General features: G+C 34.1%; 2 protein-coding genes across 4 annotated transcripts; one reads left to right on the top strand and one right to left on the bottom strand.

Moving 5' to 3' along the window:
- Positions 1–16,407: 16,407 nt before the first annotated feature.
- Positions 16,408–22,239, top strand: LOC141705712 (UDP-rhamnose/UDP-galactose transporter 6-like). Its single transcript, XM_074508602.1, has 6 exons — positions 16,408–16,602; positions 17,190–17,441; positions 19,426–19,610; positions 19,703–19,903; positions 20,897–21,058; positions 21,660–22,239. Exons 2-6 carry the CDS (start codon positions 17,312–17,314, stop codon positions 21,987–21,989), a joined length of 1,008 nt encoding a protein of 335 aa, XP_074364703.1. The 5' UTR covers positions 16,408–16,602; positions 17,190–17,311; the 3' UTR covers positions 21,990–22,239.
- A 3,752-nt stretch (positions 22,240–25,991) lies between these two features.
- Positions 25,992–42,633, bottom strand: LOC141705711 (protein GIGANTEA-like). Of its 3 annotated transcripts, none has more exons than XM_074508598.1 (15): positions 42,340–42,632; positions 41,335–41,503; positions 40,764–40,835; positions 40,542–40,596; positions 40,258–40,400; positions 39,816–40,087; positions 39,532–39,587; positions 38,832–39,072; positions 38,567–38,717; positions 37,500–37,709; positions 35,816–37,342; positions 35,072–35,140; positions 34,748–34,966; positions 34,457–34,549; positions 25,992–26,651 (listed from the first exon to the last, which is right to left on the bottom strand). In XM_074508598.1, the coding sequence occupies exons 2-15, from the start codon at positions 41,419–41,421 to the stop codon at positions 26,352–26,354; spliced, it is 3,495 nt and encodes a 1,164-aa protein (XP_074364699.1). In that variant the 5' UTR covers positions 41,422–41,503; positions 42,340–42,632; the 3' UTR covers positions 25,992–26,351. The 3 variants fall into 3 exon arrangements, with proteins under 3 accessions (XP_074364699.1, XP_074364702.1, XP_074364700.1); XM_074508601.1 differs by having other exon boundaries at positions 41,335–41,459; positions 42,340–42,538; XM_074508599.1 differs by lacking the exon at positions 25,992–26,651 and adding an exon at positions 33,034–33,293 and having other exon boundaries at positions 42,340–42,633.
- Positions 42,634–56,426: the final 13,793 nt, after the last annotated feature.

The raw sequence follows: 56,426 nt of genomic DNA, 5'->3' as shown, positions 1-56,426 counted from the left end.
TGGATATATTAAGAGTTTAGGAAGTTAGCATATGAGCTAGCCCTACCCCCGAACCTGTAGAAAGTTCATAACGTGTTTCACGTATCAATGTTAAAGAAGTGTAAATTCAGATGCCAGATAAATAGAGGCATATGAGCGCATAGATATGCAACCCGACGTAACCTATATGGAGCAACCAGGAAGGGTTATAGAGTGAAAAGGAACGAGTGCTTAGGAGAAGGGTTATCAACTAGTAAGAGTTTGATGGTAGAACCACAATGTGGGAAAATTGACTTGAGAGTTAGAAAGTGCAATACTAAGAAAGTATCCCTATTTATTTCTATCTGATTCCGGGACGGAATCCTTTTAAGGAGGGGAGACTGTAATAACCCCAATTTTTAGAAATTTTTGAAACCCTTATGAATAGTGTTTTTGCTGAATGAGGAAACTGTTCATGCCACGCTATGTAGGGGTTCTGTTATTGATCTTATGGGATATTATTAGTACTCTATGTGGTATATAAGTGTATGTAAAGATCGTCAGAATCCAATTCCGAACACTTTGATTTTTCCCGGAAATCCACAATATACGGAGAGAATTGAGTATAAGGTAACAGGATAAAAAGGATTTAAATTAAAGGATTATAAGAGAGGATCATAAAAGGAATATAATATATTGAGAAAGGTTAAGGGAACCTAAGTAATAAGATCCCGGGTATGATCCCTCAAAACGATAAACGAGAACGAAAGATAAGTGAACCGTAAAACAAATAAGTGACCAAGAGACAAGCTTGTACAAGAAGCCAGGGATTGTGACATCATCAAACCACAAGGTGTGGACAAGTGGGAGCATAATGACATGTGCAAGGTGACACAAGCATGACATAGAAGGGAAGGAAGTGTGGTTGAATTATAACCACACAAAATCAAGGTTAATTAAGTCATTAACCAAAAACAACACAAAAATCAACCAACCAAGCAAATCATTTCATTTTCATCAAACAAAACACAAAAATATCTTCTTCCCAAGCTAGCTCTCGGCCCATTTCTTAAAATTTGAAGATCCAAGCTCCACCACTTATTATTTAGCAAGGTAATTATCCTAGCTTCTCCTAGTTAAGTTACATACTTCCTATAAGTTTAAGCTTCTAATTCCAAGCCAATCTTTTTCTATAAATCAAGGAAGAAGATGGTGAATAGTAACCTTCAAGAAATACTTTAGTTTTCTTGGATTTTTATGAAAGATTAAGGTTATACAAGCAAGGATCAAGGTTCTTTTAGGCATTCAAAGCTCTTGGGTTGTGTTAGGAAGCTTCAAGGAGGTATAAACAACTTTCACCTTTAACTTATAGTTTGAACTTTGAGTTTTGATGAGTTTATGGATGGATTAATGTCTATATAGAAATATCCATGTATGTATAGCAAGATCCATGTATGTTAGATAGTTGGGTTGGATTTGTGGTGATTTTGGATATGAATCTTGGTTAATGGTTAATGAATCTTAAGTTATGGATTAGTAGATCATGTTTGTGGTTGAATGAGTTGGAAAACCTTGAGATTATGGACTGACTTTGCCTTGATATAAGTTGTGTTTGATGTATTGATGATGGTTGGGTGGTTTGTAGTGAATTGGTAAAGAATTGGAGTGGTATAAATATTGGTAATCGCGTAAACATAGCCGTCGTAATGTCCGATTTTCTTTGGACTGTTTTTGTGCATAGCATTAGGACCCGAGAACCCCCTGCTAGATTGTGACCACTGCCATGTTTAGATAGCTCATGTTACGAGCTTCGTTTTGATATGTAGTTCGTTCGATTCCGATGCACGGTTTAGGAGAAACGACCGTTTCAAGTAACGGCGTTTCGCGAACGAAACTTTTTCCCTCGCCTTACTTTGAAACATAGGTTAAAGACCAATAAGGGTTAATTAATGTATGAAACATTTATGGTACGTGTGTTAGGCAGTTGGTAAGACACTCGCGAAGGAATCGCTTTAAAACTCGTAAAGGTTAAATTATTAAAAATGGTGGAGCCGAGGGTACCCGAGTGACTTAAGCAAATCAGTGAGCGCAAAACAAGCGTTAGAGTCTAAGTTAGTTAAAGTATAGATTTACAAGTGATTTTGGTTTAATTCCAACTTACTTGTTGTTTATAGGTTACCAGACTCGTCCCGAGCCTTTTATCACCCCAAGTCGCTCAGGCAAGTTTTCTACCCGTTATACTGTTGTTGTGATGTAAATATATGTATATGCATTATCTTGTGATATTGCATGATTGTTATTAGCAAATTTTGCGATATATTGGAGCATGCTAATATGGTATATATGCATGTCTGTTTCGTAATCTGGTTATCTATCTGTTGATTTCAATGCTTATAGTTGCATAATACCTATGCTAGAAATAAGCAAGTAGTTGCGTATACCCTTAGTATAGGGGATAAAAGGTGAACATATTTCTAAACCGGGAGTCGATGTTCCCGAGTATATTATATATATATATATTTATATATATATATATATGGATATAGTTTTTAAAACTATTAATCGAATAAGGTTTATTCGATAACTTTAACTTTATTTTATTATTGAATATTATTTTGAATATTCATTCGAGGGCTTATGACTCTTTTATTTATTTATCTGAATATTATTTGAATATTCATTCGAGGGCTTATGACTCTTTTATATTATTTATTGAATATTATTTGAATATTCATTTGAGGATCTATGACTCCGATTATTTGCTGAAATATATTCTTTATTTTATTAAAGAATAAGGTGTTAATAATCAAACTTATTTTCGATTACTCAAATAAAGATAATACTTTCATATAAGTATATCTTTGGTTATTTAATACTCGTTTCAAGTATAAGTTTTAATACTTCTACTTCAATTATTTTTATAAAGATTATTCTTTATGGGAATATTATTTAAATAATAATATTCAGTCATTTTCTAAACATTCTGGGGACTGATTTACTTCATTAAATCAGCTTTACTCCAAACACTCTTTAAAGTGTTTTCGAGTCTTCAAAGTGATTTTTAAAAGTCAGAGCGGATCCCAAAACTCATTTTTATATTTAAGATCTTCCTTTTTAAGGGGATTTAAATACTCGCTCAAAACCTGGGGAATCCGGCTCTGTGGTGTATTTTATATTCGCAACAAGGTTGCAGATTTGGTAAATGAATTGATTACTTGCCCAACGTTCGGGAAGTAAGCCCCTCTCATTGAGTCGGCATAAGCGACAGGCCGGGGTACGGTCTATTATTGTGTAAGTGGCTCAGTGGGAGTCCATCAAATGCATAAGTGGCTGAGTGGCAGTCCAGCATAGGTCTTAATTATGACCAGGGTGATGACCAGTGGGGAATTCGTCCATCTACTAGTAGAAAAGGTTACTTATTGGTATCTTTGCCTGATCAGCGAGATATCGGGTTTATGCCAAAATTCTTTCCTTTCCAAAATTCATTGGATGTTTTAAACTCTGTTCATACTTTACATAACAGAGGTTCCAGGAAATGTTTAAGAGATATATATATGTGGATATATATATATCGGGACTAAATAAAGTATCTCGTAACTTTATTTCATTCAATAATATTTCAAAGATTGAATCTATTCAAATCTTGTCTTGTAGTCTCATCAGTGGGATGAACTTTTGAAACTGATTATAACTTGAACGGTGGTAGTTCAAGTAGTATTTGGGAATGATATAAGTGTAGTGAAGTATTTGGTAACTTCATCTTTTAAACTTATATCTAATTAATAATTGTCTTATGAATGACAAAGATTTTCAGAAAAACGTTGAGACAAGGTTAGATATATGAGATCACCTTGCAACGATATTTTTTTATATACAGTTATACACTGGGACTTTGTGTATATTATGCATGGAAGAGGACTTCCAATATTTTGAAAAGTATATATGTATATATATATATACTGAATATTTTGCGACTTCATCGCATTAAGTTATCAACTTGGTTCATTTCTTTTGACCAAGACTTTCATGAGTATTATGAGTAGACTCATATACTGTAAATAATTATGCATATTATTTTGGTGGGCTTGCTGCTCACCCTTGCTTTCTTCTTTCATCACACAACATCAGATAGACAAGATGAACCGGACCAAGCTCCCGATTCGCAAGAGGTTAGAAAACGTTCGGCAGTCTTCTGGAAGCGTTGATGCTGCTGTAGCTGAGGTAGGAACTACCACTAGGCTAGGCATTCAACTTTTGATGTACCAGACTTATGTATAATATGAATTGTAATAATGGCAAATAAAATGTAAATCTATTCAGAAAACCTTTTAAGGTGTATTGGCAGATAATTGTGGAATATAATTACTTGTGGTTATATTTTTTTTGATGTTCATCTCTGAGACTATAACGGGTTGTGGTGTGTGTTAGTGTGGGGTCACAGCATAAGGTTATTTTTAATAAGTAAGTGAAGTGGTATTGTGGAATGAAAGACCGTGACGACTCGGATCCCCGACCCCGGATCTGGGGGTGTTACACCTTTTCTGATAAGGTCTTTGATATGGCTTGCATTCGCCATCACATTTTATTTTTGAATAGACTTTGTTGGGATTATAGTCAAACTGTTGACAGAAAGTACCTAATTCCTGCTTTGTTCTTTTCATTTCCCATTTGAGATGTCTTTGAAGTTTTAAATCTTGACAAATCTTTAGGCCTTCTCGTTGTGTTTGGCTTATGAGTTGGCCATATGTCAGGTTTTTGTAAGGTATTGGGCTTCCGTGTTCAGTTATTAAAGAAGTTCTAACTCTTTCACCGAGTAAGGTTGGAAGTCCGGCTAAGAATTTTTCCTTCCAATTTACATGGTTTGAGTCTTCTCTAAGCATGACTCTGGTAAGGAAAGTAGTTTTATATCTTTGGAAATCACTAAGTTTTTTACAATTGAGATTATGTAAAAGCTCAGCATTCTTATCTCTCAGGTGAGAAGGGTCACCAATGAAGTGGTGTGTTATGACTAGAATGAGTTGTGCTACTGCTCCTTGGATAGGGTTTCCTTGTTCATCTAAAATGGGTTTTCCCTCTTCATCTTCCCTAATGGAATTTAGGATTTCAAGATGATTTTCAGGGGTAAGGTGATAGTCCCACCAACCTTTTAATTGGCCAGAGAACCCTGCTATGAGTAATTCAGCTATAGCTTTGTCTGGGGTTCCTATTTGGGTTGTATAAGCATTGGCTGCCATGGTCATTTATTGTAAATGATTTAGAATGTTATATTCAGACATTCCGTCTATATTCCATTCATAAACATAGGATGCATTGAATTTAGTCTGGGTTAAAATTTCAGGTCTATTTTCAACTCCAATGTCTGGGGCTGTGAATTTTGGAATCATTTGTCGGAGGTCATGAACTTGGGGTATTTTATTTATGAAAGCATCTTCATCTGATTCATGATGTATACATTCAGTTGTTTAGATGAAACATTGTTAGCAGCTATTTGGGTTGTGGAAGAGGAGGCTTCAAGTCTGCTAAGATGGTCTTTGATGGCTTTAACGAATTCTGGTCTATTTGTTTGAATTTGTTGTTGGCTTTGTCTAGAAACTTGGTATGGCTTAAAGATGGGTTCTTGGTTATTAATACTTTTGGGGAAATCTATTATTTTTTGAATTCGGTCTTCTATTCGGTTTAGTTGACTTCCTATGCTATTTAGGTGGGTGTTTGTGTAATTAACAGCAAGGATTGTATTCCTAGTATTTTTTAGTATGTCAACATCTGGTCTCTTGATAGGGTGTGCCTCGATTTTTTCACTATGAACTGTTAGTGTGACATTTCTAAAAGGTGGGTGGTGTGATTCTATAGTTCCGCTACTTGTTTCCCATTGTTTCTGTTTTTGGCTCATGCTTCGAGTGATGGGGTTTAGGTAATTTGTGAATGGGAAGAATAAGTTTTGGTCAGAGGAGTAAATTTCCAACCAATCAAAGAATAACATTTGAATTTTATTTTGGTTGATCATAATAAATTTCTTGAAGTTGTGTCTTTTGTTCTTTGAAGTTGGTAAAAACTAATTTCTTTTTTCAGTATTTTGGGGAGAGTAGAACTCTTCACGAAGAAAAGTTTTATTGATTTGAAATTCTATTTCAATCACATTTAGCTCACTTGGCATTCCCATATTCTCAGTTATAGCAGAGAAGGTTGGGGATGTTGGTGATGAATGGGAAACCGTGTTTTGGTTTGGTGGTAATTGACTTTGTTTATAGAAAGGGTGAGGTATATTGGAAGAATAATCCACACCGCCCATAGAGGTATTGGGTATATCTGATGTACAGTATCTTGGTCTTGAGGAAGTGTTAATGATAGAAGGGATTTGAGAAATCCTTCCTAAATTTAAGGTTCTTGAGGAAGCATCAGAATATCGAGAACTAATAAAAGGGGCTCAGGATGATCGATCAAATGCAAGAGTGACTCTTTCATTGTCATCTTGGTGAACTTGGTGTATTTGTGTGTTTGGTTCTAATCTTTCCGGTAATCTAGGGCGAGCTACTCCTTCTAAAACCCATTCAATGTGAAGGGAAATGTCATGCCATTTTATGGATCGAGGAATGAATGTGTTAGACCTTGAAAGGTCAGTTTGAAGAAGGATGGTTTCTCCTTTGACGAAAGCATTTTTATGCCCATCATCACCAATGGACATTATTGCTTTGTAATGAATTCAAAAGATTAAAGCAACCGGAATTGATCCTTCTAATATTTTATAGTTGTGAGTTTTAACTTGGAGTGTCATGCTATGGATAACATTCCTGTCTTTAAGAAAAATGGATAAATTTGGATAGCAACTAAAAGAGATGGGTTCGTTACATAGACTTGATTCTATGGAACTTAACAGAGAGTCATTGAACTCAAGGAATCTAGCATCTCTTAAAATGGCTAATATTGAGGTGTCTAATCCTTCTTTGGTTAAGGGCTTAATTCCTACTTGGACTAGACCTATATGGATGTAATTGTATGATTTTGCTAGTTTTTCTAGGGAACTTTTGGTGAGAAGGTGAATTGTTTCGAATGATTTTGATAGGTGTATGTCCCTTTCTTTAGTTTTGATGGAAGAACTTGAACTATACCATTTTGTATCATAAACTTGGCTTTTTAGAATTTTTGGGATGTCCCAACGCTCTATTACTTTTTGGAGGTTTTCGACGTTGGTTTCCTCACTATGTGTAATATTTCTTGAGTCTGACGTACTAGTGGAAGAGTTTGAAAGAGATGTAGTTCTGCAGAATACAGAATCCATGTTCTAGGTTCAAAAAAGACGTTGGCTAAGCTTTTCCTTACAATCCTAGAGAAAACGGGTTTACTGCCTCCTATGGACTTATAACCGATAAACTAGGCAAAACGACTCGGCAAGGGCTTATATATATATATGGTGGATACATTCAAATCCACCAGAAAGTTTTAAAGTTTGTGTTTTATTACTTAGTATTTTGATTTCAATTATCTTTCAATTTCGTACCTTAGCAAATCAAACACTGCTATATGTATTAAGTAAGAACTATTTTAAAATCTGAAAAAGAAACAAGAATTACATTCAACCCCCTTCTGTAATTCTTGTTGTATTGTTGGGGAATAACAACAATCTCAGAACTCAAAACTAAACCCACTAGTATAACTTCGAAAATAAGTATACTAGGTCAAACTATACAATAATACAACTATAATATATATAAAATAACTTTACATAATAGAAGTTACACTAATTCTGCAAACCTTGAACCATCATCTTTAAAAAAGATTTTTTTTCTGCTTTCTTGAATTACGCGGCTAAACAATGTCAGTTATTCCTCACTGGAAGGTTAAATTTAAAACAGGCAAGTATGAGCGAAAGAAATGCTCAACAAGTTCAGTATAACATATTTATGATCTTTTGATATAAAATCGATATCTGTAATGGAGCAGAACATTTCTAACAATAATTGATGAACCAGAAAACTAGTTAAGGAATCCAATAATTGTTTCTTCAACTGTATTTAAAATCCTTTTTGATATATTTGAGCGAAAATGCTTCAGCAATAATTTAAATCTCATTAAGGATCAAAAATTGTAAAACAGTGTTTGTAGAAATAGTGTAAACAACAATATGAAACAATAATTATGGACTGAATCATAAATTTTATTCAAAACCCCACTTTTGACATTAATATTCAATTTGATGTCAACGTCAAATTAGATATCAATATTAATCTTAGATGCTCACAACATACAAGTACTGAAGTATTGAGTTCAACATCAATCATATACATTAATATCAATTTTTGATATTAACAACAAATTAAATATCAACATAAATCATAGACTAAAAGATGACTCTATCTCACATTATAACAAAAACAGAAACACTTGATAAATCATATTATATAATTATAAAAAACAATATAGTGATTTAGATTGGAACCAATTATACAATATGTTATTCATGATGACCAGTCCTGAAATAGCACCGGTATCCCACAGCCATACGTAATTATAGGGCATCCCAAAAGGCATATATTCACCTTGCAAGATATTATATTTTCATATAATAGCTCGCGCTGGACCGGTGTCTCGGCCACTTATGCTGACCAGTAACCATCCAATCTTAAAACCAATTTATGAAAGCAGTATAATCAATCGACATCCTTGATAATTTAGTTCTCCCATTTCAAATGGTTAGGAATAATCTCAAAATGAAATCATTTTTCTCAAAGTCTAAAACATTTATGAATCCATTATATGGATAAGTAAAACACTTAACTATCTGAACATAGAATAGCAGAAGAGTACTTGCATAATCTGAATCAATCATTTTTATCTATAAATCATTTAATTATTCTGAAAGTAGAATAGAGGAGTAATAATTGCATAATCATAACTAAACAGTTTGATATGTAAAACATTAAACTATTCTGGAATTAGAATAGTGTAGGAAAACTTGCCTTTGGTTTTTAGCAGTTAGGCACACTCGCAATAACACAACTATTCTGACATTCTGTCTCAAGACATCACCATCTTTTTACCCACTAATTTTCTGATCTGTCGCTCATTTCGTTGCTATAAGCCTGGTATACATTACTTATTCAACTTCACTCTTCTACCATTTTGTTTGGTCCTGATTGTCTCGAATGACCGATATCTATAATTAAAAATAACACTTTTTTTTTGCTAAATCTTTTTTTTTTTGCTAAATTAAAAATAACACTTTAATCGCTTAAACGATAATTATCCAATAAATTGCGTGTCAAAACTCTATCATCTACCCAAATGATAACCCACACATAATTACAACAATCAAATACAAGAATCTTGACCAACGCACGTACATAATTCATATAGCATGTTAACACATAATTCATGTATCACATAATTCATATAACCAATGACTCAATTCGTCAAAAGGCAGGTCTCGGGATTTTAAAATCGAAATCGGGTCAAAATATGACTTCTCAGTCAATACGCGACTCAAAAACCTTTACAAAACAAGCGACCTTTCGATACAAAAGGATTTATGTCTCGAAAGTATTTTTAATAGAAGCAGAATATTTTTTTGAGTCTAGATGCGTTCTGTTAGGTATGAAATGCAGCACAGAGGGGGGGTGAATGTGTTTTCTTGATTTTGAATTAGCTTTAGGCTTTTGGAACAAAACAGTTGTATGAATTTGTAGAGATAAAATACTAAATAAAAACACACAAGCAGATTATTAAAAACTCACTTGATTTGTATTAAATCAAATTTATCTTGCTATAAATCTGTGATCTTGAAAATAAGAACTCAGCTACTTCTCTTGAGAGAATACAAGTTTTTCTAAATCTGTTTGTTACTTCTAAATAAAGGACCAGTGACATGCTTTATAGATCAACATGCACGAGTTTACAAAACTTGCACTAAAATGGACTAACACAGTTTCTAAAGCTACTTTGTACATTTCCATTTCCGGTGTTAGCAAATATGTGTAGAATCTATTAGGTCTGTGATCCTCCTTTGTCCCGTTCATCTTGGCCCTTGATCTTGTATTCTTCAAGCTGCATTTATAGGCTTTCCAATTTAGTGATAAATTGTTTGTTGACTGATAATAATGGATCTTCAAGTTATTTGTATTCTGAATTATGAAGTTATTTATCGAGATCTCTTTTGGTTCTATAGAGATGTCACATATCAATAAGTAAAATGGCTTATCGATATCTTGAGTTCATTACATGCATTTTGGACTTTCGAGGTCTCCAGTTCTCTACAAGTAGAATGACTTGTCAATATCTCCAGTTCTCTACATAAGCTTTTTACTTGTCGATATCTCTAGTTCTCTACATGAAGAATTGACTTGTCAATTTCTCCAGTTCTCTACATGGACTTTTTGACTTGTCAATATCTCAGTTCTCTGCATGTAGATTGACTTGTCGATATCTCTTGGGACTTCTCTACAAGTCATTTTAGACTTCTCGACATACTTTTCAATATTTTTTGATATGTGACTTATCGATATCTGACTTAAAATATTTTTTCTAGAACAACATTATTTAATTCCAAGCTTCTATACTTCTCTCTGAGGCATGATCGGGATTGATTTTCTTCCAGAGTTTATTCCTTAGCTTGATGGTTGTTCAAAGAAAAATCCTTCAGTCTAATCTACTTTATATTTTTACAGACTCAAAAAATACAATTAGATTATCATACGACTTATTCTTAGGGTTGTCAAGATGACTTAGTCTTGTTATGTACAGATATGTCTTGCACAACACGTTCCTTTCGTATTAAACGGACAAACGGTCTATTTATTATGAATAAAATACGAATAATTCAATTAATAATATTATTAATTTAATATTCGATACCTTTATGTATTTTTAAAAGCTCAAATTAATTTTAAAACATTATTTGGCTTAATTATAAATAATTAAATTTTATTTAACTATTTATAAATAAAATTAATTGATTAAATGAATTAATCGATTAATTAAATCCATAAATGATCAATTAAAATAAATTATAAATAATTACATCAAATTTGGACCTTTGAAAATAATAAAGAAATTAATTTTCTGAAATTAAAATTATTTAGTTAATTATATAAAAAATAATTAACCAATTATTTTGAATTAGAAAATAATTTTAGAATCAAAGTGAATTTTGAATTTATTTTTAAGAAATAAAATCTGCAAAAACACATGTTTAGGTTTAGGCTGGCTGGTGGAGGATCGAACGACGGGGGAAACATGGGAAGGTGACCGGAAAAACTCAAGAACGTGTCCAGAAAAATGCAGAGTTCGGCGACAACCGGTTTTCCGGCCACGGTCCGTTTTGGCCCGAAACGATTCAATTCCAACAGATTTTCTGCACGATTACATACAACACGTTCCCATTATTACATACAACGTGTTCTCAGCATCTCAGAAAATGCAAAGACTTCAACAAATGATGATTACGTTGTCAATTCCGACGAGTTTAGCACCGAGATCCGGCGACCTCGAAGAAAAACCGGCCAAAACTTGAACCTACTCAATTCTAAACTAAATCGAACACTTAATATAAATACAATAATTAGCAATCAAACAATCATTTACATGGAATACAAAAATAAATAAATACAAAAATAAATAAATACAAAAATAAATGAATAACAATCATTTACATGAAATACAATAATTAGCAATCAAACAACTACAATGTGTATACAATTCGACTGTAAATTCCATGATATAACCATATAAATCATCAAAACAAGTGAACGGTTCATAAATCAAAAACCCCCAAATAATTCGATGACCTCTAGAAAATTGAATTGAAAATTTACCAAACGTTTGAAAGATTTGATGAAAGATATAGGTAGTACAGATCGGGGGCTTCAGATTGGTTACTCATAAGAGAGAGTTGGATCTCATAATCATCTCCAAACGAGGGTTTGATCATCAAGAACATTCAAGAGGATATTTTCTGATTTTTCTAGAAAAATAAATATAAAATCTGATTTTTCTAAATTTTTACTAAATATGAAAACTATTTATAATTACAAAAAATACCCTTAAAATTACTTGGGGCCTACTTATATCATTTAATAAAAAAAATTAGCCCAAAATTAATAATTAACGGGGAATAATTTTTAATCAAATAAATATAAATTTTATGCCAAAATTCCCCACAAATTACGAATATTCCAAAAATGCAAAAATAACGAATATTCGAAGAATCATTGATTTCATAAAAATAAGTATACGAGTTGTGTGGATTTTGACGTCCCGGTTGGGTTCCAGTCCGATAAATATTTGGTAAACGAAATATTTTCTAAATTAACAATAAACTTCGAAAACAAATACAAAATATGCAAATGCACGCAGAACAAGGCAAAACGGGTACCACATAATAAACACACTTTGACACGCGACCAAATTGCGTATAATTCCATATAAATATATTTTAAACACGTAATAAATATCCGAAAAATACTCTGGTCCTTACGAGACCATACACAAATCTACCGCATATTAAAGCATCGTCAACAACATTTTTAAATAATAATAAACACATAATTATTCATTTAACACGTAGCAAAATAGCTATAAAATATTATTTTTGAATATTTTCACAATCCATACAAAATCAAGGTGAACTCGGATAAAATACCAAATATATTTTTAGACGTGGATAAAATATCCACTCAATCCCAATATTACAAAGCGAACTCAATTTACCGATGTCGATGAAATAATGGGCTTTTATAACAAACTTTTAAAATAGTAAAAGTAATTAATACTTTCACAATAACTGACAGGGATTGAGGCAACTAACAATTAGCATACTAGTCCATATAAATACACGAATTCATCAAATATGAATAAAATATCCATAATTTTATTACTTCAATGTAATTCACATAAAATAATCAAATAATAATAATAACAATTCCTGAAAATTCGGGATATCACACAGACCATTTTTCAAGACGGGCGATGACGAGTCTCCTACAATTTCATAAACTATCTGATTGGTTGGGGTTTCTTAGCAACATGATATGACTGTCTTTCTTGAGCAAAATATCATGATTTGGGACACCATTGAATTTGAGGCTATTTAAGAACTCAACGAGATACAACATATCTCCATCGTGTGTGTCGAAACTTGCGTTACACACCGTTTGAGATGAAACACGTCCTTCAGTCACCAAGTATCATGTTCATCATCATCTCATTCAATCCATCAACCATTTTATTTTTTTGGGGTTAATATTTCCCCATAATTTATGTACGCGGGCTCTTCTTCAATAATGGATAAATTTTCACAATTATAGTATAGAGCGTAATGGGTCATTACTTGTTTGAAGAAGTAGGTTGTCTGGAAAATTTATGAGCTAATTTTCAATGTTGTCACACTTTGAGCCATATCCAACTTGTAATAACCATTTTTCAGAAATTGTCAACCTTGCAGAATTAGCATATGAAATCTTGCCACTTCGCAACCTCATGTTTTCGTTAAGCTCGTATATTGTAAAAAATGGCCACAAGTAATATGAGTTTAAAGATGCCTTCACTATGTCGGCTCTTCTGCCCTTGAAAATAAGCGGTAATATTTGGCAAAAATCGCCCCCACATATTACAATGAGCCCAACAAATGGCTTGTGTTATTGTCCTCATTTTTTGCTCTAAGAATATCTCTCAGGGTCCTATCCAAAGTCTCAAAGCAGAACTTATATGCATATGGACGACATATGTTTTTTGGTCTGTTACTAAGCCGTGTATTTCTCGAGATGAACTTTTTTCTCCTGATATAGGTAGGCCTCCAGTATGGGTAATATTTCTTGGTGGTTCCATGAACGTGGACATGGAGCTTGTAGAGGAATTTTCTAAAAAAAATGGTAACGTGTGTAGAGATAATGGGTGCATTAGAGCAACTTAATGATTCTCAATGTGAGCTTGTGTTACCTAGGCTTGGTTTGGTACTATGTAATTCTATTATGCTGTGCGCACCTGTCCACCATAATTTTTTGTAGAGGCTTTGAATAAGTTTGAAACCGTGTCGAGGAAGACACTAGACAATATTGCAATGTCATAAGGGCCTGGATTTGGTGACCTTTATGGAGGTTGACGACTTTGCCTATTCAGGTGGTTTGGGTGGGTATACTACGTGTGACACTAGACTGTTTATACTTGTGACTTCTCTAATCCAATCTATTGACTTGCATGATCATATTTTACGAGGTTGTGCGATTTCAATTGGAGATCAATTTACTTTAACATAAGAATTACTGCAAATTATACTCTCAGGTGTGCATTCGCACTAAAGGGTCTATCACCCGCAACCTATGCACTAGTTGGTAGATCTTTACTTAATTGGTATTTTCGAGAATCTATCTGATATATTTATTTTTTTCATAGAGACAAACAACAGTTTCCCAGTGTTTGGGACCCCCACATACTCAAGATTTTTTATTAGCCATTATCATAGAGGGATTAGGACAGGGTATGGCGCCAATGAAGTATCAACTGATTTTGCGTTACAGAATTATTTTTTCTTTATTTTCAAATGGAGCTCAATGTCCCATGTACATGAGTCAGATGGATGTATTTGGAGAGAACAATGTTCATTGTCAAAAACAACCAGGTTTTAAAAGTCAACATGACATGGTAAGGGTCTCTTTATAATGTTGTGATATTTCTTAGTTTACATATTATCATATTTATCCATTGGAAGAGCTCACTCAAGATGTCATGAAACTTGATATTAATGATGATGCTGATATTGACATTTGAGGTATAAGCTAGACCTTTTACAATTTATTATTCAGATTGTTCAAATTACTTGGTATTTCATAATGCTAATAAAACAGTTAGATGTTTTCATACTAATTAGTTTATCATAATTAGTGCTTCATGATTGCAGAATGAATATGTAAGCAGATGTTGATGCATATATATGGTTTGCTTACAACATATATAATAGATTTCTGCATATCATTTTCCATTAATTCATGATTTTTAAGTAAACCTTGAATTGTTTGTTATATCTTATAAGTAATTCTAGAACTAAGTTGCAAGTTCAGGAAATGTATCTACACGCTTTTTTTTCTGAATGTAAATGATGGAGTCAGATTTTCTAAGCTCATAAGTTGTATAGCAAGTTCAGGAGCTACTTGAAAATGGAAAAAGTATTTCAGATATATGTATAAAAAGAAAGAGTAACAATTTGCAGAATTGTCGCTATACTAAGGACTGTCAAATGGAGTAATTATTCCTTAGTTTATACTGTCGATATCTACAATTTTTTAGACAGAATTGTCTTAATTACTCCATCTTTTGCCATCTTACATTCGAACCTTGGTTCTAACAGATTTCTGCAGAATTTGAGACCTGGTTTTATAGTCCATAATTTGCGACCTGATTTCTGGTTTTATTTTTGCAGCTCATTGTTGACAGTTGATGAATGATGAAGATGAAGAATAGTATAAATGCAGCATATGGTTGTAAAAAAATGAAGAATATTATTTTGCTTTAAGTTTCAGCAACTTTAATTCTAATTATGTTTTTTTTATTTTGTTGGACTTAACTTCAAATTTGAAAATATAATGTGAACATTTACAATTTCGTGTAATAGTTCGTTCCCATTTGTGTCCAAACAGTTTGTTTCATTTCGTGTACACAAATGGTACACAAAAAAATTCGTGTCCACTAAGTCGTGTCGTATCAGGTCGTGTTTCTGTCTCAGTTCCAGGAACCTGTTTTGTTTTCGTGTCATTTCCGTATTTAGTCGTAAAGTACACGAAACACGATATTACACGACACAAAACGAATGATTTACCATATCTAGTAAGAGACTGGTATATGATGTCTTATGGAGAGTTGGGATTTCGGCCGAAAGTAGACAATTGTCAACTTTCTTACTCTTTTAGGCGAAGTCAGTTTAACTTTTAAACTACATTGGAGATGTTAGACTACAGGCTCGACATAATATATTTTTCGTAAGACACGATTTGTTATTCTAACTAGGTATTGCTACACAGATACACTTATACAGACTTTTTTCTTTCTTATGATTAATACATGCTTCTTTCATCTCACTCAATTCTTTACATCGGAGTTCGAGTACGAATGTTAAAAAAAATATAAATTAGTATTAAAAAGTAAGAAAAATGAGTAAAGTGGTGTGAGACCAATTAATTTTTAATTAAAGTGGGTATAACGGAGAAAAGTAGTGGATGTGGTTATTTTTTATATGATAAAATTTTACTATTTTAGGAAATTTTTGGAATGTAAAAAAATAGGAGGGATAGCCAAAAAACGGTAAAGAAAGGAGTGGTACGTAAAGGGACAACCCACAGAAAAAAAAACTCTATATAAATGAGGGGGACGGATGAAGTAATTGATATAAATATATAAAATCAAACAAAAAATGGCACTCGTAAATTAACGAAGTTTGTAATAAAATTTATGTACCAGTCAAACCCTAAATGCAAAACTAATTACCGGTGCTTCCCTTCCACCTGAATTACCCACTCTCCCTCTCTTTCTATACACACACCTCTCTCCTCCGCTATACATACATACATACATATCACTGTATATATATACACACACGTTATCTCTATCACTGAAGCTACAAATATCCAAAATTTACACTCATTACGTCCTCTTCAACTCATACCGGTACGTAATCTCCCCATCAATCATCCTCGCTCTTTTTTAAAAAAACTGTAATTATTTAAATATAATTCTCTTCAAAATATGTTTTTGTTAATTATGATTGTATCTATGTTAACAGATCTTATAATTTAACGGAATTGTACTGTTAATTGTGATCTTCGCCATATGTATTCAAATCATGAGTGTGTTGAGATGTAGATCTGATGTGTGATCGTTGCATTTATGGATCTGTAGTGATTTTTTAATTTTAAATTTAAATTTAGAGTTATTAGAGTCGCATTTTGAGAAGGCCGAGTGATAATTTAGTTCAGTTGCAAATTGTTGTTATTTTTAGACTTTAGTAATTAACGATCAAAATTGATTTTACGGCTACTTGTATCACTCGTAAGCTGAATGTTGTAGCGACTCAATTTTCAAATTGTATATAATGTATGCATATCACCTCCATGCCTAAATTCTAATCTCTCTCTCTCTCTCACACACAGAGAAACTTGTTGATATGTTGTTAAGTATTTTGAATCCGTTATTAGTGCAGCAAAACTTGGATGTGCAAAATTTCTAATGTTTCATTAGTTTTTTTTTCTAATCAGGGAAATTGAGGAATAAAGGCGGAAAATTCTTATTTTGTTGTTAATGCGGGAAACTAAAATTTTGCATATGGTACAGAAGAGGTAGATATCCTCTTGCGACCAAAATTTTGATACTGAAAAAGATGGCGCCATCAAGCAAGGCCGATAAGAAAGCTGCACTAGATGCAGCTGCATGGATGTTTAATGTAGTCACTTCTGTCGGGATCATCATTGTCAATAAAGCCTTAATGGCGACATATGGATTTAGTTTTGGTAAACTCCTTGTTAAAGTTACATTTTTTTTGCCTAAATCAGAGTTGCATTGTTTTATCTAAACTATATTGCACTGTTTTTTGTCCGGTTGTTATATTTTGTTTTGGTGTACGGAGGTCAATGAATGAATGTACATTTTTACTTGTTTCTTCCCACTTGATACAATACTTGATAGTATTTAACTATTCCTGATATAACTAGCTTAGCTTTCAACATTAAATGAGCCAAACGTTTGGAATATGACGAGTTTGCACTAAATTGCTTCAATAAAAAATCAGTGAATTGAAGACTCGCTAATGCAATACTTTTTTGATTTAATGAGAGATACTATGACACTTCCGTTTTAAGAATTGGTCTAAATTCCCACCTTATTTTTTTGTTAGAATTATTATCTTCTGTTTTTTACTCTCCCTTGGTCCCCTTTCTTCCTCTCATTTTTTCTATACAGTATATTGAACCTGCCAAAATTAGAGTATATGAATATATAATACGGAGTACATCTAAATGTAAGGAAGAATTAGATGGATAAAAAGGGATTTTTGGTGTTATATAGATTTGGGTTTCTCAAAATACTTACCAGTGCGGCACCCAATAAACTTTCAATTTATTGTTTATCATAATTATTGTTCAGTCAGCACAGTAAGTGCGGATTCTCATGGAAATAGCCTCTCTACTCTGAGGAGTCATAAAAGGTCTGCATAATGCTCACTCTTGTCAGCTAAATTAGATAGGGACATATCAAACATATGTAGATTGGTTCACTTGCAAGAAACACCTAAGTCTAGAAAAGAATGTGTTACTTGATATGATATCTTGATTTCTTAAAGCACCTTAGTGGTCTAGAGTTGGATGTTTGGAAGTGAAATGTAAGAATGTGAATTTTTTTTTACAATCCAAATCGCTTCACATTAACTCATCAGAAAATTAGCTAGTGTAAAATGATTGCACTTGCTGACACACAAATGTCCCAAATTGGGTATAAACTGGATGGTCAATAACTCATTTTAATGAGCTACTGCACTCATGAATTATGAATATTTAGTCTTGAATTGGACTCCTAAACTTTCTTATGAGTTAAGATATGTTTTCCAGCATTATTATACAACAGCGAGAAAATCAATTATGTTTAAAATTGTGCGTTGTAATCTATACTGAATGATAACAATTTGAAAGATAAATCTTCCAAACTGTACTATGCTAATTATGGGTGAATATATACTATTCCTAACCTTATTATTTTGTCATAAGTCTTCTAACATGTACTATACTTTTGCCCTAAATTTATATCCACAAGGGATAAGCTGTAGTCATGTATGATGATTGTAAAAGATTCTAATTTTACTTTATAGTTGTGACTAGCTTATCTATCAGAAGGCTGTCACTCCTTGTGGCCCTTGTGGCCCTTGTGGGTACCATTGCTTCCTATTACTGGTAAATCGATGTAATACTAAAACAATCGGTTTGATGTTGTCCATGTTACTTTCTCCTGTCAACAGTTCTTGAAACTTCGTGCTTAAATCATTACTGTCAATATCTGCTCCCCTTGAGACAACAATAATTAAATGTAGCTTTGCCCTTATTGGCAATTTCGAGTCTCTAGAAGAATTTTTAAAGCATTTACGGAAATTTTATCCCTCTGATAATTGTCCTACTTAATTCAGCACCCAATGAAGTAATAGTTAGAACGTAGAGACAAGTCAGATTTTTGACCTTCAAACCACTAATTAGTAATAGGTGTCGAGTAGTGCTGTTTAAGAAATATAATGATCCATGTTGAAGGGGGGGGGGAGGGATTATAGTTTAAAGCATTGAAATCTAAGATAACTTTTTGCCATTTACCGTAACTGCTTAAAAAGGAGATATTTATCAATGTACAATAATAATTAGGGTGACCGTATATTTCTGAATAGGTAGTCAGAGATTTTTATTACACTATTTGTAGTTTTTTCTTACTCACAGCTTTTCATTTTTGTATATCGTGCAGCTACAACGTTAACTGGTTTGCATTTCCTTACAACAACCTTGATGACGGGTGTTCTTAGATGGATGGGATATATCCAGCCGTCTCATTTACCTGTTTCAGAGCTTCTCAAATTTGTCCTATTTGCAAACTTTTCTATTGTAGGAATGAATGTTAGTCTGATGTTGAATTCAGTGGGATTCTACCAGGTACCTTGATCTTCTCATCTTGGACATATATTTTAACTCTTTGACCCATCTATATTGGGACTTGGGAGTAATAAGTGTAAATTGCATTTCAGATCGCAAAACTGAGTATGATCCCTGTATCCTGCTTATTGGAAGTTGTTCTGGACAAGATCCGATATTCAAGAGATACGAAATTGAGCATCCTGGTCGTTTTGATGGGGGTTGCTGTCTGTACTGTTACTGATGTGAGTGTTAATGGTAGAGGTTTCATTGCTGCTTTTATTGCAGTTTGGAGTACTTCTATGCAGCAGTATGTAAGTTTTTCAATTCACTAGAATCTACGTGGTAATCTTAGTGGATAATAATACAACATTATTGTTTAGTAGTTTGACCTGTACTCGAGACAACCTGCAATATCTTACAAGTGACAGGAATATCTGTAGTTCACTTCATGCTCATCGCGTAACCCAAAGGGAACTGAGTACACATTGCCAAGCAAGGACCCATCTGCTTTAAATAGTACTATGTAGATTGAACAAGATTCTCGTTTTGCTCTCAAACAATCAGTATTATACAATTATGAAGTCCTACACCCTTCTATTCATATAGTAATATCTATTTCAGCAAAATTAGAGTTTTACTGCCTTGAATACATTTTTGTTAGAGTTAAATTCAGTTTGTATCTTCTAACTTATCAACATATGAGTTTTGATAAATGTATTTTCGAAAAATAATTTTGCATCCTCTGAGTTTGAAAGAGCAAGTCATATAGCAATCCATCACACTTTTCCGTTAATGGTTTAATGTTAACTCATGACATTTTTTAGTTTGAAAATTCGTTTTCCCATATTTGACTTTTTCTTTTTTTACTAAACTACCATATATTACTATTTAACATTAACGATGCACCTTAACAGAAAAAATGTGATAGGTTGCAGTATGTCCTGGATTTTCAAACCTAGGGGATGCAATAAGATATTCTGAAAGCGTGTATATCAAAACTCATTTGTTGAGAAGTTAGGGATGTAAACTGCATTTAACTCTTTCTATATGAAATCTTGGTTGTTGAATGAAAATGTCATTTTTTTTTCAAAATTAATCAATTAATCACACTTACACACCCTCCTTGTCTTTAACAAGATTTGAACCTCCACTTCACACAAAGGAAGTATGAGAGATACCGCTAGACCAAGAAGGCTTTCCTATTTTGTAAACACTTCTGAGTTAAATGTCCTCTGATATTCTGAATTGCCTGCAAGTTCTTGGCATAAGCAAGTGTCACTAATCTGCTTCATTATCTTGTGCAGTATGTTCATTACCTTCAGCGGAAATACTCGCTTAGTTCTTTTAATTTGTTGGGGCACACTGCACCTGTTCAAGCTGCCTCTCTGTTGTTGATAGGCCCCTATTTGGATTATTTATTGACCCAGCAGAAAGTGTATGCCTTTAACTTCAACATGGCATCTGCAGTAAGTACTTCATTTCCAATGTTTATAATATTCATCATACTTATGTTTGCCATTTTCTTTGCACCAACGTTATTATTTTGGTTTCTGCATGAAGTGGCTTGCACTCAACTTGATCTTCAAAGTTTTCTTTTCTTTTTTAAACCTTTGCAAGTGTTTGTGCCCATGCAGCTTCATGCGGAGTATGCTGCATTGCTGCTGCTTATGCCATATTAGAAATTGGTATCAACTAGCAAATGCAAACCCACCTTTTTACTACAGAAATCTGAGATAAAGAAGAGTATGGGCATAAAATGTGGAATTCAACATCTAGATAATACCGATCAAAGAGTTAAACCATTTGAGTATATTAGCAGGATGCTAATTCTGCATAGTGTCAAACTTGTATAGAAGACACGAGAATTAAGAGTGGTCTCATACTAGATAATCCTGAGGAATTTCTTAAATATACCCCAGAGAATGTTAAAGGCTAACAAATGTCCATGTCTCTACTTGAACCTTTTTTTTTACTTCATTCATGGCATTCTTACCTCTACTTTGTTCAACACTTCCACTAATATTTACAATGTGATTCTAAAGTCTCTCTCATATTCTTTTTCCGCAGACGTTTTTATCACTTTCATGCTTGATTGCAATAGGGACCAACCTGAGCCAATTTATCTGCATTGGACGATTTACAGCAGTTTCATTTCAAGTGCTTGGCCATATGAAAACAATTCTTGTTTTGGTCTTGGGATTCTTGTTCTTTGGAAAAGAGGGTCTCAACATACAGGTGGTCATTGGCATGCTTATAGCTATAGTTGGAATGATCTGGTACGGTAATGCATCATCCAAACCAGGTGGCAAGGAACGTCACAGCCATTCGATGTCTAGGAGCAGCCAACAAAAGCTTGTTCCATCTTTGGAACCATCTGAACTCGACGACAAGGTGTGATCATTGTGGAATTTTGACTGGAGCATACAGAGGGTAGCAGCTACGTTAAATACCAGGAAAGTTTTAGCAATCTGATCCTAGATACAGACACAAAGTCAAATACTGCCATAGCTGTCCCTATTTTGTAATTCATATATTCTAGTTTGGAGATCATCTCTGGAGATGGGATACAACTATGTAGAGTTCAAATTCCTGAGGGTTCTCCTATTTATTGTCCCTGTTATAATTTATAATAATTTATTTTTGTGCATTTTTGAAATGAATGTTCTTTATTTCCTTTGAAGACCTTGGACTAGTTATCGGGTTCTAATAATTAAATGAGAAGAACATGGAGGATGAACAAGAAGGAAGACTCAGATAAAATCTCTCTCCATCAATGGTCCATGGTGCAAGTGGGTTGTGTTTGTACATTTTATCATTTCTGTGTATCTTTTAACATTCTTTTACTGGATAGTTTAATATATGAAGTATATGAACGGCTAGAATCAGATGGTCATGGCCAATTGTAATAGCGCCTCAAGGGTGTTCTAGCGGAAACTCGTTTCAGGAGCATTTATTTTTCGTAATGGAGTATGCCCATCATGTTCAAACTGACAGTCATATATATTTTAGAATATGCAGTAGTCAGTAGAGTATATGTATAATACTAATATTTTTTTTCTTAATCTGTATTCATAATTTTTCGTATTAAAGTAGTTCATAAAATAATTACAATCTGCCCTAGTCTTGTGTCTCCCCCTCGTCCTTTCAAGAGATTTGAACCAGTGTTCTAAAAATCCCCAATAAATTCCCGATTTAATCGATTAATTCCCAACAAATTATCTTACAAATTATCCGACCGATTTGATATTTGAAATCCGAATAATTCTTACGAATTTTTCTTTATTGGAGTATATATATTTATTTATTAAAATTAAAATACTATATTAGTTCTATGGAGTCCACCTTTAATTGGAGTCCTCGGAGTCCATATATGTTCTGCAAGTAAAATATAGCTTAAAATATTGCAAAACATATTATTTTTCGACAAACATCACTATTCTATCAAAAATCTTGTAGATTGCATACATTTTACAAGCAGAACATTTAAAAAATATATATTCTACAAAACATGTTTAGTTTGCAGAACATAAATGTTCATGTTGCAGAACATATTGCAGAACATACATATTGTACCGTAAATATATGAGATTTGCATGATTTTGTTGAAGTTATGCTATTTGTGTAACATGTTTTGCAAAATAACACGTTTTACAATATATTTTATTTGCAGAACGTAGATGGACTCCGAGGACTCCGATAAAAAGGTGGACTCCATAGAACTCAGCCCTTAATTTATATATTAATAAGTATAAAAATTATGATATAATAAATATATATTTGTCAATAAATAACTGATATAATGATAATAATATATTAAATATAATTTAATATTATAATATATCTGATTTTTACTCCAATTAAACCTTTCAATTAATTCCCGATTTTCAATTAATCCTAAATCGATAACTCAAACAATCTTGACCGATTCCTACCTGATTACAATGTGTGGATATTGGTTGTGGATCTTACATATGAATGTTGGTTCCTGGTAGATATATACGACTCCCTAGCATTTCTCATTTGTTTTTACTATAAATTATGCCGGTAGGTAGTTCACCATACTCATTCCTTCCATTTTGGCCATTTTGGAGATCAAGAGTCTGGTGTTTCCGCCGCAAAGTTCATCAAAAAATAACTAATATATGAGAGATGGCAGTGTTCTTACTTGCGGGAACTTGAATTATTCGGTAAATACATCTTACAGCGATTAATCGATAATTATTGAGAATGATTAATTAAAACGCTAACTAGATGTATTTAATAAAATACAAAAATACTTAATCGATTAAATTAAATATATTAATTTAAGAAATAAATGCAGTAATTAATCGCATTATGAAAGTGAAGCAGTTGAGCACCTTAAAATAGGGATGTAATTCGAGTCGAGTTTGTGCTTACTAAAACCCAGTTTGAGCTTTTTTTATCAAGTCGAGCCCCAAAAAAAATCGAGCTCGCATAGATTTGCTCAGTTAGTTAAAGAGGGAATAATTATCCTCTTGTCACAGGTTCGAATCTCACGGTAAAAGAATTTATGATTATGCCTTTATGAGCCAGAGCATGTTGCTTAAATGCGGTTTATCTTGGTTCACATGATTTGCATGATATTGCGTTAGCCCGTAGGGTTTACCCAGTGCGCACCCAGAAGATAGCGGTTGCGGGTTATCTACGATAAAAAAAATCGAGCATGAAAATTATGTTCAGACTCGACCCGTAAATTAAACGAGTCGAGTTCGAGCTATTCGCGAGTTTTCGAGTTTATCGATTTTTTTTATCGAGATTTCGAGTTTATCCCAGTTTAACGAGTTTTAGTTTGAGGTTATCGAGTTTTCGAGCTTGACTGAGTTTTCGAGTTGAGTTTCCCTAATTTTCGAGTTTTGACTTCAATTTCACGAAAATATTTGATTTTATTATATTAATTTCAAGTTTAACCTAAAAATATCTTTTTTTTGATCCATTTAATATGGAACAATAAAATTTTAGAATAACATACTTAATATTTTCAATACTCAACTTTTCCTGATCAATTAAACAATATTCTAATATTGATAAATATTTTACGGGTTCATTTTATTTTATTATGTGCTATAGATAATAATATACGATAATAAATAATAACAATGAAAAAATGTGATTTTTATCATGAATATATTTAATTTTTGATTTTTCTAAATGGGCACCATAGACCCAGAATCATTAACAATTATATAAATTATATTTATTAGTATGAATTGTCACGAAGTGCAATTGGGGCTACGACTTATAAATTACTTTTATAATTTAAAAGTAATATTACAATTTGCACATGACAATGTTACTATCTCATTATTGGAATCTATAATTGTACAATTGTCAATCTATATGTATATAAAAATTAAAAACCGAGTTTAACTAAGTGATTGAATGCATTCATTGGTCAAAATATTAATTGAAGTGATAATTGAGAAATAATATACGTACATTTCACTATTGATAATAATATAAATGTTAGTTGAATATTTTCATTTAAGTATGTGAAAGTTTCTCCTTCTTATTATTCATCACCATATATAAATATAACAATATGAGCATTATATCTTACATATAATTAGCCTAAAGAAGCCGATGTGATATGATCGACAAAACAACATTTGAGAAGGTATTATCATGTGAAGAAACTAAAATTCAATTACAAAAGTTGATATGATTTATTTTGATAACAATAAATAAGCTATTATTTTTTTAATTTATTTTTAAATTTAGATAGCATATATTTTTTACTCTAGCTAATTAATATTGAAGTTTTTCATAAAATATTTAACTAAGGGAGTTAATACGATTTATAATTCTAATATAATAAAACTTGTAAATATAAAAAACCTAGCAAATTAATTTGTAAAATTAATATTAATAAATAATTAGATGAAAAATATATATCAAACCCATAAATATTTAAAAAAAATAGGAAAACGGTAATCGAGTTCGAGTTCGTGCCAAGACGAGTTCGAGTTTTTCGTGTTAAGCTCGTCTTTCGAGTTTTTCGTGTCAAGCTCGAGTTGAGCTCAAAAAAACTCGACTCGAGTTCTTTCTCGAGCCCGAAAATGTGTTCAAGCTCGAACTCGAAAACAAGTTCCAGTCGAGTCAAGCCCATTTTATCACATTTTATCAAGTCGAGCTCGAGTCGAGTTCGAGCCGGCTTGGTTTGAATTATACCTCTACCTTAAAACGATAAATATCCAATTTATTGGTAAAATCGTTAATTTTTAGAACATAGGAGATGCCGACATGGTAACCTTTGGCATTTTGAAATTGAAATTACTACAAATGCGCCATCTTTTACTGGTATCCTCGCATCGCAAAAAATTATTCCAACCTACAAGAACTTACTATATACTACCACCTCTCCTGATAGAAGCTATAAACTTTTCCGGAAAAAAAAGGAATAAATGGATAAAATAAAAATATTGTTACAAACAGCTGAGCTAGAAAACCCCGACCCAAGTCGTAGAATCAGCAGTTCTTTCGTGTCAAAACAATCCATATTACAACTAACTCAAGGGAAGTACTTGAGCAAATACAACATAACATGGAATTAGGCTAATCGTTGTCTTGTTCAGAGTTCAACTGTACATAAACATCAAGAAGGATTATACAATTTTGTGGCGTTTATATTCAGACATCCTTCATGAAATTAAAAGTTTCTTCATGTTCACGAATCAAAGTGGTGACAAGGGGCCAGGAATGCAAACCTTACAAGGGTTGCGTCCTGAGTTAGTTTCAAGTTTAAATGGATATTGTGCATCCTAATTCTTTGGCAGCCGTATCAAGAAATTGCATTTGCATGCCGGATGAAAGTCGACTGTGAGCTTCCCATGTTAGGCACTTGTCGATATCTGCTTGCCAGTCGATGATATCTACATTTAGGTATTGATAGGCAGGGTTATGGATGCTATTAATCTCCACTTGTTTACTACCAGAATGTATTAGACCAGCTTGCAAAATAGCACGAAGAACCGATATGCTAAGAGCACGGACATGAGCACTTGGGTGAGAGAGACAACGGACTGTAGCTGGAAGGCGACACTGCACAATGAAAGACTAGGAGTTAGTAAAGCTTCTGGAATTTATGTGTGACCAAAATAAAGATGCTGCCTATACCAAGTGGTCATATGAAGATCACACATAATCATATGGTGTCATGCAGTGTCAAGTTTGCAAGCAACAGCGTAGCATACTAGCATTTTAAAGAAAATGAAATTTACAAAACAGCATCCAACTATAGGATAATTTTCATGTCATGTATTTGTTGAGAAACTCACTAACAAGTATAGCAACATAGAGGCAAGTGTATAAAGAATTTAACAAGTTTAGGCCAAGACCACAGTTAACAAAACAAAACATGCAGGTAAACAAAATCAGTAACTGAAATAACGTAGAGAGAAAGAAAGATGTACCCGAAACCATAGATTTCAACAGTGACTGAAATAAAGGTTTACAGATACAAAACGCCAAGAAAATGATTACAGCTGAGTCACCAGGCCTTGCTCAAAGTCCTGGCTGCTCTTGAAGAGATTATTGCCCCTACCTGCTGCGTTTGGGATGTGCGCAATATCTCCACCAGGATAAAACAGCTCGGAGTTTATGTTAACAGCAACAACAAAACCTCCACTTCGACCAGCACCTCAGTCGCCGGAAAATATCAGCACTTCAGGACTTATGGGAGAGAAATGCAGAGAGGTTGAAGAGAAGAGATGAGAATGTAGTGTGTTGTATTCATTCAGTTTAGCCTCTATTTATAGGAGAGGAAAAATGAAACTGACCACACACTTAATGTCTGAATTAAACTGCTCCATTAATGAAAAAATCAAAACTGATCAGATTTTGAATTCATAAATGAAAAAATCAAAACTGAACAGCTTTTGAATTTAAATTATTTGTAACAGCTTTTCACATTAACACCCACATTATTATCAGAACTTAAGTTAAGTTCTGATTTCGACTCATCAGTACTTAAGTTCTGATTCTGATATCAGAACTTGTTAAGTTCTGATTTTATTCATCAGTTCTTAAGTTCTGATTCTTATATCAGAACTTGTTACAGATCAGATTATTTGCAGGTTCAATATATTTAGACTACTTAGCCTATTTCAGAACCCAGCCCAATAATCCAATCATCGATAAATAAATTCGAATTAAAATAATTCTCAAATAAATAAAATCCTCGCCCAGGTCGCCTCGCGTACGCGAGACGCCGAGACATTCGCCCAAATCGCCCTTCGACCCGGTCCGGTCCGGTCCGGTGCGTGGCGGGGCGCGCGTGTGTGTGCGCGCGCGTGAAGCACACAACAACACAATGGACCATCACACACCTTAGTAGTTGTATACTACTCATGTGGGTAATACCATATAAAGCACACAACCCCCTTTATTTATTTCAATGTGGGACAAACATTCTCAAATTTTCCAAGCTTTTCCAAGCTACTTTCATCTCTCATTTCATATGGATTTCATTAAGATAATTCTTAAAACCATACATGAAAATTTAAGTTCAAATATCATTGAACAATTTCCAATCATTAGATTTTAGGATTAACATCAAGAACATAATTAAATTAAGCTCTAAAATCCTAATTTCCTAACAATCCCCCACAAATCCATACAGAAATGTGATCAATTTCCCATCATGACTTGTTTTTCAGAGTCGGTACCCTTCCGGGTTTGAACCCTCCTAATTCCTCTACTTCAATGGCTATCGGACTCAGATGGAATGTTTCACCTTGAATCTTAATCCGTTTAGTATAACCATATTCCATAGACGACGACAAGTCAAAGGTTATGGTGCCAATCTACGGCTTTGAGACATTAATGGTCATGTCTCGATCCTGTTCGTCGAATGCTTCAAGGATTAACCCTATCCTCTAATTGCGACCACACAATTACATTCGCTTAGCTGGGCATCTCCAGAGATATACTGCCTCTATCTCGTCAAATGACTTGATCCCATTCAGAGTTTCAACACTCTTGCTTTTCTGGCAGTGTCAGTACCTTCTAGGTTTACAGGGGATAGATTCAGATACTGTAGTATCATCTATGTAGCAAAGGTACTACCAACTCATCCTTACAGCTTGTTATTACCCATTGAATACACTTCAAGGGATCTCCTCTCATGTGTATTGGGTTCCCACTGTTGATGAATTATGATGGGTTGACAATCCCATCCCCAACCTTGACTTAAGGACCACTGCAGGTTCCAGTCCTTTAGTAAGAGGATCAGCTATATTATTCTGAGTTCCTATGAACTCTATAGCTATGATCCTATCAGTCACTAAACCCCTTATAGACTTGAGTCTAACTTGGATGTGTCTCTTAGTTTTAGCATTATGCTTTTTACTGCTAATCTTGTCGATAGTTGTTCGACTATCACAGTGAATAGCAATAGCAGGAAGCGGTCTGCTTACTACAGGTATTGCAGACATAAGTCCATGTAACCATTCAGCCTCCGTCCCTGTGGCATCAAGTGCACACAACTCAGCCTCAAAAGTAGACCGAGTAACAATAGTCTGTCTGCTTGACTTCCAGGATATTGCTCCACCAGCCAAGGTGAACACGTATCCAGTCACTCCATTGGAACCAGACTTCTTAGCTATCCAACTTGCATCACTGTACCCTTCAAGCACACCAGGAAATCTCCTGTAGTGTAAACTAAGGTACATTGTGCCTTTTAGATATCTAAGTACTCTATCAAGAGCATCCCAATGAGTTCTGTTTGGACAGCTTGTATATCTCGCCAATTTAGACACAGAATATGAAATATCTGGTCTAGTACAGTTAGCAAGATACTGCAAGCTCCCAATAATCTGAGAATACCTTAACTGAGACACAGGCACTCCTGAAGTATTCTTGACAAGGGCAACTTTCGAATCATAAGGTGTACTAGCGATTCTACACTGTGAATAACCATATTTCTCAAGTATAGATTTCTCTATATAATGAGATTGAGTCAAGGTTATTCCTTCAGTGGACTGAATCAATTTGATTCCAAGAATCACACTTGCCTCACCCATATCCTTCATTTCAAAATGCCTTTTCAAGAATTCTTTAGTCTCGTTAATAATCTCAATATTGGTTCCAAACAGTAAAATGTCATCCACATATAGGCACAAAATAACACACTCATTACCTTTAACTTTAGTGTAGACACACTTATCACTTTCATTAATCTTATAACTGAAAGGCAATATAGTTTCATCAAACTTTTTATGCCAATCTCTGGGAGCTTGTTTCAAGCCATAGATGGACTTGATCAACTTACATACTTTCCTTTCATTGCCTGATGCAACAAATCCATCAGGCTGATCCATATAAATCTCTTCCTCAAGTTCACCATGAAGAAAAGTCGTCTTTACATCCATCTGATGGATGATAAGACCATGGACTGAAGCCAATGCTATAAGCATTCGGATTGTTACCATTCTTGCAACTGGAGAGTATGTATCAAAATAATCAATTCCTTCATTTTGCTTAAAACCCTTAGCTACCAGTCTAGCTTTGTACTTATCTATTGAGCCGTCAGGGTTCAACTTCCTTTTAAAGACCCATTTGCACCCAATAGTAGAACACCCAGGAGGGAGATCAACCAACTCCCATGTTCCATTGGAAACAATAGAGTCAATTTCACTCTTGATAGCGCCCTTCCAGTGCCTTGACTCAGAAGAATCCATAGCTTGCCGGAAAGTTAAAGGTTCGTCCTCGATATTGTAAGTGATGAAATCACCTCCAAAATCCTTGACTATTTTTGCACGCTTACTTCTCCTTGGTTCCTCTAATTCCTTAGGAATAGAGCTACTACTAGGTTCCGCCCCCACATTTGTCATCTTTTCCACATGATCAGGAATAGAACTTGATGTGTGAGTAGGATCTTCCTCAGAAGTCGTTTCAGGTATTCCAGTCTTCATAGGGTAGACATCCTCAAAGAATGTCGCATCTCGAAATTCAACTATCGTGTTTGCCACTATACCATCTATGTCAGATTTTAACACTAAAAATCTCATAGCTGTAGTGGTTTCAAGATAGCCCAGAAAGATACAGTCAACAGTCTTTGGACCTAGTTTCTTTCTCTTGTGTTCAGGAACAAGCACCTTAGCAAGGCACCCCCACACACGAAGATACTTAAGACTAGTCATCCTGCCTTTCCATAACTCCAAGGGTGTTTTATCCATGTGTTTCAGAGGGACTCTATTCAAAATATGGCAAGTCGTATTTAGAGTCTCTCCCCACATGTATTTAGGCAACCCAGAGTTAATAAGCATACTATTAATCATATCTTTAAATGTTCTGTTCTTTCGCTCAGCAACCCCATTAGACTCAGGTGTGTATGGTGGAGTAACTTCATGAACTATACCATTGTTTGCACAAAATTCATTAAAAGCATTACTCGTATATTCACCACCTCTATCAGATCTCAATCTTTTAAGTAACTTACTAGTTTGTTTTTCTACTTCAGTTTTATATATAATGAATTTACTAAGTGCTTCATCCTTATGTCTAAGTAAATAAACATAACAATATCTACTACTATCATCTATAAAAGTAATGAAGTATCTAAACTGGTCCTTGGTCAACACACCACCAAATTCACAAATATCAGTGTGTACTAAATCTAACAAGTCTGAATCCCTAACAACGTTATGAAAAGGTTTCCTTATCTGTTTAGCAGACACACATACTTGACATTTAGAATTCTTTTCTATGGTATATTTTGGAATCAACTCTAAGTTCATCATGTTCTTAAGAGCACCAAAGTTTAAATGACCTAGTCTAGCATGCCATATATTTGAGGATTCAATACAATTAACAGTAGGAATAACATTATTAATCAAATTTCCCAAAACGGGATCCGCATTAATAACAAATAAACCATTTGACAAGTAACCCTTGCCAAAGAATGTACCAGTGTGAATAAGAACTACTTTATTACACTTGAACGAAATTTCAAAACCACTAGAAACTAAACAGCTTCCACTTATTATATTTCTACGCATGTCGGGAACATGATGCACTCTCGTCAGAGATAGAATACGTCCTGAAGGGAACTTCAGATCCACGTTTCCAACTCCATGTACTTGAGCAACACTAGCATTCCCCATCTTCACAGTCAAGCTATGACTCTGTTGATAAGATACAAATAAACTAAAATCAGCACAAATATGTACATTAGCTCCAGTATCTATCAACCATTCATTTGACAGATAGGTAGAAAATATCACAGGGTTGTAGGATACATACCGGTCAACGTTGGTTTCAGAAGCCATAGCCTCACCAACAACCATGTTCACTACAGGCCCACTTGCGGTTCCAAGCACAACATTTGCTTGTGCTACCTCGGTTTTCTTCGCTTTTTTCGTAGGGCAGTCCTTACTCCAGTGCCCAACCTGCCCACAAGACCAGCATGGTTTGTTTGCCTTGGGTTTCTTGGCCTTGTCCTTGTCACTCTTAGGTTTATTACTATTAGCTTTCTTAGCAAAAGTCTTCCTCTTTTGTCCTACAGTTGCTATGTTTACCTTCGAGGTACCGTGTTCAGTTGGCATCACATGTCCCTGTTTGGACTTGTGTTATTCTTGCACCGAGATGTCCAGCATAAGGTTGGTCCAGGTGATCTCTCCTTTCTGTCTTTTCAGGGAGAGAGAGAACTCTTCCCAAGACTTCGGGAGCTTTTCAATCACACTCATCACCTTGAACTTCTCCGGGAGATTCATTCCAGACTCCTTCAAAGCATGCACTATCATCTCGAACTCATGCACCTGCTCAGTCATGGACTTATTGTCCACCAGCTTGAACTCGAGGAACCTTGCCACAGAATACTTTTCTAGACCTTGTGAGTCAGTATTATGTGTCTGGTCCAGCTTCTCCCATAAGAGTTTTGCAGAGTAGGCATCAGAAGAATAGACATCAAACAAAGTGTTTGTTAGTGCCGCCAGAATGGCCGCTCTAGCCACTCCATCCTTCTCAGCCCACTTCGCAAAACCCTTAACTGTGTCAGCCTTCTCTTGATCCACTACTGGTTTCTCATATTCCACAACCGACCACAGACCCTTTATAGTCAACCACAACTTCATCCTTTTCTGCCAGCGAGAAAAGCCAATGCCACCGTTGAATTTCTCCGGTAAACCGGTTAGTTCAACAGCTTGTGGGAAATTATAGGTGGTCCAATCAATGGCCCCAGCAGTTACACCCGAACTGCTACCACCACCAACGATAACCTCACTTTCGTTAACCATTATGCTAAATTCTAAATAACCAATAATCTCTTCAAGAATGTTGAGAAACTCACTAACAAGTATAGCAACATAGAGGCAAGTGTATAAAGAATTTAACAAGTTTAGGCCAAGACCACAGTTAACAAAACAAAACATGCAGGTAAACAAAATCAGTAACTGAAATAACGTAGAGAGAAAGAAAGATGTACCCGAAACCATAGCTTTCAACAGTGACTGAAATAAAGGTTTACAGATACAAAACGCCAAGAAAATGATTACAGCTGAGTCACCAGGCCTTGCTCAAAGTCCTGGCTGCTCTTGAAGAGATTATTGCCCCCTACCTGCTGCGTTTGGGATGTGCGCAATATCTCCACCAGGATAAAACAACTCGGAGTTTATGTTAACAGCAGCAACAAAACCTCCACTTCGACCAGCACCTCAGTCGCCGGAAAATATCAGCACTTCAGGACTTATGGGAGAGAAATGCAGAGAGGTTGAAGAGAAGAGATGAGAATGTAGTGTGTTGTATTCATTCAGTTTAGCCTCTATTTATAGGAGAGGAAAAATGAAACTGACCACACACTTAATGTCTGAATTAAACTGCTCCATTAATGAAAAAATCAAAACTGATCAGATTTTGAATTCATAAATGAAAAAAATCAAAACTGAACAGCTTTTGAATTTAAATTATTTGTAACAGCTTTTCACATTAACACCCACATTATTATCAGAACTTAAGTTAAGTTCTGATTTCGACTCATCAGTACTTAAGTTCTGATTCGACTCATCAGTACTTAAGTTCTGATTCTGATATCAGAACTTGTTAAGTTCTGATTTTATTCATCAGTTCTTAAGTTCTGATTCTTATATCAGAACTTGTTACAGATCAGATTATTTGCAGGTTCAATATATTTAGACTACTTAGCCTATTTCAGAACCCAGCCCAATTATCCAATCACCGATAAATAAATTCGAATTAAAATAATTCTCAAATAAATAAAATCCTCGCCCAGGTCGCCTCGCGTACGCGAGACGCCGAGACATTCGCCCAAATCGCCCTTCGACCCGACCCGGTCCGGTCCGGTGCGGTGCGGGGCGCGCGGGCGCGTGAAGCACACAACAACACAATGGACCATCACACACCTTAGTAGTTGTATACTACTCATGTGGGTAATACCATATAAAGCACACAACCCCCTTTATTTATTTCAATGTGGGACAAACATTCTCAAATTTTCCAAGCTTTTCCAAGCTACTTTCATCTCTCATTTCATATGGATTTCATTAAGAAAATTCTTAAAACCATACATGAAAATTTAAATTCAAATATCATTGAACAATTTCCAATCATTAGATTTTAGGATTAACATCAAGAACATAATTAAATTAAGCTCTAAAATCCTAATTTCCTAACAGTATTATCATTATTTCAGGAACATAAATACATAGTATATTTTTATTCAGTTGTCCTCAAAACAGAAACTATTCTTTGCCATCATAGAAGGTTGTCCACATATCCTCTTACTAAAAAGTCATAGTATAATTGCAAAGAAAGCAATCTTTAAGAATCGGAAAACGGCACTCAAAATACGATAACAGATTGGAAAGTTGATAACGGTATTGAATCTATACCTTCAACAGGTTTGAGAGTCCATCAGCCACCGCCGCCCCAGATTCTCCCCACTCGAGTACTGGTTGAACGGCTCTGGCTGTTGCTTCTAAAAGCTGCTCATTACATGTAAATATATCATCAACAAATTGTATCTTGATTACTCCATAATATGCTTAAATAATGAATAATGAACAAGGTACATATGGAGTCCATAACACTTTAAACTCCTGATGTCAAAAAAACTAAATTTACAATAAAATATTTTGAAGAAGTATACATTACACGGCTATATATAAAAATTGTAATTTTACCTCCAGCTGTGGCAATGTGCATGCTTCTCCATCGACAAGCATTCCGTCAGTAGCACGCAGAAGAAGGTCTAAAGCGCTAGCCAAAATTATCAATGACTCAAGAGCTTCATGATTTCTCATTAGCTCCACTATCAGTTTTACAATGCGTTGGTTGGTTCTCCACATCTTTTGACCAAGGTCATCATCTTTTGCAATCCATGGCTGCAACTCTTTCTCTGCCTGCAAAAAAGACAATGCCATAACCCTTTAAATTTATCCATTAGTATAACTAGTTTGTACTTAATGTTTTCCACCAATTGCCTTTTGGTAGTATCTTAAAGCTACCTGAAGTACAACAGCTGTTGCTGCTTTTGTCGGTGATGCCTTAACCACATTGCAGAGCGCATCAACTACCTGCACATATATATGAACGGCAGACAGAATTTGGCATTCAAGTATGTAGCTACTGTATATGATTTTCACTTTACGGCAAAGTTGCATCTTAATTTTAAGGTCTTTAGTCCAGTCATCCCTGCCCCACTCTTTACTATAAGATGAGGGTACAGGTCTCATTAGTGATTAGACACATGTGAAGTGCCTGCGACTTCCAACACAGAAACTACACAATACAAAACATGTCACTACATTAAAACAGAGTGCAGCCGTGCAAGTAAAACAATCACTGACCAATTGGATAAGACAAAGATGAAAGAGAAAAACATGATAATGGACATGTAATCATATCAATAGAAAAATACTATTACAACGTAAATCATTATTAATTCAACAGTCTTGGAAACAAGTCCGAGTAAAAATTAAGGACGCAGCTAGCAATTAATTCCAGTATCATATATAGCTGGTTCCTGGCTTTTTTCATAAAGCCCAAAATTTACTCTTTGCAATTCTGTGTCCCAGATATCTACAATTTCACAAAAATCAATACCCCACTACCTCTAATTTCGATAGCAAAAGAAAACATTAATTTGCAATCAGAAGGTTACCATGCACTACATAACAGTTAGGTCCATGCACCAACAGCTCCAATATCCTAAAAGTAATTGCGAGCTTTTATCGGACATAGAAAATTACCTGTCTCCACCCCTGCTGAGCAGAAGTACTTTCTGCAGTAGGTTGTGTTTCTGGTGCTGCAATCAATTTGTACCACAGCAAAGAAACAACTGAGAAACATAATTCTTGTTTCTCGGTCATCAGCGATCTTAACAGAACTCTTGCACTGAAATTAAATCCTACGTGCCTGTCTGTTGTGAGAAAGTTGGCTAAATCTGAAGCATCAAATGGGAAACTTGTGATTTCTTTGCCAGTGGCACCAGAATCACATGGATGAGAAACTTTCCTACACTTATATAGAGATCTTGAATTTCCGAAGCTTTGAGAGGGTAAACTCTGCGACAAATCTGCGTAAGAAGGATTTAAAATTAAATTTTGAACTTTTACGTGGTCAATCAAAGAAGAATCCTTTCTAACAGGTGCATGCAACAGGTGCGCTTTCAATGGTTCTGCCTTGTTGACAATAGATGCTACTGCTTTTCTATGAATGTCAATAAGATTATAAAGAGAAGACGCTCTGAAGTGAATTTCATTATCCCACTTGCAGCGCATCAGTACAGAGAGAGCTTGCATGCAAGCCTTTGACCGTCTGAATAATTCAGAAATATGAGCCGCCACCATGGCAGCTGCAACTATTTCATTTGAGCTGTAACTCCATGAGGTGCCAACTGAGGATGGCTTCAAAGCAAAGAATGCTTCCAAAATTGACAATATTCTGCGAGTATGAGAAACTGCTGTGTCGATACTATTGCGAAAATCACTAGGAGGTTCATTAACTTTCACAGTCTTCACAACATCCTTTACACCAATAGATCTGGCCTTTTTCCCAACCCTCGAGATCAATGGGAAAAGCTGGAGTTCACAAGCAAGAGCACAGACAGCTGCAAGGACATAGGAATCAAAAGCTGCAACAGGTCCCTGTCTTTTTAATTTTGTAGTTCCCAGGTCTCTTGGTGGATTATTTACTACCTGCAACTCTGCAGTAAATTCTTCAGAAGGATAACTGTCTTCTCCTCTTGGTCTCTTGCCCCTGTTGGGCTGTGCTTCATGACTAACACACACAGTTAACACAACAAAAAGCAGGCGTGAAGCAAGCTCTACCGAGGCGCAGGATTCTAAAAATAGAGAGTGGACCATTGTACGAAGCTCTGCCACGGCAAGATTTTTAGAGGCAGACCCAAAAGAATATTTCGTTTTTCTTTCTTCTTCCCTCGAGGATTCAGGTGGAAATGTTCTTTGAAGAATTGCCTCAACAGATGCAACAAAAATCTTCATGAGACATGCTTCAGAAGGACTACCACGGGGAAGATACTCTAGGACTTTAAGGAGAGGAATATACAGGTTCCACGATAAAATGGGTGGTTGTAATGGGGTTGCAACTATGATTTCTGGTAGATCAACAGCTGAGGAACTTAAGGGAATCAAGCCATAGGCAGCTTCCCATATAGTACATATTCTCCATTCAACCTCAGGACCATGAGCACAAAGAAGTGAGGCAATCCCTTGGGCAGTGGCTTCTATAGTTGCTTCAGCAGATGGCTGTTCTCTCTGTACATCAAAAAAAACGGATGAAAATCAGATTATTATATGTGCATAACTATTTCTAGGCAAAAAATGACCAGAAGGTATTTTAAAATAAAGGACATATAGTTCCTTGAAGCCTTCAACTCCATTCATCATTAACTATATTTCTAATGGCAAATACCTGTTTTTTCTGCAATGATATGGAAGCACCTACTGGTTCAAGTTGAGCTTTAATCCCTTCAACTTGTCTTGGTGGGGGGAAAAGCAAAGCAGGTTGCGAAAGTACACGAAACAATAAAGCAGCTGCTGCATCTGCTGCTATACCTGCTCTCATGGACATTGCGGTCCCAATTGCACGCAAGAAATGCAAATGCATCCAATTTCTCGGAAGCTACTCCAATGTATAAAACAAATATCAGTAATTCCATCAGATAGACCATAGATTGATAAACAGGTATTCTTTTCTACCTTAGTACTTATAACTTACATCAACACAAATTTTTAGGAGACATTAATCTTAAACACTGCATTACTTCACAATAACTTTGTAAGGTTGCGTCTGTATACACAAGTTAATATTAAAACTGTAACTTGATTATTATTCTATACTACCAAATGTAACAGTTCATAATGTAAATTTTTAAATGCTGATGCCTGATGGAAATACATATGTTTATAAAAAAAAAATTGGCGATAATTTACATTGATTTCGTAATATACTTGATTACCTAATTCTGAAGAAGATTCAACCTCATTAGAAGTATAAGTTTGTACAAGATGGCTATGTGTTAGTGAAAGTTGAATTTCATTTGTATTCGAAACTTTTAACGTTAAATGTAATGAAGTTGGGTAAAAGTAAATAACAACGTTGCTTAGTGTGGGAGGTTCAACCCAGGCACAAACTGCTAACAAACAACATTTTATGCAAAAAAAATTATAAATTAACAGAAACTAGAGACTATTAGATCACTGTCCAAGATGATTCCAATCCCCAACTCAGAGGCTGAAAGAAATTGCCTATAGAAGAAGATTACTATTTAAGGTGACCAAAGATGCTGTTTAACATTTACGAACAGATGCCTTCAATCAAAGAGTAAAAAGGGTGAGACTCTAGAATCTGTCAAAAAAAGTGATCAAGGAAAAGTTTTACTTTCAAAACAAAAGCTTATATAAGTCGGGTCCATATTTATATACACAGAACTGCTAACCACTTGAAATATTAAACTGTAAGAGATTGTTATAATGTACCCTCATTCCAGATGCATAGTCTTCTGCTGCTCTAAGGAGTTCCACAAGTTGTACAGCTGCATCCAGGGCATCTGGCGCCCATGATGGCGGTGCTTCTAGAAGTCCAAGAAGAAGTCTTTGGGTGGCACTTGGACTAGCAATTGCATAATATCTAACCAAAAGACATGAAAAAATCAATATTGTTATACGGAAACATACATCAAAATGCAGTGAACGTCTTTTTCCTACAAAGATATATACCGCCTATAATGGTAGACAAAGTTACCTATGAAATAACCGGGCATATGGCTCTAGTGCTGGCAGCCCTGCTACAAGATGTTCGTCCATAGATGTCGTCGGAGGAGGAAGAAGAAGTGCAGGAACAGCGGCTGCAGTCAAAGTAGCAGTCTCATAGCGAGCCACTTCTTCATCACAAACACTTAATATTACACCAGCGCCATTAGCAACGGCCCATCTAGGAGTCGATGGCATTAGCTGAGGGTGCTTTCCAGCTCCCCGTGAAGATGCTGTCGTCGGAAAGATATAAGAAAATTAAATAGATGAATATAGACGTAGTTGCATTTTATCTAATTTTTAAAGTAACTAGTACTACATTTATGACCTGAGACTGCACTGTTATGCCATGTTCTGTTTTCTATAATCTCCTTTACTTTTTGTTCTTTTGTATTTATGGTTACTTAGAACTTCATCTGAAAAAATCCCAGAGAAGTGCAAACATATACTCCAGTAGCGACCAGGCTCATACAAAATAAAGCTAAACATAATTATGTGAGGTATTTTTGGTGCAGGACAGGTATCAGTTTTACACCTCACCTCAGTTCCTAATAAATACAAATAAATATTTAATTTCTCCATAGAACATTTGGAATTATAATTGATAGCGACCTGTTTCTGCAGAAATAGGTTGAGAAACAGACTTAGGAGTCTTGGCATTTGTTAGATAAATATGATCTAAAGCCACTTACAGATAGATGGTGGCTTAAGCTCTCCAGCAGCGTATTTCCCCATCACACCACCACACCTAACGCATAATAATTTTCATGAGCTTCCAGAATAGGAGTTATGACCACGTAGTTGGTTTCATTAGTGATAGACTCACACTTACTGTTTAGCAGTTTTCAAGGAATAGCTAGATTCATCATATATATGATGTACACATATATTTATATATGTACCCACACACTCATCTTTAGAAATGCACAAACATACCCATGATTCAGTAAATGTCTTGTTTATCGTAGTCACTTACCAACGAAAGTAATCACTTCTAATTGCAAGTGGTGCAGCAAGCAATATATCAGTTATCCAGGGAGACAGGGGCCGCAATGGTTTCTTTTCATTTTGCACTGATGGTTGAACTGATTCACCGTCTACAGAGTTACTTGTTGTAGCACGACTGCCACTGTAACTTCTATCTGCTTCACTGTGCTGTCGTTCAACCTTGTATATTGGCCGATTATAGTGAGTTAAAATTCGCAGGATTTCTCCACATGCCAGAGCCCACTGCTCAGAGTACTCATCCTGTAAAATAATTACAGTAAGTTTTACACTGAATTTAAACCACATTACATGGTGCGGAACACTACATAGATCTAAATGTCGAATGTCAATTACAATCGTTAAATGCTCTTTTAATTAGAATATTTCATGTATACAGTGAGCAAGAATGTTGATGCCCGTGAGTTTATTACCTCATTGCTTGGGCAGACCAAGGAAATGAAAGAAGAAAAAGGGGGGCAAGTCCTGTCATATTCAATTGTGCTATCAATGATACATGAAATTATAGGAAGAATGACGGTGTGTCCATGCTCCGGATGATGAAGGACAAATGTTGCTGTGAAGAGATATACAAATATTCGTAAGTCACTAGGTTCTCTCATAAATGAGAATTTTCTTTTTCTTTTTTTAAAAAAAAAATGATAATCTTAAAGTTTATCAATATACTCTGGGAAAGCAACATAAGATAATATATTACCTAAAACATCATCAAAGAGGCGTTTTTCATTTGAAGGATAACGGTTCCGGATCAGCTGTCAAAACATAATACGTTACCAATTAGCATCATCCACCAAGATACACCATTGTATAAAAAGGATGATACGAAGGCAAAGAATTTGAAAAGAGTATCTTGATTCACAATTTTTCTCTAATAAAACTACTTGAGAGGTATACTACTAGTATATAGCAAATAAATTACCTCGGCTATATCTTCAGGAAACTGTTCTGATTCAAATTGAGCAAAGTAATCAACATATGCAGTGATTTGAGCCTAATAAGAGGAGCAGAATGCTAAGAATCACAATTGTCTATATTTTCAAGTAAGAATGAGAAAAATATATAAAAACAAGAAGATGTGTGAGATTCACCCCTAAGGCAAAATAGTGAGCATACAAGTTCTGAAATTAGGTGAAAGTTCATGTTCGGGATATATGTACAAGTTCAACTGAGCTTCCACAATTATGTACAGTTCAAGTTTGAGAATTATGTTTGAATTTTAAACAATTTACATTTCCACAGATATCTTGTGTTATTTCATAATGTTCTCTATTTAATTTCCTAAAGTTACCAAAGGAATCAAACCTTTTCTAAGATGTAGGAATCTCAGAGCATTAAGCTACACAATATATTACAAATTCCGAAGTACGTAACCCATTTAAGCTTAGATGCTATCACGATAGCTCGACAAAGTTTTAGACTAAATGTAATATGTTTAAGCAACCGACAATCGCAAAGAAGATTTGAATGATCGATTAAGAAACCAGTCACACCTTTTTTTGATGTTTGTCATGGGGAGGAGGCCAAAACAATGAAGAGAACTGAAGACCATCAATCCACCTCTCACATGATGTGGCCATTATGAGTTGTTTCACGGTAACCTCTTGACTGCAACAAGCTGGGACCAACTAACAAAGCCACAATCGTCAGTTTCCGCTTCTACTGCAACCAATCAAGTACCAAAAGATTGTAATTCAACATTACAAATCGGACTAGCCAGATCTCTTAAATAGTAAGAGAAACCTTGAGCTCGCTTTATATATTGAAAGAAATAATTTTTACATCTCTTAGTTGCAAAGTACCACAACTTGTAATTATCTGTATCCCTATAACATGATTAAAAACTACAACAAATCACAAAATCTGGTAGCTTTAGCCTAGCGGATAACTCTCTTATTATCTCTAAAGGTAACAAGAGGTCGGATTTGAGCCTCAAAGAGACATAGGGTATCACAACTTCGTTTAAATCTAGGCAACTTCATTTTTTTATAATTTTAAGATTACAATTACATAAATATGTAGTCTTGAATCAAAATTGTCTGCACCAAGCTTGCATAAAACTCGAAAACTATAATACAATAATAATACAATAAATACAAAAAAAGGGGAAACCTGAAACCTATTTTATCACAAATCAAAAAGAAACCTGCTTTAATATCTCCACAGGAAGAAGATTATGAATCAAGCTAAAAAATCAATCTTCTTGTACAACATACCCATCAAAGATGAAGCTCAACATAACAACTTAAAAATACATAAAAAAAATTACTCTAAAAAACAGAAAATAAATCACAACTAAACAAAACAAAGAAACCCCACATCTTGTTCCCATCAGAAATAAAAAAAAGTAACCTGCTTTCTTATAAGTACATAAAGAAAATCAAGAATTAAAGCTAAAAAATCAATTTTTACATACATTTTAACATCAACTTAACATACCCATCAAAGATAGAGCTGAAGAAAACATAATAAAAATAAATAAAACATAAATTGAGTACCTAATGATTTACAGAAATCTATGGTTGAAAATCTCTGTATATGAGATGGGGTTTGCGTTCTTGAATTTGTGTTTAATTTACAGACTGTAAAAACAAGAAGATTGGCAATGAGAGTGGTTAAGGAGTGTAGAGAGAGAAAATGATTGAGGAGAGAGAGAGAGAGGGGAGGATCTTTAACTGGCTTCTCTCTCTTCCTCTGATCTGCCTACGTGGCCTTGATATTTTCCTCTCATTTCACACGCGCCATCCCCTCAGGCCTCAAACATCTAAACATAGTTCTTTTGCAGACGTTAAATTAACGGTTCTTGATGTTGGAATATTGTCAGCTGATTACTAAATAACTAGCATAATAACCGTGCGAGGCACGGATCATTTTTTAGAGTTTTTTTATGCATACAATTATAATGTTTTTAGTTATATTCTTATTTGTAAATGTTATATAATATGTAACGTATTTATCTGTGTATCATTTTCATACAAGACATTATTAAATTACACAACGTTTCCAATATAGTTTATCAATATAGTTTATTAAGAAAAATATATGTATTCTTGTTTGTGTTATATAATTGTATTTAATGAATGAATATAAACAGGGTAGTCAGTGTACGTTTAAAATAAAACAAATAAACTTAATATGTAGAATGTCGTTGGTATGTTTACAAATAAAAAGTTAAAAACTAACATATATATTGAATACAGAGTTGACCAAAAATTTTGAATTTCATTTAAATAAACTATATAACTGGTCTATATTATTACTGAGTCATCTACTAACTTACAATTAACTTACTCAATTTAAAAAAATAAAAAATGAATAACTAAATTCAAAACTACTTACAATCATAATATAAAATAATATAAAATTTACATTAATATAAAAGTCGATTTTAATGAAAGATGTTAGTTTTTGAAATTTAACGTATGTATGTTTGGAAAAATGTTAGTTTTTTACACTACTCTTAATAAAATAGAATTAAGTTATATGTGTCTATGTTATTATCGTATGTTACATTTCTAAGAAAATTACGATGTTTTCAATTATTTATATGCTAAATATCTGATTTATGTACATGTATAATAATTATTAATATCTAGTGAGGCAATTGATTACTTAAATAAAATGTATTTATAATTATTCAAAAATAAAATTATGTAATAAATAAATTGCAATAATTTATATATGGTATTCACATTATCACTGACAAACAATCCATATCTGTTTTTTACGCGACCGAGTATCAATCACGTAATATAAAAATAAATTATATATTGTAAGACTTATTATTGATGTTCATGATTTTTTTCAAGAATTTGAAGAAAAAATTGTAATTATATTGGTATTTAAACTATTTTTAAGTTTCTTTCATTACGACTCTAATATTTCTTCATATAATAATTTGATAATATTGTATACTATTTTCCTAAAATTAAATATTTTTCAATTCGATAAAGTTTTATAAATATTAGATGAACTGGTTAATTCCTTCAAATTATTGAACAATATATATATTTTTTAAATAGTATAAAATGTATTGAATCAAATGCTACAATATAGTATAGATATAACTTTTATTTGAATAATTCAAAATATTAAAATAATTCAAAATATTTGTACAATATTATCTTGATTAATAAATATTGTTTATCTAAAAGAATTCTTTTTTAAAATGCTAGTTTTTTAAAGTGAAAAATGAAAAATAAATCGATTTAATATATCATCGTAGTTTTAACAAATCTCGTGAGATCTGATATCAAATTTCAAATATTTTTAAAATCGGGACAAGTCCCAAAACATTATTGCGCTATCAGTGAAGTTAGTAATTTTAATACAAATAATCAATTGACTTGATCATATAAATACCTCAAACATATTAATTTATATTAATATAAGATATCAAAAGATTTCACATTATTGATAAGAAATTCTCGTCGAATTTGTAATTTAAATTTACTAAACGTAGAACGTGACAATGTTTTTCGGGTAGTCATGTAGTCAAATTTCGAGTATTTTTTGAATAATGGGCCAAATTCTGATTTCAAATTCAAAATAAATTAAAATTCATTGACTCATTATAATTCGAACTTATCTAAATATTTAATACCAATCTAGATTATTTATATATAGGCGTTTCTATTTTCAATATTTTCTTTAAAAATTATATATATATATATTAATTACTTTTTATAATAAAAAATTGTTAAAAATATATGAGATATATTTTCAAACTAAAAAATAATAATAAATAAAATAATAGTCCATTTATGTATTATGCCTAACTTTATATCTGGAATTTAGTTCTTTAAAATTAATTGTATAAATATTTAAGTAACTATCATTTTTTTTGCGGATTTCAAGTAACTATGTTTAAAGTTAAATAAAATATTCCTTTAGCACATTTACATACTATGTGTATGATAAAAAGCACATGTGATAATATGGTGTGGTGGTAGGAAGTTGTATAGAAGAATGAAGCAACCTGAGTTCGATTCCTACAAAGCACAACTTTTATATAAATATTAAAAACATGGGTAGTTTAGTCTTTTCAATGAGACTTTTTAATCTCACAATATTATCCCCTTGTTGTGCTATTATATATAGAAGAGAAATGATAATTTAATATTATTTTTTAATTTATATTTAACTAATTTGGATGGAATTTTTAATCTATCAGGTTCAAAAATTACGCGTGACTTATGTCCCAAAAAAAGTAGAAGTTACACAAACGAAAATCTGTTAGAGCAACGTCAGGGTTCCCTAAATCAGGGTCGTGAGGAGTCATTTAGCTCGTCCGGATTCGATAAGCTCTTTCGATAATATTATTCAACACGAGTTCTAGTAATATTTTCTGTCCAATAAATTTTATGAATTGAATTGAATAACTGTAATATTCCGTAATTTATAGAATAAAAGTAATTTTATGGAGACCACTATTTTAATTTTTAACATCCAATCCCACATCCGAATGCATACCGGAACCCAACAACCCACTACAGGTCGATCCAAAAAAACTAGCGATTTCGTATACATTAGTTGTTGAATTGTATCTATAAAGATCTTTAACACTCTTATTCTTATCGATGAAATACCCCTTCTTATCGGATCGACGTCCCCGTCAATCTCACAAACACACATACGGAACCCGGACAGAGTTCTGATATCATTTATAACATCCAAATCCACAATCGAATGCATAACATGACGCAACAACCCACCACAGTTCAGTCCAAAAAAGCTAGCGATTTGGTACACATTAGTTGTTGAATTGTATCTATAAAGATCCCAAACACTCTTATTCTTATCGACGTGGGATGTTACAACTATTTTACCGGAGACTTCAGAGGGCACCTATGTTCTGAAATCAAAACATTATAAAATATATCCCTCCGTCCCATTTTATATGAGTCACTTTCCTTAAATGGATGTCCCAAAATTTTTGAACCTTCTTATTTACGGAAAAGAACTTTATGTACTTTTAAATGCAAATGACTATAAAAACCTTTGCATTTACGCTAGCTAACTTTGACTTTTAATCACAATTTTATGTCAAAAATTTTAAATTATTCAAAGTGTGATAATTACACATCAAACTAGCAAGACTAGCCATAATATAAAATTTTTAACCCATTATTTAGAGCCAAACATGGGGATCAAAAAATGCAACATTCACAACAATAATTTACATTCATATATATATATATATCAAAAGGTAGTGATATTCACCAAAACTTTATATACCATAAATACAAGACACCGGCTTGAACCAAAAGTTACCCCGGTGCATCAAGAACAACTACTGAATTTGTAAAAAAGTTGTTGATTGCTGAATTACATCAACATCACAGTTGATATTTACAGGAAATACACCATTTTGTGCCAAATGGGATTTACAAGAGTTGCTTCCAAGACATTTGATTACTTCCGTCAACACATCTGCAAACACAAAAATACCTTATTGAGACAATCCGCCGATAACTCATTAAATAATTTTTCAACCGTAGTTAGCAACTTATCGATATTCTTGGGTGCTCCTTGATATTGAAGTGCTTGTATTGATCTAAAAAACCAAGATCAAGCACATTCAAGTTTGGGTTTTTCGGTAGTTAGAAAATCAGCTTTATATCAAATCCTTCTTGTTTTGCAGCTTATATAAATTCGTCATCATTGGTACATATGTGAGGTCGGGCGTTATCCTGCTGAATATATATTACAGTTGAAGAGAAAAGAGGCCATTTCTTTCGAATTTTGGGAAGAACTTGTTCAAGCAAGCACAAGCGATTTACATCCTTCGTCACAAAATTACATGTTTTTGTTTCCATTGTACCAGTTGCTCTGTTTTTCTTTTTCTTTGGGCTGGTTCTTTATGGACAAACGGAAATGTACCGTACCATCAAATTGTATGTTGTCATTAGCAAGAAACATTACTTTAGTAATAAACCTTTTACTTTTGCATGTTCGAATGGACTTGGTTATAATACCTCTCCGATTCTTTTATTTGGAAGAACCCACTTTTCATCGTTATGCACGTCATTAAACATATCATCAAATTCAAGATTTGTATTTTAGTGATGATTATTTAAGTTTTTGCAAGCAAAAAATTAGTCTAGCTTTTTTGTTTGCATAAGTAAGAAAAGATTTAATGGCATTGGTATGAGCTAGAATTTCACCTTCTTTAATTCGTCGATGCAAAGTAGACTTGGCCATGTTAAGGGCACTCGATATGGATCTTATATTTGTTCTGTGGCACAACGGAATCCGTAACACTTCTGTAGGATCAAGCTGGATCCTTTTCCTTCCTACTTTCCTTTTGAGATTTAATGAAATATCCATCGGTAGTCCATTTGTAAAAGTTGTTTGAGCTTGAAGCCATAATCTTTTTATGGTGTTGGTTGAACAACATAACTTCCCGCTTGCTTCAAAAATTAAGCCTCTTTTTAATTTCTCGCGTATTATGTTCTCCCATAAAAATTGAAAGACCACATGTCTTTCATTTTCGGATAATCTTCTCTTTACCATTTTAATGATCAAGAAAACACTTGTAATTTACATAACTAAGTTTGGTGTAAAAATTTGAATAATTTTACATTTCTATTTTATTTTATGAAATATGTTCTACGAATATCTATAATTCATTAAAATTGTTGAAGATCTTTTAAGTTTAATAACAAGAATATGTATGTTCTACAAGATGAAATAATATTCTGCAAACTAAACATGTTTCGTAGAATCAAATATTTTGTAATATTCTACATGCAATACATATATGATATTCAAGATTTTAAAGCAAATAATTGTTGTGCAAGATATGCCTGTACTATAACAAGACTAAGTCAAATTGACAGACATAAGAATTAGTTGTATGATAATCTAAATTTGTATCTTGTATTGTATTACTTGCAAAGATTAGACTGGAGTGTTTTTCTATAAACAGTCGCAAGCCTAAGAATAAACTCTAGAAGAAGATCAAGAAGATCATGTCTCAGAGAAATTGTGAAGAAGTTTGCAGTTAAATAAATCTGTTTTAGGAAAAATGCTCTAAGTCAAGATATCTACATGTCACAGATCAAGTCATATTGAGAAATTATTCGAGAACTCCAGAATGACTTATCGAGAAGTCCAAAACAGCTTATAGAGAATGTTATTCCTAATCAATGCAACAAGTAATACAGAAGGGGGGGTTGAATGTAATTCTAGATTCTTTTTCTGATTTTAAGAATGTTCTAACTTAATATATAGTTGTGTTTGATTTTGCAAGAAGTACGGAATGAAAGTAAAATGGAAATCAAAACACAAAGCAATAAAACATAAGGCCTCAAAATTTTCTGGTGGATTTGAACTTATCCACCAGAGATATATACATAAAGATGAGAACTTTGTGATGCTTGAATAGCACACAGCTGCTTACAAGTGAACTTATAGAATTATAAAGAGATGTTTAACAAATACAGCTTGATCTATCTCTCTGAAAATAATGCTTACTTGGTTCGTTAGTTCCACTTGCTACACTTGGTTTATATACTACCAAGTTACATGATAAAAAGACAAACAAGTAAAATAAAAATTGTTTATAGTCTAATTTCATGCTACTTCATTACTCTATCCAGCATCTTTGAATATCTTCATAATTGCATGGAAATGGTAATGCTTCTTTGTTCTCTAAATCCTGCAATTAGGCTGCCACATTTCATTTGCAAACACCCGACGCATGTGACTGTGTTGTCACTGTCAACTGCTCTTTTGAATTATGATCATCTGTCGGGACTATGTTAGTCATCCTTCGGGAACCTTGTTGATTATCTGTCGGGAGCCTTTGTAGATCATCCGTCGAGAGCCTTTCTGTCACTTGACTCTATTTCACTTATACAGAATTACAAGACATCTTATATTTATAATTAACTAACCCATTTTGCATATCAATCTAGTAGTCAACATGACTTAAAGAATCCTACATCATCTACTAATATATTGTTGTTTACATGCATGTGCTACAAGACTTATTCTTACATAAGCTACACTCTCGATAGATGTTCAATTGTCATCCATCGGGACTATGAAGTTCATCCGTCGGGACTATAGTAGAACATCCGTCGAGAGCTACAAATACACTATGTTAAATCTACAAAGGTGTTTTGTTCAACTTATCATCAAGTTCACAACATATTTCTAACAATCTCCCCCAATTTATGTCTACCGGAATTATAGCCATAAATTAAGAGAAACTTGATGATAACAAAACACCCTAAGTGTACAGATTGAATTATGGTAGATAAAACTAGTAAGTGCTACAGCTTATTTGAAAATTGAACAAAGTGAAGTGTACAAAGAGTTCTCACAATCATTTTCAAGGTGCTCCTCTAGTCTGAGCAGATGTAATCTATCTCCTTGATTGTCTTGATTTCTTCCCAAGCTTCTTGTTGTTTTCTTCTATTTGATTTTGGAGTTGTCTATGAAATTCAAATTCTTCAGCATTTGATAGATCCAACTTTTCTTGCATTTCCAATAGGGTCTCATTGCTTGAGATGCTCAATTGGTCATCCAGTCTGAAGAATCTCCTAACACCTTTTTCATCCATGAATTCCATCAGCCAGTAAGGCCTCAAGTTTACTCTATTTCCTGTGAAGGGAATTAATAGAGTCCTTGGGAGTGCATCTGAGGCTTTTCTGCTCCTTAGTTCTTCAATCTTCTTTAGGACCATTTTCTTGGCAGTCACATTAAATCCAAAATTTTTCTTGAAAGATGAGAAGATCTTTATCAAAATAGAACAACTCTCTTGAAGAATCCTGTAAAGGGGCCATATGATCTCTTTCCCACCCCTGTATTTGAACACCAGTCTTTCAGGGAGATATCTGTGAGCATCAATTGCTCTTACCTCTTCTAGTTCATCCATGTACAGATTTATATCTGAAAATTCCTTGATGTCACAGATATATAGAAGATCTCCCTTGTTGACAGTTGGTTGAGCTTTGGTTACGGTTTTGGTTTTGAGACTCACGGGCTTGACCTTCTTGATTGCTCTTGTCTTTGTCTTCTTTAATTTGTTGAAGATTGGTAAATTAAGCTCAGGAAGAGGCAAACTATCCCAGTCTACTGGCTTATCCTTGGGAACTATTGGATCACCATGAAAATTCCTTATAGGATCCACCTTAAATTCCTCCTACACCTCTGAGGGCTTGGATGATTGAGTTGTAGATGTAGACTTGTTGGGAATGTAATCTTCCATCTTATCATCATTGAAGTCCAATATTCTTTTGGGAAGGATTTTGTACCTGGACTTCCTTTTCTGTTGAGGTTCCTTGTGCATTTTCTGATCCTGAGCTTCAGCTATCACATGTTGCTTCTCAGAAATCCCAGTTGTAGTTTTCACAGCTTGGAGCTTGGCTACTATAGAAGCTTGCGTTTTCTTTTGTTTGAGCTTCTTAGCATCTAAAGCAGCTTGCTTCTTTTCTTGTTTAATCATCTCATTTTCTTCCTTCTTAGCTTCTGCAAACTGAGGGTGTCCAGCTACCAAACAGATTTTTTCCCGTTCCTGTAGATTTTAGCAATTCTTCTCTTTAGCACTGAGTCAGTTGGATCTTTGAAGAATGCAATGAACCTTGCCAACAGCTTCTTTTCATCTGGCCTTGGAGTCTCAAACATAAGATCCAAGGGATTTTTGGCAGATGACTTTGGATAATTTCTTTTGGGATTCAAAACCAAGTTAGCTTTTAGAGACTTTATACATGAAGGTTGGCCCTTTTCTAAATTACCCAGACTCATTTCATTTGCAGAAATTTGTTTCAATTGAGAGAAGTGAGAAAAAACCTTGTTTTTCTTCTCAATTGGACCAAACTTCTTTACTATCTCTTCATCAATTTTCTTCCATTTGTCATCCAGTTCCTTCTCAACTGCTACAACATCAAGCTTTTTGAATTTTTTATTTGATTCCAACTTAGCAGCTGCTATCTGGATCAGATCAATGTTGTCCAAGACTGGTGGCTTAGGAAAAGTAATTTATGGCACAATTACTTAACTGACTTGTATGTTTAGCACATTCCCCCCTCACTTGTTGGCTCCTCTTGGCTAACTGGAACAATTGAGTTTTTCTCCCCCTTTTTTAGCATCAAGTTGAGTAGAGGTAGAAGTCCGTGTAGCCACTAGCTTTTGAAGCAACTGAGTTTTTTGAGCTTGATGTAAATGGATTGCAGTGATGGAAGCTTCCAAGGTTTTGAGTCTTGTGTCCAAGGAGTCCACTTTGCTAGCCAGATCAGAGTTTTTCCTCAGTTGCCTGTTGATGTCAAGCATGGTTGTGTTGGGAAACTTAGCATCTAGTCTGCCAGTGACATCCTTCTTGACTTGATCAATTTCTGTCTTCAGCTTAGTGACATCCATAGAATGTCTGAAAAATTAAATTTGATATAGTTGGAGAGAGTTCAAGTGTGCTTGTAGAAGGCTCTTGATGTTGGCATTTGTGGTAGTTTGAAGAGCTGTCTGAGTTTGTTGAATGATGTGAGACATAGTGGATTTGAAATGGTGCTCATCACATGTCTTGGAAAATACCCAAGATGGCATGTTTGATCTTGAGCTAGGGCCTGCTTCTCCCCCTATATCCATGAACCCTTCTTCATCATCATCTTCATCCCCAAATAAATCCTCAGAACCACCAGTTCCATAATCAATGTCATCACCAGCTGTGGGTGGCATGGTTGTGAAGGCATCTTTGGCCCTTTGTATAGAAGCAATAGTGTGCACCAAGTTGAGCATCCTTTCAGCATCCTCATTGCCCTGTCCAACTAGAGTTTGATAAGCTGGAACATGATGAGTAAATGTCTCAGCATCCAAAGAGATAGAATCTGTGACAACTTGATATTCTTGCTGAAATAGTCTCTCCTTTTCTGCATTACTGACATTCATTCACTACTAGAAAAATGCCCTTAGACATCGGTTATAAACCGATGTCTTTTTCTTTTCAAACCGATGTCTTCGCATGTGTAGAGAAAGGTAGGGGTCTTTAATATTGGCTAAAAACCGATGTTAAAGATGTACATATACATCAGTTTTCTTAGCAAACTGATGTAGAATTAGCCCTTTTTAATAACATGTTAAAACTAAATTGTGAAAAATGGTATTTAGGAGGTTAAAAAGCACTATAAACATATAACAGGGAAGAAATTTTAACTGATAGATGTCAGATTCTTAAAAAAACTGATGTCTTACTCTGTATTTTATATCGGTTTATTTACCCAACCGACGTTAAACATAACTTATAACATCAGTTTTACTTGAGGAAGCGATGTGAAACTTATGCTTTAACATCGATTGCGTAAGTTAAACTGATGTACATTGTTCTGGAAGACATCAGTTTTCTTTTGATTTATTTATATATACTTGCACAAAACGATGTGTTTTAACATTTAAGACATCGTTTTCATTCTTATAATTTGATTTGTTTTGTTAGTTTAGACATCGTTTTTCGTTTAAGCAGGTGATGTATTTTTAGTTGCTTCACATCAGTTTTATAACAAGCACCGATGTTTGAGTTCTTTTTTTAAAAAAATAAGCCTCTGCATTTGTGCATAAACTCAGACAAAAGCAAAAAAAAAATACTGAATCAACATCTAACAAACGACCAGAAAATATACTAAATTAACTTCCGTATCTACAACCAAAATCCAACCACATTCTCCGACAACCAACATCTAACCATTCCGACGTCCAACAAACAACCAACATCCATATATCTACAACCAAAATCAAATCCACTCATCCATATGCATCTCCATATTCGATTATTAAAAACCTGATACAGATATTAAGAAAATCTATACACTTTCACTTTCCGTTTCTTTTGGATTCCAAATTTGTGGCATCCTTAAGTGCTTCTTGAGCATCAGTGTCCATGCCAAGCTTGAAGAGACTAGTTGCCTGCAGATAAAATGCGGTTGAACAACTTGAAGACAATAAAATAAATTTAGACAAATTTCTTTCAAAATTCCAGCTGAATTCCAGCTACAGGCATTGTAGATATTACATTTACAAAGATAAAATATAATTCAGAACAAATATTACTGTAAGTTCTTAATCACAAGGATGAAAAAAACATTTGGGGTATTAATAATTAAGTGAAAAGTACTGCAGGCGTCAACTTCTGGAGGTATTTACCAAAAAATATCGAACATCATATCAAAACTTATTTCCACAGTCCCCTTTAAATATGTAATAACACATACAAAGAGTATCATCAGATAACCTACCTTTGGGGATGGCAAGTCTGTCGTCTTTCACAGTTTTTTGCCAAGTCTTATCGACAGCCTTGTCCACCATAGGTACACAGTCATTGGCAAGTCTGCCATGTTTTAATGCTAGATAAGCCGTTCTGGTCCTTTGTTGATTAGGGTATACCCCCTTTTACTTCTGTAGTGGTTTTTTCTTGTAATAAAATTTTAATTAGAAAAAAAAATACTAATATTATGACCATTGTGTGCCTCAACTGAGTGATGGCTTCTCTTAACCAGTCAAACAATTCAATTTAGACATAGGCTCAGGCCTGCCTAACCACTAGTAAAAATATGTAATTTCACTTTTTGTAATTTCACTAGTAAAAATATGCAATTAATTAACATACTAACAACTCCTCAACTCTATTTGCTTGGTGAATCCTTGAAAGCAAGTGGCAATAATAGACAAATAGTAGTAGTATGCAAAGTTTTGCTAAAAAATGTTGATTTATAGTAAAATATAAGTAATCAATTTCTTACTGGTTATCAGAGACGTATTTTTCTAGATTCTTTGAGACTGCATAAATTTGCCCAGTTGCATGTGGAAAATATTTGTTACCCTCCTCTCTAAATTTTCAGAATTCAGGCTCATGGTACTTAACATTCCTACAGAGAACCCGAGCTTGTTGATTACAACAGCAGAAGCTACAAAGATTATAAAAAGATATAAATTCTTTCTAAAGCTTACTTTCGGGATAAAACCGGTCCAGATTTCATACATCCTATATATACCCTAGGTTTTAAACGATGGGGGCAAGAGTTACAGCTAGCATACTTGCATCGCAGCATTAATTTATAAATAAAGCAATAGGAACTTTATCCATGGAAATTAATAATAAATTAAAAAACCAATATGCTATAGTCAGAATATGAACTAATGACCAGTATTTTCCTTTTTTATTAACTGAACATGACTGATCAACTAATATCAAAACTTGCAATATATTCAATTTATACCCAATAACACTTGACCAACAGAAACTCCGCCTTTCACCATCAAAGTAAATACTCCTGATAATATTCAATAACAATACAACATTATTTGTTTAAACTTAATAAAATAATTACAACTTTATTTGATTAAACTTGATAAACAACGGACACCAATTACTACAAATTCTATGCAGCATCAATGAGTTCATTGTACTTAATTTTGAAGATGATTTAAATATCTTTAATTTTTCAAACTTGATGTTATTCCTAGTGGACTAACAATGAGATTTACAGAAGGGGGGTTGAATGTAAATCTCAAAACTTTTTCAAGTTTTGAGCAGTTTATGAAAGTTGTGTGTTCAAGAAGAACAAGTGTGTGAATTGCTTTAAGCTAATACAGACAGATATATATTCAAGCACAAATGTAAAGAACACAACAGACCTTAAAAACTTTTCTGGTGGATTTGTTGTTCCACCAGAGATGGTATTTTAGAAAATCTGTGATTAAACAATGTTGATCACAGCTGCATCCTAGTACAAACTAGATGAATTTTCTCTCAATATTTTTCTAAACAGCTCTGGAAAATCTCTCTTCTAATTACTAGCTTCTACTTGGTTTATATATTACCAAGTGTACAAGTGAAGAACAATATAAAATTCAGTAATAAAATAAGATCTTCACTTGCTTCTTTTCCTGTTCACTCCAGTACTTTGTTGACTATTGCATCTTTGTACTAAAGAAGAACGGCTGCTTTTTCTGTTGTTCCTGAAATTCGGCTACCACATCTCAGTTGTCTCTATCAACCCATGTGCCTCTGTTTGTAAGTACAACTACCCCTTATCAACGGCTAATCATCAGAACATCCGTTGAAGCTTTCATCCGTTGATGCACTCATCCGTTGAAGGATGTTATCCGTTGAAGCTTTCATCCGTTGATGCACTCATCCGTTGAAGGATGTTATCCGTTGATGACTTTATCCGTTGAAGCTTTAGAGACATCCGTTGAAGCTTAGCTTCTCATCCGTTGAAGGTCTTTAAGTCATCCGTTGATACCACTTCACTTATACAAAATTACAAGGCATGAAGTATTTACAATTGGCCTTCCTATCTGCATATCATCTAGTAGTCAACATGACTCATAGTTTCTCTCAACTTCCAAGAATTACATTTTAAATACAGAGACTGAAATATGCTACAACACTAGACTTATTTCTAAGTAAAGCTACACCATCAACGGATAGCCAAAGTGGTCTTATCCGTTGAGGCTACAGACACTAAATTTCTACTTAAGTATTTTGTTAAACATATCATCAAACTAATGCACATACATTCCTAACAATCTCCCCCTATTTATGTCTATAAGAATTGTAGGCATAAATTCAGGGTTAACTTGATGATAACAAAATACTTAACAGATATATGAATTGAAACTAAGTAGAAATTTAAAAATGCTGCAAAAGTGTATGTACTAGGAGATAATTGAAGATTTACAGTTTTTCCAAGGACACTCCTTTAGTCTGAGCAAATCATCTTTTTCTTCTTTGTTCCCTGGTTTTCTTTCCTAGCCTTTTGTCATTTTCCTCAATTTGGAGTTGGAGTTATCTGAAGAATTCAGCTTCATCTTCAACACTGACATCCAACTTAGATTGCATTTCTTTGAGAGTTTCATTGCTGGCAATCTTGAGTTGGTCTTCAAGTCTGAAAAATCTTCTGACTCCTTTATCATCTCTAAATTCCATCAACCAATGAGGTGATTTGTGAATTTTCATTTCCCTTTCTTGAATGAGTAAAGTCCTGGGTAAAGCATTGGGCTCCCTCCAAGTTTTCCTTATATTGGCTATCTTGTTGAGAATTTCAGTCTTGGCAGTTCTGGTAAAGCCAGAATCCTTTTGTATAGCTGAAAAGACTCTAATCAAGGTAGAGTAGCCTTCATCCAGAATCCTGTGGAGAGGCCATGTTCTTTCCCCAGCTCCTTTATATCTGAACACTAATCTCTCTGGTAGCTGTCTGTAGGCAGCTATCCCCCTTACATCCTCCAGCTCATCCAAATAGAGTTCAATGTCTGAAATTTCTTTTATGTCACAGATGTGAACATAATCATCTTTAGAAATGGGTGACTTAGGCTTAGGTTTTTGTTTTTGAGTGAATTTCTTAGAGGTTATGGGAGGTGTAGATTTTGGTTTTCTTTTCTGTTTCTTTGGTAGTGGAAGAGTGGTTAGAAAGGTAGGCAATTTGATAGTGTCCCAATCAATAGGTTCCTCTTTTGGAATGATTGGTTCACCATGGATGTTTATTGTGGGATCAGCAACAAGGGGTTCAGGTATGGAAGGTAGTGGTTTAGATATAGATTTGGTTACTTCAGTGTTATCTCCACTCCTCTCTGTGCCTGGCCTTTCTTC

The sequence above is a fragment of the Apium graveolens genome, unplaced genomic scaffold (assembly GCF_009905375.1).
Source record: "Apium graveolens cultivar Ventura unplaced genomic scaffold, ASM990537v1 ctg926, whole genome shotgun sequence".
Classification (NCBI taxonomy): Eukaryota; Viridiplantae; Streptophyta; class Magnoliopsida; order Apiales; family Apiaceae; genus Apium; species Apium graveolens.
Note: the sequence above shows the minus strand (reverse complement) of the source record. Positions and strands in the feature narration are given on the sequence as shown.

Bases quoted from the DNA above. Each gene is read 5' to 3' on its own strand.
- LOC141705712 (XM_074508602.1), top strand. From the start codon at position 17,312: ATGGCGCCATCAAGCAAGGCCGATAAGAAAGCTGCACTAGATGCAGCT. The intron at 17,442-19,425 runs GTAAACTCCTTG...TATATCGTGCAG, and splicing joins GACATATGGATTTAGTTTTG to CTACAACGTTAACTGGTTTG. The intron at 21,059-21,659 runs GTAAGTACTTCA...CTTTTTCCGCAG, and splicing joins ACTTCAACATGGCATCTGCA to ACGTTTTTATCACTTTCATG.
- LOC141705711 (XM_074508598.1), bottom strand. From the start codon at position 41,421: ATGGCCACATCATGTGAGAGGTGGATTGATGGTCTTCAGTTCTCTTCA. The intron at 40,088-40,257 runs GTAATAAACTCA...ATTATTTTACAG, and splicing joins TGGTCTGCCCAAGCAATGAG to GATGAGTACTCTGAGCAGTG. The intron at 37,710-38,566 runs GTACATTATAAC...ACATTGGAGTAG, and splicing joins ACTATGCATCTGGAATGAGG to CTTCCGAGAAATTGGATGCA.